General features: G+C 36.2%; 5 protein-coding genes across 7 annotated transcripts in view; 3 read left to right on the forward strand and 2 right to left on the reverse strand.

Moving 5' to 3' along the window:
* cfap100 (cilia and flagella associated protein 100) overlaps positions 1–2,869 on the reverse strand; it is a 7,853-nt gene extending 4,984 nt beyond the window's left edge. The window contains exons 1-7 of one of the 2 annotated variants that reach the window (XM_051112501.1): positions 2,551–2,869; positions 2,132–2,164; positions 1,633–1,804; positions 805–872; positions 485–648; positions 216–296; positions 1–127 (exon numbers count right to left, since the gene is read on the reverse strand). The exon at positions 1–127 is cut by the window's left edge and continues 76 nt beyond it. In XM_051112501.1, the coding sequence (XP_050968458.1) occupies positions 1–127; positions 216–296; positions 485–648; positions 805–872; positions 1,633–1,804; positions 2,132–2,164 (645 nt within the window). In that variant the 5' untranslated portion in view covers positions 2,551–2,869. Of the gene's footprint in view, positions 128–215; positions 297–484; positions 649–804; positions 873–1,632; positions 1,805–2,131; positions 2,221–2,550 lie in introns of both variants that reach the window. The other variant, XM_051112500.1, reaches the window with a different exon arrangement.
* Positions 2,870–9,491: 6,622 nt separating this feature from the next.
* aldh1l1 (aldehyde dehydrogenase 1 family, member L1) lies at positions 9,492–25,392 on the forward strand. Its single transcript, XM_051112773.1, has 23 exons — positions 9,492–9,607; positions 14,375–14,501; positions 15,822–16,056; positions 16,938–17,103; positions 17,283–17,384; positions 17,491–17,580; positions 17,705–17,845; positions 19,039–19,164; positions 19,305–19,396; positions 19,508–19,655; positions 20,037–20,156; positions 20,242–20,369; positions 21,638–21,788; positions 22,085–22,155; positions 22,297–22,402; positions 22,506–22,593; positions 22,797–22,890; positions 23,033–23,132; positions 23,237–23,335; positions 23,883–24,048; positions 24,137–24,242; positions 24,387–24,586; positions 24,749–25,392. The coding sequence occupies exons 2-23, from the start codon at positions 14,375–14,377 to the stop codon at positions 24,802–24,804; spliced, it is 2,712 nt and encodes a 903-aa protein (XP_050968730.1). The 5' UTR covers positions 9,492–9,607; the 3' UTR covers positions 24,805–25,392.
* Positions 25,393–28,147: 2,755 nt separating this feature from the next.
* On the forward strand, positions 28,148–39,487 carry ddx17 (DEAD-box helicase 17). Its single transcript, XM_051111686.1, is given in 14 exon segments — positions 28,148–28,518; positions 28,716–28,872; positions 29,025–29,121; positions 29,728–29,861; positions 29,966–30,031; positions 30,205–30,346; positions 31,141–31,301; positions 31,854–32,026; positions 32,175–32,285; positions 32,360–32,421; positions 32,508–32,567; positions 37,809–38,042; positions 38,225–38,502; positions 38,504–39,487. Coding segments are annotated over 14 exon segments (2,001 nt in total). The 5' UTR covers positions 28,148–28,462; the 3' UTR covers positions 38,774–39,487.
* Positions 39,488–39,704: 217 nt separating this feature from the next.
* Positions 39,705–56,886, reverse strand: gga1 (golgi-associated, gamma adaptin ear containing, ARF binding protein 1). The gene is made up of 17 exons (XM_051111687.1): positions 56,809–56,886; positions 53,548–53,632; positions 52,916–52,991; positions 52,383–52,481; positions 50,980–51,103; positions 50,703–50,803; positions 50,373–50,453; positions 49,809–49,946; positions 49,567–49,648; positions 48,015–48,125; positions 47,691–47,825; positions 45,212–45,282; positions 43,673–43,854; positions 43,318–43,535; positions 42,744–42,913; positions 42,557–42,667; positions 39,705–41,221 (listed from the first exon to the last, which is right to left on the reverse strand). Exons 1-17 carry the CDS (start codon positions 56,849–56,851, stop codon positions 41,111–41,113), a joined length of 1,938 nt encoding a protein of 645 aa, XP_050967644.1. The 5' UTR covers positions 56,852–56,886; the 3' UTR covers positions 39,705–41,110.
* Positions 56,887–66,624: 9,738 nt separating this feature from the next.
* rae1 (ribonucleic acid export 1) overlaps positions 66,625–71,830 on the forward strand; it is a 9,494-nt gene continuing 4,288 nt past the window's right edge. For both annotated transcript variants that reach the window (XM_051113279.1, XM_051113278.1), the window contains exons 1-8: positions 66,625–66,737; positions 67,050–67,145; positions 67,221–67,325; positions 67,508–67,600; positions 67,887–67,973; positions 68,092–68,178; positions 68,421–68,492; positions 69,372–69,479. In XM_051113279.1, coding sequence (XP_050969236.1) covers positions 67,056–67,145; positions 67,221–67,325; positions 67,508–67,600; positions 67,887–67,973; positions 68,092–68,178; positions 68,421–68,492; positions 69,372–69,479 — 642 coding nt within the window. In that variant the 5' untranslated portion in view covers positions 66,625–66,737; positions 67,050–67,055. The remainder of the gene's footprint in view (positions 66,738–67,049; positions 67,146–67,220; positions 67,326–67,507; positions 67,601–67,886; positions 67,974–68,091; positions 68,179–68,420; positions 68,493–69,371; positions 69,480–71,830) is intronic.

Below are 71,830 nucleotides of genomic sequence, written 5' to 3' on the forward strand. Positions count from 1 at the left end.
CGTTGAGTCAGTAGAGTGCCTGCTCTTGGATCTCTGTTTCTCCTGCCATTCTGGGGGCGACAGCATCAGCAGAAACTCTTTATACTTTTTATACTCCTTCAGGATGTCCTCATACTTGGAGATGTCACTACAATGCAAGGGTCAGGGGAGAAAAAAGATCAACAATACTGTTGAAAGGATTATGGAAAACCTCTAATCATACAATTCGTTTATACCTCTTGATTGCCACCATTTTAGAAGTTATCTTCTTGATCTCAGCTACTTTCTCCAGCTTCGCCTTGGTCTCCTGCTCAGCACTGAACAGTATTTGAAGGTTTATTACACATAAGAAATATGCAGGCAACACATTCTGCATTTATATAAATTTTTAAAAATCTTTTAAATTTGACCTCAAGCATTGTACTTTAAGGTAGCAACACAACTGTAATGACAGTACTTGTACTTTTTATTTATGTTTTATAAGTAAAGTTTGTATGACTGGTACATTTTGATAGCCTCCACCGAATTCTTGTCATTTTCTTTTAAGAATTCCTCAAACAAGATGGCGTCATCTTCCAAGAACTTCTCAGCCCTTGTCAATTTTGCCTCTTCTTCTGCAGCCATTTGCTCCAGTAGCTGAATCTCTCCTTTCTTTACTGCCAGAGAATACTAAAAAAGGTGACAGAGAGTGTGTGTGCAGAATAATACACAGAAGAATAGAGGGCAAGATTAGTAAAGACAAATCACAATGGATACAAAGAAGACATTCATCAAATGTCTACCTGGCTAGTGGCTGAAAACTAGAAAAACAAAATGGCATCTTACCTCCAGTAAGAAGAGCTCACGTTTCTTTGTGACATATTCATTCATGCCTCCTTTATCAATATTAGGGTCTAAGAAAATCAAAATAACAACAGTACTTTTAGGCTTTACTTTAGTCTTACTGTAGGTTTATATGTGGGTCATTCCATTTCAACTCAGCCACATGTTTACCCAGACATTGTTAGTTTTACAAGTAGAATCTGTTGACTTTAGCAATCTTTGTTGCATTATATGTCAATGTTGACAGTTTAAATATGGGAAAAAGCACTTCTTGTGTGTTCTAATTTCAATATTTGTTCTTCTGACCTTCTTTAAAAGAAAATTAACTGCATGCAAAGTGACCTGCATTTGGTTTTTAACCACTAAAAAGTGTACAATTTAACAATTTTCTTTTGGAGCCACACTAAGATCCCAATATCTGTGGAAATTAACCAGACAGGGCCCTAAAAAATAAAAAGAAATGTTTGTTAAGAACCACAATCTAAAAGAATATGAATATATATTTCATACTTCTTGAGTTACAGCCATGCAAACGTTGGGAAAAAAATGCTTTGCAACAATGATGTTTAATGATGAACAGATTTTACTAACTGACTCACCAACCTCTGTGTAAAAATAATGATGCTGCCATCTTTCTAAAATCATAAATACCCCCCAGTAAATTACTCAGTAAATACACTTCCATGACATTCAACAATTTATGTTTGACTTTCTTCTGAGAAAAAAATCAAAAAAACAAAATTAAAAATTAGAGTCAGGAAAGTTTCTGAAATTTGGTGGATTTGACAGAATCACCCATGATTGATGCACAAGATGTATGGTGTGGCTCACCTTTCATAGATACCCTCCATGCAGGCGCCATTTGGAGCTGTCCATGAGTATGTGTGACCGGTATGTTACTCTCCTCTTTCAGTTCCTTCCTCAGTCTGGTTTGTCCTGCCCTTGTTCTGCCTGCAAATGTCATCTTCTCATGGACAGGTAAAGCCAACTTACTTTGGTGCTCCTGCCATAACAGAGTGCAGAATTTCTTTCTTTTTTTTTTTTTTTTTTTTTTTTTTTTTTTTGATAATTGTGTATGTATGTATGTATTTTGTGTTTATATTCCTGTTGGACAAATTTTGTTTTAGTGTTGGAGCTTGTGCTAATGACTTCAGAGCACATCTTTAACATCTTCAGCACATCTTCAAGTAAGTGCATTAGATGCAATATTCAGTATTCAATATCAGAATTACCATTTTCGTTCACTATTCTGAATGTTTAATACGTCCTCATTACACGTCGCACATCTTTAAAAGGCATGTATTGTATCAGTGTATTAAAGGATACAAACCAGCTTCCTCTGAGATTTTTCTTTGCTCCTCATCTGGAAAAGATCGTTGTGTTCAGAGATTTTGAAAGGGTTCACTTCATCACTGCTTTCTAAATCGGACAAACACACATATGACCACAAGGGCATTGACACTATATATAGTTTTATACAGAGCGAATTAAATTTTCTGTGTATTCTCCCAACCAGTTACAACGCTAGCCTAATCATTGCTAATATAATATAGGCTATTTCTTAGGATCCTTCAACAGTCAAGATATGCAAATATCTTTCTACTCAGTTCTCTGCGGATTCACGTTAATCACGTTAGAATTGTGTAAATACGTAAAATTATTTGCCAAAATACACCAATAATTTAACGTATCAATTCTTACTGCCTGCTCATAAATAAATCACCCATGTATGAAATCTGCATGTCTTACTGTGTGTTGACGATTCAGGTGAGGACATGTTGCTCCTACTGCAAATAACTATTTAACGTTAGATCAATGAAAATCTGCGTTCCCTTAAGTGAAATCGCAAGCTTCTGCAGGCCCACGTTTGTCCTGGGTAGTTTAAAACCTCTGTCTGTTTATCTACAATAGCTATCTTGCCCAGAGCGTTTGTAAAGTATTGGTTTTTAGAACTGAATGATCTATAGCCCTAAACCTTCCAGATGGGTCAGAAAGAGTAAAGCTGCTCGGATGAACCAGTTTGAAGAGACTTTTCCCTTGTTGCGTTTTTGGTTGCCCTGACAACTTTATATTTAAACATTCTTTCCACGAAAGGTAGGTGGCAGTATTGCACAAGATTTATCGTTCTTAACTTGTGGTAGGCTACGCGCGCCTCCAGGAGGTTCGATTCAGAATATTTGTATAAAACGTGAAAACTGATTTTTACTAGATTTAAGTTTCATCTCCTATTTTAGTTAGCATATTCTTTTTGGTATTATTTCCTCAGTGTTAGTTCTCCATGAACAGAAAAAGAATGTAAAAGATTTGACACACACTAATTTTGTATGTGCATTTAATTATTTTACAAGCATCCCTTGTCCCTTGTGAAAAAAAACAGCATACGCTGGTAGGTATGTTTTGATGCTGGAATGCTGGTTAGGTATGTTTTGATGCTGGTTTAAGCTGGTCCTTTACTGGTTTATGCTGGTCCTTAGCTGGTCATGTTGCTGATCAAGGACCAGCATAAATCAGCATCAAAACATACCTACTAGCATATGCTGTTTTTTTCACCAGGGTCTCCTATTTAAAGAAATGGTTACCCAAAAAAATGAAAATTGTGTTATTATTTACCAACATCATGTTATTCCAAACCTGCTATGAATTTCTTTCATTTGTTGAACATAAAAGATGCTATTCTGAAGAATGTAGGTAACCAAAGTCTAAATCAAGGTTTATTTATAGAGCACTTTTAAAAAGTGCTTACCAAAGTGCTGTACAAACATAACCATAATATCAAAACGTAAAACCAAAACAAATCATGAAATAGAACTCATACTGAGTTAAATACCAAAGAGCAGAAATGAGTTTTGGAGGTGCAAATTATATGAATGTTTTGGGGTGCAACTGCAAAATCACAGTCTCTTCAGCCTTACTTAAGGGATGACCAAAAGTAAATGCTGAGAGGACTTAAGTGCTCTTGATGGAGCATGTGACTGTATAATCAGAAAGATATCTTGGTGCTAGTCCATTTAACTGTTTGAATGCTAAAACTAAATTTTAAATAAAAAAGGAAAGCCATTGAAGGTAGGGCAATATGTTCCTGTTAACAAACAAGCAACAGCATTCTGTACCATCTGCAAACATGTGAGGGAGATCTGGCTAACACCCACATAATGACCATCAAAGTAGCCCAGACAGGTGGAGATAAAAATATGTATAACCCTTTCAAAATCATCAAAAGACAGAAAAGACTTGACTTTGGAGAACTGCTTCAACTAAAAAAAAAAAAAAAGTTTAATAAGTGATTTAAACCGATCTTATCCAGTTTAAAGTCACTGTCCATAGTAACATCCATGTGTTTTTGTTTTTGTTTTGTTTTGTTTTGTTTTGTTTGTTTTTTTACAATGTGCTTCACATATAATTTTATAGCACCCAGATCTAGAAAAGAGGACAATAAGTACCTTTAGGCTTTAATTTTCTCAAAACAATCCAACACTGGTGCAACATAATTTTCATCTTTCTGTTTCAAACGCACAGAAAGTTGTGTGTCATCTTCATAACAGGATATTAGGAGAACAGGATAGGTCCAAGAATGAAACTTTGATGGACTCCACACAAGAGATGGCAAGGAGGACACAAAATCCCCAAGACGGACAGAAAAACATCTGTCAGACAGATAAGATTGTAACCAATCCAAAGCAGTACCTTTAATACCATAATGTTCTAAATCAGAAATAAAGATGTTATGGTCTAAAGTATCAAATGCAGCCATAAGGTCTAAGAGCTTTAGATCCAAGGGCATAATCATCCAAGTCAGTGGCTAACAGATCATCACTTTTACTAGTGCTGTTTCAGTGCTGTGAAGGTATTTAAATCAAGACTGGAACACTTCTTGAAAACCATGTAGTAGGAAAGATTGTAATTAACAACTTGAATAGTTCCACTTTTGCGTGTTTAAAATTCTGAGGTACAACACCTGAGGCAAGACTGCTATATTAATTATTTGAATTTTTTTTAATGAAACCATTGGACCATTGCAACAAGCAGATGATTTCTTTACATATAATATCTGTTACAGAAGAAAGACAAAAAAGTTACTGGTCCCGACTGACTTCCATAATATTTTGCTATAATATGGAAGTCAGTGGCTACCAGCAAATGTTTTGTTATACACATTTTTTCAATAATCTTCTTAAGAAACTCATATAAGAACTCATAAGAACTCATAAGTAAATGATGACTGAATTTTCATTTTGGGGTGAAATATCACTTAAGGCTAGCATATGTGACATGATCCATGTGCAGAACCATTAATGAAACACTAGATCACAAATAACAGATCAAGAGGATGGTCAGCCTTTTTAATAATTTGCTGCTGTACTCTACTTATTGTTGTTTGATTATCAGGTTTACTGATGCGTCTAATACGACAGTGCAGATTTTTTAAACTAATTTTTACTTCACTTTGTAATAGATTGAAACTTCTATGTGGATTATGAAATTTTTTAGGAGTTTTTGCTGAATCATTCACTTCTTCAGAATCAGGGTCAACAGACATCTCAGATGTCAATCATTAACTCTAGTATGATAATGATTCTAGGCTGACTGAGGTCCAGTGGAAACTGGATTACACAAGGACCAAATAGAACACACTTTATTCAGGTTTACAGTATGGGTTTTGAGCACAGTGACATTACATGATATTCTTTGAACTATGCTTTATTTGGTTATATGGTATGCAAATACAGTAATTATTTAATACATTAACATTAAATGTGTATTACTATCTGTTACTAAAAGTGAACAATGGTACCACTTCAGACTCTTTAATAAGTGAAAAAGAATGTGAAATATCTATGAATGTGAAGCAAAACCTGTGTGCTGGAATTTGTGAAGTAAATATATAGACTCTGTGAGAGGAAGATTGCTGGGTGAGAAGAAGGCTGAGACATCTTTCATAAGCGTTTCAAAATCTGTCGATAATGCTGGACTTTCTAGAGGATTCAGTGCTTCATATTACTATATTTAATATATTTCATAATTAATTTACACACTTACATTGTGGCTAGGCTGTGGCTAAGAAACCTATATTAAATTATATGTATATTCTGGGCAAGTTTGCATTTTTTAAAATGGTAATCATGGATATACTGTGTATCATGGCTTTACAAAGCTTTTGCAGACACTCCTCTAAAACAGCAGGTATGCTACATTTAACACAGTAGCCTATTAAAAAGATTTCTTCCTTGGCAGTGGACACATACTTACCATAATACATTTATAAAATTACATAACTGCTTACGCAAGAACACTCAAAAATTGGATCTGTGTCACTGCATCATCTGCTCAACGATCTAAATTGGATTGCATATGCAGTATTGTTATGTCTTGTCTGTACAGTTTTGGTTCTTTAAGTTTAGATTAATTCCCTGTGTTTAGTCCTGGGCTGTGTCTAAAATCGCCCCCTATACCCTTAAATTTGAGAGGACAGCCATTTGTAGTGGTGTCCAAAACCATAGTGGACATTATAGAGTACACTCATTTAATTCCATAATGCACCACAATAACGACTGAACAACTAATGTACACTAAACTTATAGACAATACCCAAAACGCAATGTGAGGGTGGTGCCGAATAAATTCCCACGTCTCGCCAGTAGATGGCCTTAGCAGCTGAATGATCCATCTATCCATTTTCCAGATTGTTGGTCCAGTGTGAGTACAACATAATCAATGTTGGGAAAGGTTACTTTGGAAATGTAACAGGTTACAGAATACAAGTTAACCTATTTAAAATGTAATAAGTAATTTAAATTACTTTATTAAAGTAATGTAACTGATTACATTTGATTACTTTTCTACATTTAAATTTCATTTTTTCCTACCTTTTTCTAAACTGTTAATCATTTTCAAACATTTAAAGCAGGCAGGATTAACCTCACAGGAGTACTCAGCACAGACTTTCAAAATCTTTCATCATTTGAATTAAGATTATAAAATTTTAATTTTACAGCACAGCCACCAAAAAAAAAAAAAAGACTTTAGCACCTCTTTTTACTCTGAGATCATCCTGAGGTTAAATATTGATTTAAAATCATAATAAGATGTAGTTTAGCAACTATGATACTGTTTTTTATGACTTGTTTTTGGCATTTTTGCTTCTTTATTTAGATAGGACAGTGTAGTAACTCGGGACCCCCATTGCGCAACGTTTGAGTGCTGCCCATAAGGCTATCGGCACCAACTATGATACTGTTTTTGAAATCAAATCTTTGCATAACTATGACAGGAAACACCTGTCATCTAACAGTGCACTGGGGAAAAACTGTTAATGTAAAAAATAAAGCATATACACAAACCCAAATAGGAAATAAAACAGTTATCAAATAAACACGTCCTATTCTGTGTCCTAAACTCCTGAAACATTGATGTCTCATGTTTTAGGGCAGTCAGTTAAATTTTGAAATGAAATTAATCAAATCTGTGTGTGTGAAAATATTCAGATGTAACCCTGTTTCTAATGGTTAACATTTTTATAAGTAACTGTAATTTAATTGCACATTTTTTCTCAGTAACTGTAACAGATGCTAAGTTTTCTAATGATTATTAAACAGTAAGCACAAGCTATTTAAAAGCAGCAGCTCTTCTGGATTGATTGATTAGTGGCACCTGTGCCTTGTTTATCCCACATTCAGACATCCTTGCCTCAGCTCTTTTCTTCCAACAAAGTCCTGACAAGTATGCCCTCCAATTGTGGCACACTAGGTAAATACACTGACCTCCAAAAGTTTGGAAACGCCTTAGAAAAGTGGTGTTTTGGACAATACTGGAATGAATCCTTTTTAATTTGTGATGATTTTGCACTGATAAGGGACAACACAAACTACGAAAATATATTTTATTACATAAACAGTTTATAGAAAAACCTTTGATTCGATTAATCGATTAAAAATTAGATTAATCAAAATATCCATTATTAGCAGCTATTACTGCTCTGCATAATTGTTCAATCAATTGTTGAAGCTATTAAGGTGTGCTGACCCAAAAAAAAAAACCTGGGCCAAGTTTAAACCAGTAACCAGGCATCACAGCTGGCAAAGGGGCATGTCTGACTTTGACTATTATTGCTGGTCTTCAGTGAAAACAATTGCTAGTTATGTCATGATCACAAAATATATTTTCCCTGGTTGTTGGCATCTTTTCATTTTTTTCCTTTTGCCTGAGTCTTATCCTATTGATCTGAAACCATTTCTGCAGAACTTTCCAGATGGTTCATATTCTGTGATCCAAGCTTGTGTACCCTCCTTTTTAGCTCACCTCGCTGTTTTTTCGGTCAGGAGACTGGGATGACCAAGGCAAAACCCTGATTCTCTGGTCAGTGAACCATTTTTGTGTTGATTTTGATATTTACTTTGGACCATTGTCCTTCTGGAAAATTCAACCATGAGAGCCTTTGAAAGAAAAACAGCCCTACAACATCTAAGATCCACCACCACACTCTACAGTAAGGATGGGGTGCTTTTCAGCGTGGCTATCAGTCTGTCTAAACTGTCTATATAATATAAAGCAAAGTTGTGCTTATGTAGGTGTCATCTGACTGCAGTTTTGGAGACTTTCTGATGCAAGATTCAGCTAATGTCAGACTACAGCAGTCATCCTTGGAGAGTTTAGGCACTCAATCCATCCCCACTATGAATGGTGCCAATATAGACACATCTTTCATGCCAACTCTCAATTTTATATACAGAAATATTAAATGCAAAAAAAGCTAAATTGACTTCTAGGAAATTTGATTTTGCATATGTAAAATCATGTTGTTACATATTATGCAATATTTGACTAAAATACTACAGAATCAAGAATTCCCTTATCCAAATCTGAATTACTGCCCAGACAAACACAGCCAGGTCAATAAACTTGGATACTCTTTTGATCGATAACTTGCAAGCCAATCACACAGTTAAATAACTATAAATTTGTAAAATTGGTAAAATTACCTAAATCTGGCCTTGTTTGATTGATGAGCACCAATCAGGGTTTAGGAATGGTTGCAATATGTCAAACAATAATTATGTTCTTAGACTTCCAAAAAGCATTCAATACTGTTATCCATAATACATTTTTTTTTTACTGTATTATGTTTCTTTGATTTTAACAATTCCTAAAACATTGGAGATTATAGAAGATTTTTCTCATGTCAATGAAATATTATTGTGAAATTTTGCCTTTAATATTAAAATATAAATTAAATCGTTTGTGGAATTGAAGATGATCCAAGAAGATCCAAAGATGAAATTATTTGGGTGTTCTTGCAGAAAAAAAGTGTTTTCTGTGATACAGAAGAGACAGAAAAGTACATATTTTTGTCAAAGTGTTTGTGTTTTGGAACTTTGGATGTAAGACCTACATCCAAAGTTCTATAGTTATATAAGACCTACCTATCTCTTAGAGAAAAAATATGATTAATTATTATGATTAATTTTGATTAATGATATGATTAATTTTACTTTGGTCCTTCTATTCATAGTATTATATTTTTGTGACTATAATATTCTAGCTTATTCTTATAAAAAATAAGTGGAAGCAATACAAAAACCTACAGTTTTACACATCTGTCATGTTTTTACCCCATGATTTCAACATAGGCTATGCTTGCTACTAAAGCTGTGGAAACGGAAACTTTCGGTTCCACCCCCTTGCGTTTGTAATAACGCTATTGGTAGTTTGATCGCTGGCCTGCAATACAGTTGTGCTGAAATAAATAGCAACAGTGTCTGCTGAATCCTGCTTTCCTGCAGAGCAACAGCTCTAATCTGGACGTGCAAAGGTATGATAAGTGTATTATCTAGATAGTACATGTAGATTGCTTAAAAATCCAAGCGTTAAAGCAATAGTCACATATTGGTGTATGCAATGACAAATCCCAAAGGACACATGCTTGTTTTGTGTCGTGCAGTCGTAAATTACTGTCGTGTTAGCGAAAACGTTTCTTAAAAAATAAACAAACGTGCATAAAAGATTGTCGCCTAGTTCATGCAAAATGTGTCATAAGTGGTTTGACTAATGTGTTGGCTAAACTTGATTCTTATTTCATTCTAGTAGCCTAAACTTTGTGGCATGCTAGACGTTGTTGTATATATATGAAATCGTTCCACATTATTTGCTGTAAATATCAGGTTAAATATTTAAACTTTTGTGGGCGTATCTCGCTAATCGAACTTTGTGTGACCCTTTAGTGCACTTTAGTTGAGCAACATATCCTTCAAAAATGAGCCCTTCTTTAATGGGTTTCGGTACTTATTGATATTAATTTATTTTTCCAGACTTATTTTAAGAACTTTTCTGTTGTCCGCTTTGGAATGTTACAGCCCAGTGGTTTGGTGGTTGGTGAACGAATCGAATCGTTCTTTTGAACCGGTTCCTTTCAGTAAACCTGTTGAACCGGTTCGCCAAATCGAGTCGTTTGGAACCGTTCGTTTCTGTTCCAAACACTTAAGGATTCCATCAGAGAACGTGTCGGACGTGCAGGCATTCCGACTCAAAATAAGCCGAGGTCAGAGAGTAGCTATTGTCCTACAGTACATCTATAGGCCATGCCTACTTCTGCAAACACTTTTTTGCAGTTCAGATTTGCAACCATGCGGTTCTCGATTTAGCAGTGATTCGGTACTACACTTCAAAAGTGTATGCGGTCCTCCGCACAAATGGGACCACTGTTTGTAACTGTAGCTTGTGTTGTATTACTTCTTTTACAGTGTCTCAGCACTGCTGTAGCCTGCTGTGTCCTAGTACAGGTGATCTTGTTAAATATAAATTAAATGTAGTAATACAACATATTAAATACATGTTTCTTGTTTTCCATTTTAATATTGGCATGTTCTTAACAAATGATGAAAGATGATCAAACATGATAAGATAATCAAACAAGCTATAGCAGTCTTGCATAGGCTTATCTAGCATGCTGATCAGGTAAAGAATCATTATAACCACTTTATTTACCATTATAAGTAACATAAATAGAAAAGGCAGCTAAAGGAGAAGTCCCTCAAAAAACATAATTTCTTTACAACTGAAGAAAGAAAGACATGAACATCTCGGATGACAAGGGGGTGAATACATTATATGTAAATTTTTGTTTTGGAAGTGGACTTCTTCTTTCAAGTCATAGTTAAGAAGACATCATAATTCGAATTTGTAGGTTTTCCAATCAGACCAACATTAAAAGCCCTTCCAGTCAATGGAATCACAAGTTTGGAATCATTTGTGCAAAGGGTATGCAGTTGCTCTTGTAGGCCTTGGACTGTTTGTGAAGACCTACTCAAATGAAAATAATATAATAAACTATTTGTAAAAGTATGTTTATTGTAGGCTATAATGCACTTTAATCTTAATATAACCATTCTCTCAAGGCAAGTCATCAGCAGCCATCTTGGAAATGCACTCAGGCAGCTGTTTTTGAGATGGAAGTTACAGTCCTAGTGTAATTAAATGGAGACTGAATCTTAAATTGGTTCACAAAAATGACTTGCCAAAAGCACATTTTAATAACATTGCAAGTCATCAATAAAATCATGAACGACATGGATTGTATATTAAACTTTGCTTTTTACCTTTACATTCACTCACTCTTTTTCAAGGTTACTTCATTACACAAGTGGCGATCAGTAAGTGTCATTTGGAGCATAAAACGATTGAATGAATCATTAACTCAGCATAGTCATTTGAAAACACAGTTGTTCATATCAGAAGTTGTATACAAAAGCATGAGAATTATAGCAGACGTATTCCCCCTATTTTTGACAACTGGTCTTTATATATATATGTATAAAAAAAAGGTAGACAAAAAGACAACAGTAATAGTCTTAATAAAATAGGTTATGGGTTTTAATGACATTCTTATATAATTTAAATTGTGTATGGCCATGTTTTTTTACATGAATTAGTCCTTCTGCCCCTCTTCACTCTTCGACGCAGAAGAGATTCGTAGATTGAACTGAATGACCCCTTCATCCAGTTACTGTCAGCAGGTTGTCATTCATTCACAACCAAATGTTGTTTGTTTACCCTGTAATCAGTCTTTGAAGCCAAGAAAAGCCACATAGAATCAATAAAATCTTTTCCTGCTTGTGCTATCTGTGGTGTGTGGAGCTTTGGAAACAAATTCTCGATCTTTAATTGCATAACATACTGATGAGCAATGCAGATGAACATGTTGGCAACAAAGCAGATCTAATATTGTTCATGTTTTCTGGTTTAAACCTGTTTTGTTCAGTTTTTCATTTGGTCCAATGATTTTTTTTTCAGTGGAGTCATTTTAATTGTGTTTGTTATAGTGTATGTTGTATGGACGCAGCCATTTTTGCATGTTCGTACCCAGCTGAATAAAACAGCTAAAACCAGCCTAGGCTGGTTGGTTGGTCAGACCCCCTCTAAAACCAGCCTGCTGACCAGCGAAGACCAGCCTGGATGACTAGCTAAAACCAGCCAACTAGCTTAGACTGGTTTTGGGTGTTTTTTTTAGCAGGGTATTTATGTGTACACCTGTACATTAGACCTTGACCTGATTCATTGCATCTGTCTCTCTTCTCCTTGTTGAATGGAATTTACTCACATGTCTGAATGAACTATATCTCAAGATTTGGTATAGATCTGCTGAACACAAACAGGATCAGTTTGAAATGGTTAAAAAATCTTGTCGGGACTCCGTTCTGGTTTAACATATATAGCTGCAAGCAGTGGTCAGCCATTCTTAGGAACATGTCTAAAACAGTGATATTTAAAAGAAGGCTTGTGTGCTCATCTCTGGTATGTGTGCTAATCTAGTTTATACACCAATATTTACATCATGAACTATAAATATTGGTGGCTCCTATAAAAATTGCTTGTGATTTTCCACATTTTATTTATTTATTTTTGTATAAAAGTGTCTGCTAAATAAATAAATGTAAATTGTTTTGTTGGCTGTTAGGTGACTGTAGTTATGTAGCTTTGAGGTAATTCTTAAATTATAGCGCCCCCTGGCATTGCAAAAGGATGAAATGTTTCTTTGAATGTTTACAGAGTTCTGTGAAGTTTAGAGTAGTGCCTGAAAAATTGTCTCATGCAATGTAGTTTCAACTCCCCATTTTGCCTCTATATATGGTTTGTATGCATATCACATTTGGAATGGGCAGAGCAGAAGGGAACATTTTTTGTGAATAAAACATTTTTATTCAATAAAATAAATACATAAGCTATTTTATGGCTTCAGAAGACTACAGAGCACAACAAAGCAGAAGCTACAATTATATATATATATATATATATTTTACTTTCTTGAAGCTTGACACATCTGGTTCACTTTGGGTGGAGTGGACACCTAATGTATGACATGTTGCATGGGAATTAAGCAATTAAGAATTAACATATTACTCAGAATGAAAGTAAAAACTGCACAGCTAAAGCAGTTAGGCAGGCCTTGAGTGCATTACAGGTACATATCATTTTGTACAATTATTTCAGTTATTTTAAAGGGTTACTCTATTCACCACAAAGACGCTGACCAAGCAAATAAGCAAATATACAATTTCTCTGTTGTAAGGTGGTAACATGGCTGCTTTTGAAGTAGCTAAACGTACAACAGTTTTATTTGCCAAGTGTGTCCAAACACTCAAGGGATTTGTTGTGGTTTTTAGGAGCTCTTGGTACATACATACATACATACATATATGGCACGAGAACACAAAGAACATTTAAATAAGTAAGACTAAAGAAAAAAAAATGTTAATAAATCTGAAACAGAAGATTGTTGTACAGATTTGTGCATTATTAACTGTATATACACCTGTATAAATAAAAATATGCATATGGCTTTACGTAATACTTAAGAGAGAGGCAATAATTAGAAATGGAGAAATTAATTACACAAAACAGGTAATAATGTACAGATGTCATAATCAATAAATATAAGATCATTGAGTTGTAATAAGGTCCAAAACAGGCAGGTGACAGTTCGGTTAACTGGCTTGTAATGCTCACATTGGCCTCTTTGTCCAGTCTGTCTTTATTATTGAGCCCTGGTAAAGTTAAGTGCCCTGGGCAAGGGCACAGTCATGATAGACGTTGCTAAGTGAATTTCCTATTCACACTTTGCTCATGCTTACCAGCAGAAACACTGATTCACTAAGCAACAGTTTTGGAGGGTTCTTCTTTGAGCCCTTCTTTGAGTCAGTGGTAGGCCAGACTACCTGCATTTTCTTTTGAACATGGTCTTGCATAACAAGCATAGGCTTGTGAATTCTTTCCAAAACAACTTGACAAGCAATTTATCATAAGAACCAACAATATCTGCAGTACTAAATTCCAAATTTAAATTTTAAGACAGAGAAGTAAACAAGCTAGAGAAGTGAAATGCAGAAAGAGAGAAAACCTTTATTTATTTAGTTTAGTTTTAATTGTTATATGAAGTGCATTTGTTTAGAGTTAAATTAACTGCTTTTCAAACTATTTCATGCTTAATTTCATAACTAATAGGCTACAATGTATAGTAATAGTAGTAGTTGTATGTGTAGTCAGTAATAGGTTTTAACCTGTGTATGTGTTCCTCTTATTTCAGATGAAGATTGCTGTGATTGGCCAGAGTCTCTTTGGACAGGAAGTGTACAAAGAACTGAAGAAGGATGGCCACACGATTGTTGGTGTATTCACCATCCCTGATAAAGATGGAAAAGTGGACCCACTTGGTAAGTCTCTTATAACTTTGTTTCAGTAAGGATCTTTGACATTACTTCTAAAGGGATAATTCTCTCATCATTTGCTCATTTTATCCCAGATTTATAAAACTTTCTTTCTTCTGTGGAACACAAACAAAGAATTTTAGAAAAAAGCCATCTCTGTGGGCCCATTTAATGTGTGGAGTCCCTTGAAGTTGAAACAAACACATAAACAGATACAACATTATTCCATATGACCGAATTTGAAAAAAAAAAAAAACAGTTGTGTAAGAAAAATGTGAATGTTTTGATATTATTTATAAATGCTGAGAATGCCAACATGTCAAAAACATGAATTTGTGAAACTTATACAAGAAGTCCTATATGCTTTTGCATCACCTCTTATATAAGTAAGTATTTTTCAATGTAAGTATTTTTCTCACATGCCAATCGTTTTGTTTCAGACGATACTGAATCATCTGCTGTTCTATGGTTTACCATCCTGTTCACTTTGTGTTGTTTTTGAAGCATCAAGTTTGCTTCATATACTTTATATGGACTCAGAGATGGATTATTTTTCTAAAATTCTTTTTGTTTGTGCTCACCTGAAGAAAGGAAGTGACATATTTGGGTTAGCAAAAGGGTCAGTAAATTATAACAGAATTTTCATTTTTGCACAAATGTTTGAAGTGAAAATTTGCTCCAATATTCACATGTGATTTGTTCATACCAGTGCCAGATTATGACAAATTCACTCATTCATTCATTTACATTCATCTTGGTGTGAATCTGTTATTTTTTCGAAAATACATTAAAAATGGAATTCATACATAAACAGAGTTTTCCAATTAAATGTTTTTGAAGATGAATGTATTACTTTAAAAGATTTTTGAGATGAATACATCTCTTGTACAGTGAATATGTTTTATATTCTGTATTAAAATATCAGGATGATACAATTGTTCTGTTAATTGCTGAACTGTTCATAATTAAAAAACTTTATTAAATTCATTACAATTTAAATATTTATATAAAATTGAAAATATGAAAAACAACTATCCATCAAATATAATTTTTATGTGATGCAACCAAAAAGACTGTTAAGGTCAATAAGTTTCTTAAAATATGAAATGTGACAAGACAAGATTAGTTCAGATTGTTAATTGTCTTGTTGTGGAATTCTCCAAAATGTAATGAATTATGAATTAGCTTCAACATCTGTGGTTGAAATATAAAATTGCATGTTATTTGCAGAAAGTTCTTTGATGGTAGTTCTGCTTTGGTGAATCTAATGGTTTGAGAAAAGTTAATGCGTACACAAACTCAAATAAATCTTTAAACTTTCCACAGCAACTGAAGCGGAGAAGGATGGCGTGCCAGTGTTCAAGTTTCCCCGCTGGAGGCTGAAGGGAAAGGCCATCGCTGAGGTGGTGGATCAGTATAAGGCAGTTGGTGCTGAACTGAATGTTCTTCCTTTCTGCTCTCAATTCATCCCTATGGAGGTGATAGATCACCCAAAACACGGCTCTATCATTTATCATCCCTCCTTGCTGCCCAGACATAGAGGTGCCTCTGCCATTAACTGGTATGTCAGTGTGTATATGTGTTGTTTTTGTGATTTATTAGTGAGTGTGTGCATGTGTGGTTAGAAATAATTAGAAATATGATAGTAAGATAAAGATTAGTGACATATCAGATTAGATTTAGGAATAGTTCACCTAAATTTATTTATTTATTAGTCATTATTTAGACAATCTCCTGTTGTTTCAGCACCATATTATTTAATTTTATTATTTTCTTTTGTGAACACGCAAAATCAGATGTAAGATAGAATGTCTGAGGTTTTCTATTTAATACAAGGAAAATTGATGGTAATGTATAGAGCCAAGCTCTAAAAAGTACATTTTATGAGAAAATAAGTCAATATGATTCACATTCCAATTTGAAGCCATCTGAAGATTTTGCGTGAGGAAGAATCCAAAATTTGAGCAGTTATTCAACTGCTTTGACACCAACATTTGGTGTCCATGTTGGTACTGTAGACAGAAAACCAGCGTTTGTAGGACATAGCATGTATTGATTTAAGCCATTAATCAAGGGTAGATCAGGGCTGCAACAATTAATCGATAATATCAATAATAAAAATAATCTACAGTGGAGGATGCAGAGTGAACTGCTGTGGGAAAAAGTGCATGAACAGACTTGTCGTAAACATGAAAATGCTATATATTTTATATATATATAAAAAATAAAAATTATAAAATTACATTTTGTAATTGTATTATTATGTTTAAATGTTATAAATAAAAAGTATCATGTTGTATTTTTTAGAACTTGCCAGTAAATTTTGTTTCACTGAAAGAAAGAACATGAAGCTGAGTAAATGATGATGCTTCTGGGGTGTGTAAATTATGCAAAATTACGTTGCCTTAACATAATTTATGTTTTGCTATTTATTTCTCTAAGGACTCTGATTCATGGTGACAAGAAGGGTGGATTTACTATATTCTGGGCAGATGATGGACTGGACACAGGACCAATTCTTTTACAAAGGGAATGCGATGTTGAGCCAAACGACAACGTAAACAGCATCTACAAACGCTTCCTGTTCCCAGAGGGTGTCAAAGCCATGGTGTGGATCAAAACAGAAACTTCATATTGCAAACTATTGTATTCTATGCATTATATTTAAAACAGCATTCCATTCACTGTTTTAATGTGGGTTCAGTAGGATCTGAAGTCCAGAACTAGTCTGATGTAGTTCTTGTACATGAGCACTTTTGGATTCTTGTGTACGTGCTTTTGTTTTAGGTGGAGGCTGTCAGGTTGATTGCAGCAGGTACAGCTCCGAGAATCAAGCAACCAGAGGAAGGTGCCACATATGAGTGTATTCAGAAGAAAGACAATTCAAAGGTGGAGTTCTCTAGCACTGCACAACAGCTATTATATAGATGTATAGCTTAAACCTCATTGTTGTACACAAAATATAAACAATATCTATCTATGGTTGGTTGCATAGATTGACTGGAACCAGCCAGCAGAAGCAATTCATAACTGGATCAGAGGAAATGACAGAGTACCTGGAGCCTGGGCAGAGATTGATGGCAAAGTGACTGTTTTAACTAACTCACATAACAGCACATAAAAAATGCAGACACCCTTAGTCAAATGCATTACATTATGTGCAAAAAACGTATCTTGTTGCAACAGTATTGTTTTCATTCTTTTGGCAGAATGTTTCATTTTATGGATCAACACTGTTGGAAATTGACCATTCTGCAAGTAATGGTCAACCTCTGGAAATCCCTGGGGCGAGTCGACCTGGGCTGGTTACTAAAAATGGCCTTGTTCTTTTTGGGAATGATGGCAAGACAGTAAGGACTTGTAGAAATGTTTCTAACCGATGCTATTTAAATTGTTAAAGTTGATATAGATAAAATTTTATATAAAACCTATACTTAATAAAGCACCACCTAGTTTCAGCCTGACTATACCAGCCATACTTAAAGGGATAGTTCACCCAGAATTGAAAATTCTGTCATAATTTACACTCCTGTTGTTTTGAACATGTTGGCATTTATTTCTGTTACTGAAAACAAAAGATATTTTGAAGAATGTTGGTAACCAAAATAATTTTGGTGACCACTGACTTCTATTGTATGGACAAAAAACAGAGGAAAATACTACATAGCACAGAAAGACATACCGTTTTGGAATGACATGAGGGTGAGTAAATGATGACACAGTTTTCATTTTTGAGTGAACTGTTCTTTGAAGTGCAAGCTGCAATCATCACAGTCCAAGCACGTGTTAAGAGACCATGACCAAAATAGACAAATTCGAAAGAAAAGATCCTGTTGATGCTGTGGATACAGTTTCTTTGAGTCAAATGTCAACTTTTTCAGTCACAGCTAGCACAGTTAGGATTTTCTTAAGTCTTAGCCTGTAGCAACAGAAGCATTTTCAGTGGAAACACGCTAAACAGAGGTCTTACTGTTTCAGTATGTCACTATGAGCCACAGCTGAAAAATCAGTTGGATCACAAATGATGTACCAAATCAAAATGTTTTTTTTATTTTCATGAGGGTCTCGAGATGATCAGTACCAAATTCTGTGTGAACTGGACAATGCCTATGTATTACCTGGAAAAAGTGTAAAAATGTATATATGGGAATGAAATCTAAGCTATACATTTCCTTTTGTCTCAACTCAAAAATTCAGCAGAATTGTAGCCCATATATTAATGGACAAAAACATAATTGTACTTGGGCCCTACCAAGGTTAAAGACCTTAAAAGAATATTTCATTATTCACTGCTCACTCACCATGTTGTTCCAAACATTTGACATTCTTTGTTTAGACACTTAGACATCTTTCAAAAGACCTTTTGTGTGTCACAGAATAAAAAAAATCATACAGGTTTAAAATGACATGAGGGTGAGTTTAAACTGAATTTTCATTTACAGTTTTCATTTACACATTTACCCAATAAAATGTGCAATGCAAAATTGTAGATGAGTGTGTGTCTGTGTATTTACACATAAAGTGTATTTGTACTTGTATGTAGTTGCTTGTGAAGAACTTGCAGTTTGAGGATGGGAAGATGATTGCTGCATCCCAATATTTTAAAGCTGCTGTCAGTTCCACTGTGGAGCTCTCTGAGGATGAAAAACAATTTGCTGAGCAGATGAGGGTGAAAATATATCACTTATTTCATTACTAGTCACCTTGATATTCTTTGTGTTGTCATTCATGTCATACATTCTGAAAGATAATGTGTGTTGAAAGCAGAAGGTGATAGATTATTAGAGTATTTATTACATTTTTGTCCAGGTGGTGTGGAAGAGTATTTTGACTAATGTAGAGAAGATTGAAGACACTACTGACTTCTTTAAATCTGGTGCTGCGTCAATGGATGTAGTCAGGTAATGTGTCAATGTATAATTCTCTTCATATATACTTGTACGTACTATTTTGATATTTATATTTTTCCCTTTATATATTCTGAAAGAGTTTTTCTTATGTTTGTACTATAGGCTGGTGGAAGAGGTAAAGTTGAGGGCAGCACAGTTGCAGTTGCAGAATGAGGATGTTTACATGGCAACAAGCTTTGAAGAGTTCATTCAAATGTGTGTGAGGAAGCTGAGAGGAGAGGATGGGGAAGAAGAGTTCATTGTAGACTATGTTAGTATTGCTTCTGTCAAATGGGTATTAGCTTATATTTATATGAAGCATGTTTACTATTGGCAAATCATTCTTTTTAACAACACTCAACAATTTGGGAACTGAGGACACTAATTGTTGTGTATTTGAAATTGGACGTTTTCCAATTATTGCTATAAAAGTTTAGATTTTCCATTTTTTAATTCGATATACTGTAGATCAGGACTTCAAACACAGTGGTAAACATGTCAGATTTTGGAACATATTGCTGGCATCAAACTTAGAATTACTGACTTTTCATGAAAAACAATATTGATTAGGTAAATTGTCTTTTAAACTGTTTTTTATATGTGTAGTTGTAATTTTGTATTTTCTAATTATGTATATGTTTGTCTCTTGTAGGTAGAAAAGAAACTAAACAATATGACAATCCGAATCCCACACCAGCTTTTCATAAATGGGGAGTTTGTAGATGCTGAAGGGGGAAAGACCTATAAGACCATTAACCCCACTGACGGACAGGTACATAGTGAACACAAATTCCTTTTCCACTTTTTGCATTTTCTTCTTTTTCACATGCTTAATTTCAGCTTGTGTTTGTGTGCAGGCAATCTGTGATGTGTCCTTAGCCCAGATCTCGGATGTGGAAAAAGCGGTGGCTGCAGCTAAAGAAGCATTTGAGGAGGGAGAATGGGGCAAAATGAACCCCAGAGACAGAGGCAAACTGCTCTACAAGTACATGCATTTAATATTTAAATTCTGCAGTTATACATTGGTTGCATTAAAGGAGAAGTCCACTTCCAGAACAACAATTTACAGATAATGTACTCACCCTCTTGTCATCCAAGATGTTCATGTCTTTCTTTCTTCAGTCTTAAAGAAATTATTTTTCTTTTTTTGAGGAAAAAATTTCAGAATTTTTGTCCATATAATTGACTGCTATGGTACCCCGAGTTTGAACTTCCAAAATGCAGTTTAAATGCGGCTTCAAACAATCCCAAATGTGGTTGTAAATGATCCCAGCCAAGGAAGAAGGGTCTTATCTATCGAAATGATCAGTTATTTTCATAAAAATAATACAATTTATATACTTTTTAATGTCAAATGCTCGTCTTGTCTTGCTCTTCCCGACCTCTGTTTTTGACAGTTGACATGAGAAAAACTCCCATTTCATGTTCTCCCTCAACTTCAAAATCATCCTATATTGCTGTTTTTTGATCTTCTTTGCATGTTCACTTTGCAAAGACTGGGTCGGAACTTCTACAACGATGTAGGATGATTTTGAAATAATTTTTGAAGTTGAGGGAAAAAATAGTTTTTCGACATTCCTAACTGTCTTGAGCCAAAATACACGGAGTTTAGGGAGAGACAAGATGAGCGTTCAAGATTAAATGAGATTTTTTAATGAAAATAACTGATCGTTTCACTAAATAAGACCCTTCTTCCTCAGCTGGGATTGTTTGAAATGGCACCATTTCAGTCCATTATATGGAGAAAAATCCTGACATGTTTTCCTCAAAAAACACAATTTCTTTATGACTGAAGAAAGAAAGACATGAACATCTTGGATGACAAGGGGGTGTGTACATTATCTGTAAATTGTTGGTCTGGAAGTAGACTTCTCTTTTAACACTTTTATAATTTTCAGATTTTTACTAATAGATGACAATTCCAAAATAGGTTTGTAATTTTGACAGAAATAGTAAACAAATGGTCTTTCTTTTTCATTTAGGTTTTTTTGTGGTTATGTACTGAACTGATAATTGTTTGAATAACATTCCAAATTTGGCTCTGATTAGCGGCAAAAAATTATGAAAATATGAGCTTTTATATTGACCAAACTGCTCTCTTATAAAGTATCAACAAATTCAACAAGTGTGACAACAGAATGAAAACATACAGCTATGTGTGTATGTGATGGAAGATGCTTATTTGTAGCACAGCCTCTGCAGTGATACACATAATATTGACGTTTTTAAATTGTAATTGTGTATATTTTTCAGACTGGCTGATCTAATGGAGGAGCATCAGGAAGAGTTAGCCACTATTGAGACCATAGACTCAGGAGCAGTCTATACTCTTGCCCTGAAAACACACATCGGCATGTCTATTCAGACATTCAGATACTTTGCTGGCTGGTGTGACAAGATTCAGGTTTGTTTGTGAAGAATATTTATTTATTAGCCATCATTTGTGATGTATGCCATATTTAGGATATTTTGTTATTAAAGTATACATTCTGTGTTTTTTCAAGCTCTGTTCACCTTATTTAAACATTTTTTAAATTATTTAAACATTTTTTTTTTTAATAAAACGGGACATGTTGAATTTTGTAATGAATATTATGCACTGAATGCTGCTGAATTAGCTTAACTTGTATTGAACCCAGAAGATTACTTTTAAAAGGTTTTCCTTGTGTGTGTCTGAATTATGTTAATTATTCTCCACAGGGCTGCACTATTCCTATCAACCAGGCTCGACCTAATCGAAACCTTACCTTTACTAAGAAAGAACCAATTGGGTAAAATCAACTCTCCCCATACAAAAAATCCTCCAGTTTTTGTCCAGCCTTGCCATGAAAAAAATCACCTCAGTTACTATGTATTTAGTTTATCTGGTCAGAGTGTTGATTGTCTTTGAGCTTGTTTTTGTTTACGTTTAGTGTGTGTGGCATTGTCATTCCATGGAATTACCCACTGATGATGCTGGCATGGAAGACTGCAGCCTGCCTAGCAGCTGGAAACACTGTGGTGCTCAAACCTGCACAGGTAAAGAACTGCAGTTAATATTAAAGCAAAAATGCACATGGGCATGGCATATTTAACCCAAACAATATAAGCAGAGATTTTAAGGACTGTTTCTGCATTCTAGGTCACACCTCTGACTGCTCTCAAGTTTGCTGAATTAACTGCATTGGCAAAGTTTCCTAAAGGCGTGGTGAACATACTACCAGGATCTGGTACATATAACACAAAACATACACAAGAGAGTTTAGTATAGCCCAAATTTTTAAAACTGATATACTGTAACTAATTTCTGTACACAATTCAGTGTCAGTATTGTAAATATTTTGCACAGTTTAGTTTTTAGTAAATCTAATTAACTTTATAAAGCTATCTGCTTGTAGATTGATTGAAAATTTGTTGAATATGTAAATTTCAGGGTCTGTGGTTGGTCAGCGGCTGTCTGACCACCCCGACGTTCGAAAACTTGGCTTCACAGGTTCTACTGAGATTGGCAAACAGATAATGAAAAGGTGAATGAGCATCTTTTAAAATCTAGACAATGCTGGGGTTTGAGTATTTCTTTAAAGTTTTCAGATTTCAGTTTTGTAGTTAATTACAAATTGAAACTTAAATAAAAGTTGTAAATCATCCAAATGCTTGTGTGTCTTGTAGCTGTGCAGTCAGCAATGTGAAGAAGGTTTCTCTTGAGCTAGGAGGAAAGTCTCCTCTCATCATCTTTAACGACTGTGATCTGGACAAGGCTGTCAGAATGGTTTGTTTACCTCAGTGCCATCAAACAAATGTATTTGCAATGTTAATGTTTGGTTGTAATCTCAGACATGTTTTATACCTTCCACACACATTTTTTGTCTACAGGGTATGAGCTCTGTGTTCTTCAATAAGGGAGAGAACTGCATCGCAGCAGGGAGACTTTTCATTGAGGAGTCTATACATGACACTTTTGTGGAGAGAGTGGTAAAGAATAATATATATGGATTAATAGCTTCATCTCTTTTTATACATATTGATTACCTTTTGATTACCTGTGGCTGAATCCCAGCTATGATGTCCATATATCATCTCAAGCTTTTGTAACCAATTTGCAGCTACTAAAAATATAGACCATTTCGTCAGATGTAAACATACTGGTCCCGATACACTTCCTGTTTCTTTTTTTTTTAAACTTTACACAAACATCACAAAAAAATACAACCAACATAACATTTGACTGGATGAAAATGTTACATTAGCACCTTAAGATGTATTTGTATATGTGAAATAAAATAAAAAATAAAAAACAAAAAAACAGGAAGTGCTTCTGGACCAGTGTTGTTTACATCTAACGAAATGGTCTATAGTCATACTAATCTCTTAAAACAATTTAACTAAGACCATTGGATTTTAACTGAAACAGACGTACTGTGAAAACCCAGATGAGTTAATAATTCATGATTTTATATTTAATTCGTAACTCCAGTATCTTAATTCAAAGCTCATAACATACATAATTACATCTGTGTAGGTGAGTGAAATAAAGAAGATGAAGATTGGTGATCCACTTGACCGTTCCACAGACCACGGCCCCCAGAACCACAAAGCCCATCTGGACAAGCTGGTGGAATACTGTGAACAAGGGGTCAAAGAAGGAGCAAAATTAGTTTGTGGAGGCAAACAAGTGAACCGTCCAGGTTAGAGGAGCTTGTGAGTATATGCATAAGTCTTAGTAAGGGAAAAAGTACAATGTTGTTTACAATTTCTATCTCGGTTTCTATCTAGGTTTCTTCTTTGAACCAACTGTTTTCACTGATGTGCAGGATCATATGTTTATTGCTATTGAGGAGTCCTTTGGGCCTGTTATGATCATCTCCAAATTCAGTAATGGGTTGGTGGAAATGAGTTACTTTTACCTCTAAACTGCTGAATATTGTATACATTGTACTAATTTGTCAATAATTTCAACTAATTTGTAAAAACATGACCAAAAGTAACACTGTAAACTGTATTTTCCTTAATCTCCCTCATTCAGAGATGTTGACAAAGTTCTGCAGAGGGCTAATGCTACAGAATATGGTTTAGCATCAGGTGTGTTTACACGTGACATCAGTAAGGCTCTGTATGTGAGTGAAAAACTTCAGGCCGGCACTGTGTTCATCAATACTTACAACAAGACCGATGTGGCTGCTCCTTTTGGTGGCTTCAAACAGTCTGGCTTTGGCAAAGATTTGGGTAAGACATAAATATGATTGTGTGAATAATATAATTATTTAGATGCATGATAAATAAATTGAAATGAGCACATATCCAACAGGTTTTTTGAGAAGTCATTGTTTCATATTTCAGTTATAATTTTTGTATATTGTTTTAACTGGGTGTATTTCTCCCCAACAGGACAAGAAGCTCTAAATGAGTATCTGAAGACTAAATGTGTCACTGTTGAATACTAATAAAATAATAAAATACTGGACATATAGTGCACAGGAAATAATTATTGCATTTTAGTGCTCTAAAGTGGCAGCTAAGGACCATTTCGGTTTAGCCTTCAAGTAAATTGTCATAACCACTTTTACATAATTACATTTGTTTTGTGTGTAATGATGGATGGATTACATTTCAGTTCAGGCAATTAAGAAAATTAAATTAAATCACATGTTCCTCGTAAGACTTTAGGTCTTACTTTCCTAGTATTACATGGTACCTGTGAATGTCTTACTGTATATAAGCTCAGAGAAATCAAGGACCATACATCATTTCACTTTATATAATTTTTGGGATAATTGTTTAAAGTTGAGATACTGTGAAATAATGCCTGACTACCAGAAAAACTATTTTGGGTGAAATATTTTTAACAGTGTTATGTACTGCACTCATACTGTCTGATTGCTTAAAATATTTTATATTAAACTAAAGAGATAACAGAATGTATATTATGCTTTAGAAACAAGACTTCCAACATTGTTTTATGTTTTCTGTATAAACAGATTAACATATTCCAAGCATGTGCCACAAAATAATAAAATCAGTCCAGTGTTTGATTCATTGGTATTTGTGATTTGTAATAAAAAAATATACCTGATTACATCAAAATAACAGTCTGTACTGTAACATTGACAATTTTAAGCCAGATCCAACTTCACAGCCAGTTTTCATTGTAACAGTATTTGAGCTGTAGAATTATTATTATTGTTATTATTGTTATTCGGAGATTTATTATTATTCTTAGTTATTCAAAATAAAATTCAGAGGTTAATTCAAAGGTTATTTGAGAACTGACGATATACCTCTATAATTTTTACACTAGAATGAACATATTGTAGTAAACATAATTTAGAGTGTTGGTGGAATGTATTATTTTCTCCAAGTATTCTAAGTTCTAAAACTACTTATTAGTGTTTATCAAAGTACTACTTATTTAAGTTTATCAAAGTACACAAGTTTTTTAAAATATATATAATTTATAAAGTTAAAGTAATTTCTGTCTCTAGCAACAGCACACAGATCAGAGCTGTTCAGACAGTAGTCCTAAAATCTGGAGAGATTAGTATTTTCGAGCCATAAGCAGAGAATCTCATATTAGAGTGTGCAAACTGTGCATTATATTCGTAAATACATATAGTTATTAACTATAACCTATAAAAATGGTGGACTTCATTTTTTTAGACTTGTTTGCTGTCAACAAAACCTTCAAAATGAAATATAGATTTATTCTAAATGTGGAATTTTATATTCAAATTTGTCTTTGATCTGCTTGGTGGTCTTTCATTTTTGTTAATGTATGATGATTATACATTTAATGAAATTCTAATTTTAATTGTCAGTTTTTCACAAGCAAGCTTAATTGCCATTGAAGGTTAATTTAGAAACATAATTTTCCCCACAATGTCATTAATGTAATTGAGAAAATCACTTTGGAATCCAGCTTTGAGCTGGCTTTGTTATTGTTTTCCTTTCCTTTCTCTGTGTGTTGGTTTCTCACATTTATCTATGCTCACTCTGCATTTCTCTGGAATGTTTTTGCGCTGTTGCTTATAATCTTTCTCTGTCAAATCTCTGATTTGTTTGTCCTGAACTTACGTCATCTCTGTGCCCACTGAACTAGAACTTTTTTACTATGCATTTACTACAAGTGAGATATCATGAACAGTACTAAAAATAAAGCTATTAAAAATGCAGTGCTTTTAACTGATTCTAAAAAAAGGTCTGTTTGTGTAGGTTTTGTTTTATATTATATTGTTCTGGAAGAAAAAAAGATTAGCGAACCAGCAGACAATTTATTATGTAACAAGTTGTTTACAAACAAAAGATATTTATTCAGCATACTGAGGCATTCCATTCAAACAGAATCTCTTTTGTCAGAATCCATCCATCCATTCTCACTTATCCGCTGTAGACTCGCTGGGTTGTTGGAGCCTATCCCAGCATCTTGAGCCACAGACCAGAAAAACCCTGGGCAAATTGCCAGTCATGGGGCTCAAACACAGACAAAAGCACATTAACACTGACATTCATATTTACAGGCAATTTAGTTTACCTTAATGTCTTTGTATTAAGTAGAAAATTAAGCACATGGACGAAACTAACACAAGAAAAACATGTGAACTCCACACAGAAATGCCTCCTGTCTATGTCAACTTGTTGTGAGGCACTGTTCTGACAGGATCCTGCTGCATTTTTTTAGCTAAATTCCTAGGGGAGGGTCTATGCCATGGGCTGGGTTCCCTCAGGAATTTCCCATGAGCCCCTGTATATCCATAATGCCCTAGCTATTTCTAGCCATGCAAGTACAGCTCCTATGAGGAAAAGGGAAATATATGCAACTGTCAGTCGAAGTTTAGGTTTAAGTAACATATGAACTTAATTGTATATTTGTATTGCCTTAGATGCATACAACAAAAAAAAGTACAAAAGAATCTACTACAAGTTGAGGTAAATATATAAAGAGACCAACTAGAGAAAAAAAGAAAGATAAATTAATAACATTACATTGTGATCTTAGTTAAATTGTTTTAAGAGGTTAGTATGACTATATTTTTAGTAGCTGCAACAATATTTAGAGATAAAAGTAAAAAAGAAAGGAGTAAGGAAAAGAAAGATAATAATAAGAAAGGGCAATACTGATAATGAGCAAAGACTTTAGAAAATGTTTTTATTTTTTTTTATTTTTTTGTCAGCCATGTTTTCTTGTGTGGTGGTGACCACTAAGTCCTTGTCATTGTGGTTATCAGTTTACAGACAGTGCCATGATATAGTCTCTTGTATCTCGTTTGTAGGAACACATAAAATTGCATAATTGTGTTTTCCTTTTATTATAATTTCATTAAACCAAACTGATGCGTCTATTCGATTAATCTAATACAGTCTAAATATTTTTGCCTCTTTGTAACACATGAGTGCAGGAACGTTGTACTTGTTTGGGACACATGAACGGAACGTCGCTCTCACATGGTAACTGTTACTTTTCTCCGCGCGGTTGACTTTTGACCAATAACAATCGTTTGTGGTTAAAGGATAAGAGCGATAATAGCACAGTCTTATCTTTTGCTGTGACTGCTATAAAACGGTTTTGCCATTATTATATATGCATTTAAAAGACAACGTCGAATGCACAGATTCGTCCAGTCATCCACTGCGCAATTAGATTAACAGATACTCATTGAGAGATTACGTTAGGTTCATCATTGTTTTAGTTCAACCTCCGGTTTTACGACCTCAAGCGAATTCATCACCACACTACGCTGTTTTCGTTGTGTTGCTTCTGTACTCTGTATAGAGCCCTACGTACAAAATGCTACGACATTAAGCGGGGCGGGCCCAATTGCCTAGTTGTGGACGACATTTTACTAAACCGAGAACGCACGAAGATGTTGATTTTCTAACCCAAACCTGGCGTATTTTTTGTAGTTTGTAAAAGTCATGCTGTAAGGATTTGCATGCAGAATCTGCGCCACAATTTTGTCTAAAACACCCTCATTAAACATATTACATCTTTACCGATTTTAGAAATACACTTTTCCACAAACCAGGTAGGACCAGCGTTACTCCTTTCGTTCTGGAGGAAACAGTAGTTATTTTGCCGGAGTTTTACTTTACACCAAGGTAAAGGAGATGCGAGGAAGTTCCTCATATGGAGACCGAGACAGAGATCGAGGACGAGACAGAGGGTGGGCATTTTTATTTAATTAATGTTTGTTTGTTTTTGTGTATTAAAACACTTATTATAATTATCAGTTTTTATGGAGATATTATGCAATTAATTATTTGGTCCCAGTAACATATTTAGCTACTTATCCACACACGTCTAGTAAACAATGTTTATCACTGGCAAGATTCAAAGTTAAGAACCATGAATCTTTCACAGGCCTCGCTTTGGTTCCAGTCGAGTTGCTCCACCTCCACCCAAGAAGTTTGGGAATCCAGGAGATCGTCTGAGGAAGAAGAAATGGGACCTGGACCAGCTGCCCAAGTTTGAGAAGAACTTCTACAGTGAACACCCAGAGGTTCATCACATGAGTCAGGTAATAAATAACCTAATTATATGTTAAAAAATAAATACTAACAATAATGGTATTAACTTTATTTTGGTTAATCATTTTAGTCAATTTTTCTGTTATGCCATTTTGTTTTTATTTTTTGCCTTGATTTTTATATATACTTTTATATTCAATAGTATGATGTAGAAGAATATCGGCGGAAAAAAGAGATCACTGTCAGAGGATCCGGCTGTCCAAAGCCTGTCACCAACTTCCATCAAGCTCAGTTCCCTCGTGAGTTTAATTCGCATGTGAATTACACTAAACACACCAGGTTTTTTCTCTTCAGGGAGTGTGTTGAAAGTTTTTTATTTTCCTGGTAATGAAAACACACTTATTAATAAAATGTCTTCTTCTCGTAGTATTTTCTACCAGTACAGCTAATTTTTAAACACTTCACTGATGTCCAGTTTTATGTTTTTATCTTTTGGAATTATTATAAAAGATAGGAATGAAAATTAGTCAGGGAAAAGGTGGTTACTCCAATCTTCTTTAATGTACAGATTAATTCCTTCTTATCTTGACCATATTTCAACTGTACAAATAGAAATTCAGCACCCAGCATAATCTAATAAAGATTTGCATTTAGGTTGCATTTACGCTGCATTTGGTCAAAACTATGCCTATATATTATTTCCTGAACTACAACTACTGTGCTTTTTTGACAGTTTTCCTTATTACTTCTACTGCTTTGTTCTCACAACTAGTTTAGTTTAGAGCTTTATTACCGCTTTATAGAGCTGTCATAGGCCAAAGTTGATGTTAAAAACATTTCTAAGAAATAATCTGGTCTTGCAGAGCAGTGACTGCATATAAGATATATTTCTGTGTTTGTTTAAGAATATGTGATGGACGTGCTGCTGCAGCAGAACTTTAAGGAGCCCACTGCTATCCAGGCTCAAGGTTTTCCTTTGGCTCTCAGTGGCAGGGACATGGTGGGCATCGCTCAGACCGGCTCTGGAAAAACACTGGCTGTAAGAGACCCACATCTACAACCTACAGCCATAGAAAATGCACATACTTGGGAATTGTCCATCCCAAGTAATCTTATGTTTACTCATTTTAATATCCTCAACAGTATCTGTTGCCTGCCATAGTGCATATTAACCATCAGCCCTACCTGGAGAGAGGGGATGGGCCCATTGTAAGTTGCCGTACAACTTTTACCTTAATAATTAGGCACTGATTAAGAACCAGAACAATGTACAGTTGCTTTTTGATGTACTGTGGGATCAAAATAAATACATAGTGCTTTGTTAGCATCTGTCAATAGTCTTCAATTATGCCATTTTTTTCCCTGCTCTCTGCTCTGTTTAGTGTCTTGTGTTGGCACCGACGCGTGAATTAGCCCAGCAGGTGCAGCAAGTGGCTTATGACTATGGCAAATCATCTCGGATCAAGAGTACCTGTGTGTATGGTGGAGCCCCTAAGGGTCCACAGATCAGAGATTTAGAAAGAGGTATGGGAAATAACCCACATCTACAACTCATCAAAAAAGTGTTTTTTTTTCTAAAATACAGTAGACCTGTTGTTAATGCATTTTGATATTATCATCCTTTAGGGCTGCATAATAATGGATGAAATTATAATCATGGTTATTTTGCTCAAAATTACAGTCATGATTATTCTGAGAACAGTTTTTTACTTACTGTCAGACTATAAATGTACATAATTAAATCTTTTGCCAGTAAAAATAGCACACAGTTGCCCTGGCCAGTGAGTTGTAGATTTTCAGTCATGTGCTATTTTTATCCTTCTGGAAAATAAGTGCTTAGTCTGCCTTTCCAATTTAATGAATGATATCCCATGAATAATTTACTGGAATGCACTAATATAGACTTAAATATATTACAGTAATATTTAAAGCATCTGTAATGTTGCCTTAGAAAGACTAATCTGAGCTCTTGGGGTTAGTCTTGGTCTGCCTTTCAGTTTTTATGTTTAATGATAGAGGAGTGAGGAGAATAACATCACCTTATTGTACCCTGTTTTAGAATTTTTTATTTTGAAAATTATTGCATTATGAAGCAAAACTTGAAACAAGTTCATTGGCAGTCTCTGATTGTCGACATGTCAATGGAAGTTACTCCCATATGACGTGCAAAGTGTAATGGGATGTAGGGCAAACTAGGATAGAGCTGTGGTTGTCAACCTTCTTTTACAAGTGTAATAGTAACTGTGATTATTTTCTGATTAATTTAGCAGCAATATGTAAGGACTTTTTTTCAATAAACATTGTTTGACTTTCTAAAGGTGTTGAAATCTGCATTGCCACACCTGGCCGACTGATCGATTTCCTGGAGGCAGGAAAAACCAACCTGCGCCGTTGCACCTACCTAGTGCTGGATGAGGCTGATCGCATGTTGGACATGGGATTTGAACCCCAAATTCGCAAAATTGTTGACCAAATTAGAGTAAGTACAGTGTTCACTCGAAAGATGTGTAGTATTTGACAGTACATGGATGTTAACATTACATACACATCCTTCTAGAGTTAATAATTTATTTTATTTAATAATGCACATTAAGAATAGTGTTTTACGGTGTGTTCTTCACACTTGTAGTATTCTTGGTTAGAGAATAATACATTAGGTCCTGGTCTGCTTAGCGTTCACACTAGCATTTTTGACAGTGAACCTAAAGGCGTAGTGATACGTTCACAACCTGATTGGTCTAGTTGAATGACATATTTCGTGACAGAACTTGCCTGAACACCCAATAAAGCTGAACACCCTTAAAGCGGTGCTGCACAGACCGATGACATCAAAGTATCCATTCACCGATCGGTCTGCTCATGCTTACTAATATTTCTTAAATGTATACATTTACGTGAGTGTACTTATATATACATATAAATATACATAGTGCTCACACGTATGTAACACATACTTTTATTTTGGAAGCGATTAATCGATTTTACAGCCCTATCATTTAAGTTTTTTTTTTTCTATTCCTGTTACCTTCAGCCTGACAGACAGACTCTCATGTGGAGTGCTACCTGGCCTAAAGAAGTGCGTCAGCTGGCTGAAGATTTCCTCCATGACTATGTCCAGATCAATATAGGAGCTCTAGAACTGAGCGCAAACCACAACATCCTGCAGATAGTGGATGTCTGCATGGAGAATGAAAAAGACAATAAGTAAGCTGATTTACCAGTCATTTCTTTAATAACGTATTAGATATGACAGTTTTCAGTTATTCAGGTATTATGATTTGTGTTGGTTTACTTTCTTTGTCTGTACAAATCAAGATTAAAACGTTTTAAAGAAATTTTGTTGTGCTTAAAGACTGATTCAGCTTATGGAGGAAATCATGGCTGAAAAGGAGAACAAAACCATCATTTTTGTTGAGACAAAGAAACGTTGTGATGAACTTACTCGAAGGATGCGAAGAGATGGGTAAGACAGATCTTTATCCCTCATATTTTAATAATAATCATATAATGTGCTGATGTAATGTGTGTCATGTCTAGGTGGCCTGCAATGTGTATTCATGGTGACAAAAGCCAACCAGAGAGGGACTGGGTACTATCAGGTAAAGGTTTTAAGCTTCATATTTAATTAAAGAAGGCTTTGAATTTGGTTTGCCTGTTCTCAATGTGTTGCACATTTTATTTCCAGAGTTCCGCAGTGGAAAAGCTCCAATTTTGATTGCTACTGACGTTGCCTCACGGGGTCTGGGTATGTTCTGATCCATTTTCAGAACCATTTCAGATTTTTTTTAGGTTTTTTTTTAAATACAGAAAGGTTTTGTGATAGCCACTAAATAATTCAGACAGTATATGGACAACATGTTGACGACTATAACACTGACACTGATACAGTCAAATATTTGTAGTTTTAGAATGTTAGGTGACATCTCTTTTGTGCCAACAAAGAGACACTGGTTAAGCAAACACAGGGATGCAAACTGCTAATCTTTTTGTTTTGCAAGCAAAATTGGTCACTTGTAGTGCTGTAAGGTTCTACTCCAGTAGCTTTAACCTTACAATCATGAGATCATAAAAACTGATTGAAATGTGTGTTTGAAGCTTATTCTTTCACAATACAAGCATGTCCTCTGATATGTAATTGTCTCATGTTTTTGACCCCTTATGAGTTTGCATCCCTGAAATCAAAGAGTGTCTTCAAATTAATGTTGTATTTATTTGTCACAGACACCTAATGATCACTAAAGTACTATGATAAATAGTACACCCCAACAATATATCAGTAACATATAAATTAAACATGGTCCATGCCTCACTCTGAGGGAACATTGGGGGAATTTAAAACATACCTTTGTGCAGGTAAAGGGGTGTTCTCACTGAAAACTACTTGCAATGGCCAAAATTGACTGTTTCCACCAAAGTAATCTTTTGGTGATGCAACAAGTTGAGTGGAACTTCATAAAAATGAGCTGTGATCCTGGTTAAAAAAAAAATCAGTTGTGATGTGATACAGTTGCGTAGTCAAGTAGATGAATTAGTCAAGTAGGAACACTCACAGAACCACAAAGACTCAGCAACATCCTGTTATTTAATCGCTATCGGTGTGAACACCCCTTTTATTTTTTTATAGCTTCAGCATGATGAACAGAGTGACAACGATACTGTACTTCAAGGCTCAGGTGTACTTAATTTCATGCACAGTTAAGCAAGCAAGCATTCCACTACTGAACTTGCTTTATAATCACTCAAATCACTTGTACATTGGCTGTTGTCTGCGCACAAGTTGCGCATTAAGTCACATAGACTGTCCACATGGTGCAGAATGCGGACAAGTGAAGTGTACTTAGGGCTTATAATTTGTCAAACTTTCGTTAGTTTACTATTTTAAAAGATTTTTTTTTTTCATAATGTGTAGAGAATAGACATTAGGAACAGACGTTTTTAATGCATTGTGATTTCATTTGAAATAGTCACCTGAATTTGCCTTGTTGTTGTTGTTTTGCATTCTCTTGGTTTGGACCTTAATGCTTTCTTTCATTTACAGTTGGAAAAACATCACGTACAGTATGTTTCGTGATCATTTGGTTGGATAATTTTACCTCAGCAACTCTTCTTTCTCTCCTCTCTCCACCCTCTCCTTTTCTCTCTTAGCTTTTCTTCCCAGCCTTCTCTTGTTTTGAGCAATATACACATATATTTATGAATTGTCAGGTTCACATTTAATTATAAAAATAACTCTGGGCTGACGCTGACTGACCGGAGGGCTACTTTGTCAGTTTCCACAACCACAAGCTGTTCCAAACATGTTAAACTTGTGCTGTCTGTTTCTTGTTACTGATGTAAAAACCCTCACGCACGTGGGGCTCACCGGCTCGCTGTTGACCCTAGCACGGATCTAGGGGAGCTGCTATCCTTCCCTCCTCTTCCCTGGGTCCTAATGCCAGTCTCCTTCCTGAACAAATGTGTGCACATGTCCAGTTATTTAGCAAGATGGAAATCAATAGTCATGGTCAGGATACAGTTGGTCAGAATTTTTATAGGATTTTTTTTTTTTTTTTTACATATATTTTGTGAACTTTTTTTTTAATCATTCATATCTTTGTGAGGTCATTGTTAACTCGGATACTAGAAATTGCTATTTTGTTTTGTTTGGGACATGCCAGAGGGTCTTACACTATTATTGTTCTTTTTCCCCTTCAGGATTTTTGACTTCCTAACTGGCAGCCCAGGCATGCTGTGCTAATTTGACACAGTGGCCTCCCTCTACCATGTAACCAGAGCTCTATCAGACACTAGCACAGGTCTTGATATGGATAGACTCCTTCAGCTGCTCCCCTGTCTATCTGTAGTCTTAAGGGCTAGTGGCATCAACTATCTTACATTTCTTTTTGTACCTTAATTTCTGGATTGGCCGTTAAAAAAATCTTAAAGAATACTATGGCCCCTCAGAGCTCTGTTAGATTCCACCAAAATCTGCCCCTAAGATAGATCTGGGGCCGAATGGCCACGGAGTGATTGAGAGAGAGGGAGAGAGAAAGTTAAGTGTGCTGGATACAGTCCGGTCCGGTTTGTGGAGGCCCTGCAACCCAGCGAGAGAGAGAGAACTGGGGCAGAGCCGGTTCTGCTCCCGCCTGGCGTTGCTGGGACAGGGCCGAGGGTGAAGGGGGGGCAGCTCAGCGCGTGAGCCCACATTAACCTCTTCCTCTTGGGCCGCTCCACGGGACCCAGGACTGATCCCAGCCAAGAGTAACCTAACCTAGGGTAAGTACCTGATCATGCCCTAGTCACTGCCCTGTTCATGAGAACTGTTTCCATAGTGTGGCAAATGTCCTTTAAGTATGTTTAAACGTGTGTGGTGAGTGCCATGGTATAATAGATCATTATTGTACTGTATATGACTATATTTAGCAAATTGCATTTTATTTAGATATCTAAAATAGTATTATATTTCATTATCATTTTTAAAAGGAGACTGTTTTCTTTTAGGGTCAATAGCAGTGTTGTTAGAGCCCCGTTTGAACTGTAATGAGAAACAGACTTTTAAGATGTTGTGTGTCCAGAGGAAAAAAAAAGGTTTCACCCTTGTTTAACAAACTCCTGACATTTCTTGTTTAACGAACTCTTAACATATTGTTAATTTATTGATAGTTAATGTAATACTTGAGATTAGATAAGCTGTTTATCTGTGGAATAGGTAAGTAACAAATCCTCAAAGTCTAAAGTTTTGTCATTTATTTTAATCTATAGTGTTTGTCTGCTTAAGGCAGTGTCTCACTAGCTGACTAAAGACAGATTTTTGTCTCTCATGTTAGTATGCTGCTTATTTGGATGATGTGAACAGTCTTTTCCAAACTTTGGAAAGGTTCATGTGAACTTTGGTGTGGTTTGCTGCTGATGAACGTAAGTCCTAAATCGCATGGTTTGTCAAATTGTGTCAAGGATCACCTTAGAAAAAGAACTACTTTGCAGTACATTTGGAGAAACAAAACCAAAGGTTCTAAAACCAAAGTAAAAAAGTAAGGCAAGTGATTCTCCTGTGTAGCCTTTATCAAGCAGCTGGAATAAACAGCTGCAGCTGTTGAGGAAAAAGTTTGGATCAGATTCGAGCAGGACTGTGGCTTGTCAGTTCTTCAAAAGCTCACTGTCATGTCCAAAAGCATCCCCCTCCTTTGCCTGGATGATAATTTTAAACAAGACTAAAGTGGACTTCAAGTCATTAAGTCACAGCAAAGACATGCTCTTAACCACAGAGAGTTTCTAAATTAAAATAAAAAAAAACAGCTAGTGAGACTCTGTCTAAGTTAAGGCAGACCATTTTCTGAATGATTAATATTATAGTGATGCACCAATATTTTAGCAACCAAAAATATTTTTGGAGGCCCAAAATCATCGACCAAAACGGTGACATTTAACTAGCACTTCCTCGATGGCGCAACTTGACTGTAATTGTCTACTGTGTGCACAACATAGATAAGCTACAACATGTACAGGTGAGCTGTGTGGTTGCTAGGGCTAGGTTGAAAATATTGTTTGTTTGTTTGTTTGTTTGTTTGTTTGTTTTTTGGAGTTTTTAATCAATCTTCATTTTGATGAAATTTAAGTTAATGCATCATCAAAACTTTACCGAACTTCATTTGCCTACTATCCAATATTCACAGAAGCTTTGTTACTTTTAATATGAAGCAAGATTTTGTCAAATTTAAAATGAAATTAAAGATTCAAGGCAATTTTAAAATGAAAGTAAATGTGGTGTGACAGATTGCTGTAGCCATACAGATAGTGACAGATAGCCATCTTAGTTCAAGCAGCAGTCCCAGTCCCAGTCATCTCTTCCTGTTTACTACTAGTTATAGCATAGAATAAATGTGACCAACAGGAGTTATGTTAAAGAAACAGCTTACTGAAATGTGTCATGTCTTATGTAATTACTCATTCACTGTTTCAACTAGCTTACAATACTTTTTTTCCCTCAAATTCTGGATTGGCTGTTACAAAGTAACTTACATTTACAGGAAAGCCTTTCAATGTCCTTAGCTCGTTAGAAAAGTACTGACAATGCTCCTGGAAATCTCTAATCCAATTATCGCTGTAGCTGAAAAAAATGTAGACTTTAACTGGGGAAACTTGACAATAAACATACGATTGCTACAATATATGATTTGTCTGTGTTCTTCAAGCAATCTTGGGTATTTTTATAAGAATTAAAGTATATTTATATGGCATTGCTAATCGACATAGCTTTTATAATAAAAATAGTATGATTTCTTCCTCAGTCTGTGATATGAAGCCACGTCTGATTGCAAAAGGTTATTTCAAACACTTGACTATGTTATGAAGTTAATTTAGAGAAAAAGCATGTCAATAAATTATATCTTTGTTGGACAACAAGTTTGTAAACAGGCTCATACACATGCAAAACTGTATCGCACACCTGCTACCTTATCGTTATTGTTGCGGAAAGACTAATTCTTAACGTGGGGAAACATTTTTACCAGTATTTCGCAAAGGATAAGATATTGCCCATCCCTAGTACCATTAAAAACCTAAGAAACCAGACTTATGTGCAATTTGTGTGTTTATATGCAAGTAAGGTTTTATTTGAGTCTTGCTTATTAAAGCAGTTTGCAGTGATTATTGAATATTATTCTTCAGTATTTGGCTAAATGAAAACTTTTGTGTTTTAGTAAGAAAAAACAAATAGTAATTTTGGTGCATCACTATTTATTATACATTTAAGATCTATATATGTTTGACTGCTGATACAGAAATACTCTTTCAAACATTTTAAAGTGTATTCAAGTCACTGGATAACTTTAGAATTGAAAGCCTATTCAGAGCTCTTAAAGAGATGAGATCCCAAACCCGGTTGACTGAATAATACCACAGCTGCTATCGCAGTGAACTAGGCAATGGTCCATTCCTTCTGTCTACCTCACTTTATAACTTATGTTTTTTCTTCCTCCGCAAATTTCTTTGCCTTGGCCCCGTGAAGACGTGGAGGATGTCAAATTTGTCATCAACTATGACTATCCAAACTCTTCAGAGGATTACGTTCATCGCATTGGGCGGACAGCCCGCAGCACCAACAAAGGAACAGCCTATACCTTCTTCACACCTGGGAACCTTCGGCAGGCTCGTGATCTGGTCCGGGTTCTTGAAGAGGCTAGACAGGCCATTAACCCTAAACTACTGCAGCTGGTGGACACAGGCCGCGGGGGAGGTGGAGGTGAGAGTTTTAAAATGAACTATAGTTGGGCACGAATATTTCAGTTTGTATTATGTCCTTTGATTGGAAAAACTACAGTTCCAGGCTAGTCGGACATCTTTTGGAGGTACGTTTTTTTTGTACATTTTCAAAATTTCTTAACACTAGCCTAAGCCCTGGACTTCCACTGTCTACTTCCGTAGGTGGAAGGATGCGTTATCGTGGGAACAACTCAGGCTCAAATAACCCCAACCTGATGTACCAGGATGAATGCGATCGCCGTATGCGCACTGTAACCGGAAGCAACAAGGGCGGCCGCAGCAACAACTTAAGCCGTGATGGAAGGTCAGGTGGGAGCAGCCGTGACGACCGCATGTCCTCTTCTTCTTACAGAGACCGAAGCAGGGATGGACGAAACAACTACAACTCAGGACCCTCCTACAACAGTGGAGGTGGTGACCAATACCAGAGCTGTGGGGGCGGAGGAGGGGGGGCAGTATGGGTCCAGAGGGGCAGGCTCACATCCAGGTGGGGGCGGTGGTGGGGGTGCAGTAGGGCAAGATCAGGCTGGCCCTCCCCAAGGTCTGTTTGGAGCACCTCCACCAGCTCCTCCTCAGCCTGGGCCAGGTCCACAACCACTCATGGCACAGCAGTTCCCTCCTCCACCACAGCCTATCATGGGGTTCATGGGTCCTGGGCCATACCCATTTGCCTCACCACCACCACCCCTTCCTCCCCCTCCTAGAAAGTAGCATTCAGAGGCTTTGGCGTTTTTTCAGTGTTTCTTTTTACTTGTTGTAATAGTAACCTGCCCCTTTTCCAGTCTGAACTTTTGAATATAGCTGTGTAACACATGGTGTGCTTTTTATTTTCCATTGTGTTGTTGTAGAAAAGGATGGCTTTGGATTTAATCAAGCCAGTGGTCCAGGGTCCCGAGTGAAGGGCTTATCATCCATACAATGCTTTTTAGATCTGTGGTTCTCAAATCTGGTCCCCTAAGCGAAACCAGTTAGGAACAATGTTTAGATATCTTGACTTTTTTTGTGTATCTTCCCAAATAAAAGTCTTTTGATTACAGTTGGTCATTACTTAATGATTATTGATGTTTTAAATACTTCAGTGTCATTAGACTGAGACTTACAGAATTATTTATAGATGGATTTTTTTTTTTTTTTTTTCCAGTTTAAAAGCTAACTGCTCTGCATCTAACCGTAGCATATCATTAGCCATAGTATGCTACAGTATACCTTATCCTATACCCAATGCAAATGTTCAGTTTTACCAATGTATGCATTACTATATTGTTTGAGCAGGCATTACAAACAGCTACCTTTTGGGATCCTGAACAGACTCAACAAAACCACCTCTTTGATTGGAAGGGACCTGAAAATAAATATAAATTGTTTTTGTATAATCACTTTGTTTTACAGATTGTAATAAAGTTCAGTCCAGATCACTGCCATTGATGCCTTTGATTACCTCATTATTACTTTATTACCTGTTGATCAAAATTAAAAAAAAAAATAAAAATTAAACGTAGTTCCAAACGTAGGTTCGGGAGGAGCCTAATCCTTCAGTCCTGTCAATCATCGCTACGAGCGTATATACATTAAGCAGTAGTCGCTGCTTAGTCCCAGTGACAATTCTTCCGGCATCCCGCCGCCTCCCCTTCTCCTCCTTCCCTTTTCTTTCTCTTCCTCCTTTTTCAGTGTACAACCATAAAGGGGGGTTCTTACTCAGAGTTCGAGCCCAGCTTCGGGTTCAAACGTCTTTCGAGGACAACAAGCGAAGTTCGTTTACCATTATCTTAGCAGGACTGAATGGGCAGGCGAACCCGTAAAACAAAAAATGAAAACACACATTTTAAACCCCCGAGAAAAAGAATAACTTTATTTCCCTTAAATACATATTTGCACTACATTCACTTCTCCATATGTTTAGTCTCTGTATTAGTTTTTGGCAAATGTACATAATAGCAATACCGATATTATTTACACTTTGTCGGGTCGAAAGGACTAATGATCTGGAATGCACAGACCTTTAACTGTAAGGAGTGACACAAACTAGAATTGTTTAATTTGGGAACACAGTGATTTCAGTTCCTTTCTACAGAGAAATCCGATGCAGCAGCATCCTGATTCCGCTTAAATATAACCGCAGTACCATTATTTAAATTAGCTGCGTTATCATTTCGAGTACAGAATTCTTCATTTATCTCATATAGGAATGGTAAGGGTGAAAGTATTCATTACACTACTGCACTGAGAGCCCAGATTAGATGTGGAATCATCAGGGATTTCACAAAAACAAAAGACAGTCTTAACCAAGAAAGGGTTCTAACGTTTCTGCCAAATTAAAAACAAGCATAAACACAAAATGTCTATATTCACGTTAGCATGAAAAAAAAATCTGATTAGGCACGTACGGTAAATATAAACAAGACATCAGCGTGATGTTCAAGAGCAGTACAGTGCACATGGGGCAATTTTAGGACAATCATAACTTAAGATAAAAAATTACAGTGAATGACAAAAGGGGCTGTTTGATTTGTAATATATAGACCATCTGAACTGAAAGTATTTCTTGCTAAGAAATTGATTTTTCAGTTGCCATTAAAACCACATGCAGCCTGACAATACAATCAAACACACACAAAAAAGCAAATATGATCAAGAATGTGTGCAAGTGAACAAAACCTATTAATCAACACAATGAAAGTGAAACAATTAGTGCAGAAAATTAACCTGCTCTATGCCATTACAGCTGACTTAAGACTCCAGTATCTCATTTCACACATGGAAATAATGTCATAAATGACCACGAAACTCATCTCTCTAACTTTCAAACATTTAAAGCTTCATACAAAAAGGGCCTGACATACCAGAAAACAAAACAAAGCTGGAAAAAAAGGTCAAACAACTGGAATTAAAAATAAAATGAGTTCATTTAAAGGCCTCCTCCCAGTACTCATTCAGACATTAAGGAGAGGGCAGAAGGATGTGGATCAAAGGCAGAGCCATTGACATAGTCTGGATATGAACTGCCATAAGGAAGCAGAGGGGCCGCTAGCAGGAAATCAGTCTGTTCTTTTAAAGGTTTCCCCAGGACTCTGGTGGAGGGAACTGCTCTACATCTCCACTCTCGTCATGTGATTCTTGTCCTAAATCAAATGTCAGTTTGTATCTCAACCGCACCTTCTCCTTTAAAAAAAAAACAAAAAAAAAAAAAAAAAAAAAAACTTGTATGACAGTATGAACTTGAAGAAATGCAATGTAAGCAGATCTATCTGCAAATCAGCAACAAAGACAGCTATACATGTCTGACAAAAGCCACGAAGCATTACCATCACATTTGGTGAGCTTTACTGACAAATAATATCCACATTTTTTGCATAGGGCTGCAACAGTACACAAAATTTCAGTACATACCTCAATGTTGAAGTCACAGTTTGGTACAGCAAAGAGAAAAATAATCTGTCTCGAAATTATTATTCAAGTAAAAACAGTGGCACAGTTGAAGTCAAAAGTTAACATACCTTGCAGAATCTGCCAAATGTTAATTATTTTACCAAAATTAGAGGTATCATACAAAATCCATGTTTTTTTTTTTTTATTTAGTACCGACCTGAATAAGATATTTCACATAAAAGGCATTTAAATTTAGTCCACAACGAAAATAAAAATGACCCTTTTCAAAATTTTACATACACTTGATTCTTAATACTGTGTTGTTTCCTGAATGATCCACGGCTGTGTTTTTTGTTTTGTTTTGTTTTGTTTTGTTTAGTGATGGTAGGTAATGAGTCCCTTGTTTGTCCTTAACAGTTAAACTGCCTGCTGTTCTTCAGAAAAGTCCTTCAGGTCCCACAGATTATTTGGTTTCTCAACATTTTTGTGTATTTTTGTGTAAAAAAACCCACAGCTGTGGATCATTCATGTAACAACAAAGTATTAAGAATCAACTTTTGAATGGGGTCATTTTTATAAATTCAGCTATTATTTTCTCTTGTGAACTAAATGTAAATGTCTTTTATGTGAAATATCTTATTCAGGTCAGTACTAAATAAAAATAACATGCATTTTGTATGATCCCTTTTATTTTGGTAAAATAATATTTAGCAGATTCTACAAGGTGTACGTAAACTTTTGACTTCAACTGTAGGTCTTTTCACTGCCCAATCGCAGGTTTCAGATATAATTTGTTCTTTAAAATGTTCAGGTTTAGAGTTTACTTTTTTCCCAAACAACAAATTTTGTTGTGGGTATGTCCACATAGAAACTGTGAATAGTAATTAGGTTGATAACAACATGACTTTGGCCTTCATTTTTCATACAGTATCTTATAAAGAAGGGCAGTTATGGGGTACTTATTTTCAGTATATTTGGGCTTGGTAGTTCTTGCTCCTAAATGTTTTTTTTCCTATGTGGTACACCCTAAGTACCGTACTGAAAGCCCTAAATCTGCATCCAATATATATATGTACCATTGCAGCCCAACTACTACATAATATTTGCTGAATACGTCTGTTTATTTACCTTGTGAGGGTTGGCTAAAAGCAGGACCTGTGTAATGGCGGCAGGGGGCAATATAGGATTGAAGGCAGGTAAATCTGATCCTGATGGAGGCTGCAGCTTTACTCTCATAGTCTGCACATACATACAATACAGCTTCAATACAGAATTCTACAGAGGTTCACTAAAGATGGATGATAAATAAAGTTACCTTAGGAACAGCCGCTTGGAATCGTACATTTGTGATGGGCACAGGGGCAGAAGACAACATGGAGATTATCACCACTAAAACATCTGGCCGGGCTGGTGGAGAGTCTCTTGCAAAATGGAACAGAACTCGAAGGCTGTGTTTATCAAAGATTGTCACAGGTAACAAGCTACCTGTCACAGACAGGAAAAAAACAACTGGGTCAACATATCCTCACATTAAAACAAACAACAAAAGCAGGATCCACAACGTCACCACAATTTACACAGTACAGACAACTAAACATTTATTCAGGCTCATGTAACTCTAAACCACTCTTATTCATACAATTAGTCTCCATGGGGACTGAGGCCTTCAAGCATCAAAAAGATCACAAAAGTACCATAAAAGAGGTCCATATGACTTGTTTACCATCTTCTATTTTAAGCTTAAAACTGCTAAAAAACTTAGCAGTATCCTGTCTGTCTGTTCCCAAATCTGTTCCCAAATGTGAGATATTTGCAAACTACATTTTTTTTATATGAGTAAGACTTCTTGTCATAATTGCATGGAAAAGAGCGACCAGCTCAAGTCTTACTAGGTTTAATAGACTCCAGGGGCACAGTCACATTCACCAATGATATATCATCCTGAAGGGTAGAAGCTGGAGTGATGCCTGCTGTGAGCTGTGAATTCAGAAGAGTTCCTGGCTCAGAGGAGAAGGGCAACACAGGGCTGGGGGTTGTAGCAGTGTTGGTTCCAGACTTGATCTGAAGGTCTCGTAGTGTGGGTTTGGACTGAGACTGAAGTTTGTCCCTGTTCAAGACGTTTCAATGTATGAATATTAACCAGACACTTTTTCATAAATTTTGCATTTATTTTACAGGTATTTTCAATCATGTTTAGTATGTTTTGCAAAATTAATGGAAAAATGAAAATAAGTATACATTTACCATTTGACCTGAAGACTTTCTGGGGGTAGGGACTGCTGCAGGAGGGTCTTACCCAACAGGTCTAACTCATCTAGGGATTTAGTGGATGTCACAGGTGCAGTAACAGGCGTCTTGGTAGCACTGGCCACTGGCAAAAGTACTGCAGGGGCTGGCGTAACAGCTGCATCCACAGACTCTGATGACTAACAAATTAGTAATGTGTTATGGTAAGCAGGGATCCGTATGACATTTACCCAAGCTATCAACAAGCTATCAGCCTGATTTTAATTTTATACACCATCTTAAAACTCATCGCACAAGAATAAAAAAATAAAAACATTTGTATTTGTACTAGGTAGGGCTGCTCCCTAATAGTTGACTCATCGTTAGTAGTCGAGAAGATAGACAGATTGTTAACGACTGGGCTATGTTAATACAGTACATCAGGCAGAACATCCAAACGCTCACCCATCATTCATCTAATATGGCTTATCATCTGAAATATGTAAGTAGTAGCCACTTAATATGGCCTCTCAATCTAATGTTAACCTAGAAAAATGTCCTATTCAAGTGTCTGTGCGGAGTGTGAAAGCTGAATAGTATTGTGTTTACTCATTTTTGGTCATACAGATAAGAGTAACACATCTTTCGAAGTAAAGACTATGTTTATTTGTGTGCACGCACAATAACATCAAAACATTGCGCTTTTGTAAAATAATGAAAGCAAACAGAATGTGCTTTCTGCTGTCTCTGTGAACTTAAGTGCGCAGAAAAAAAATAATAATAACCAAATCTCTGTCTATACTTGCATTACAGACATGAAAAATATATCCTTCAAATGTAAAACAAATTCTCAGATTATGTAATCCGTATGAACCATGCATACAGGCGCAACCACTACTATGGAAATGAAAAGTCAGTGCTGCCGACTTCATCTCTTAAACCAAAAACAAAGAAAGAACTAGTTTATCAATACATTTTTACAATGTTAATGCAGCCTCCTATAATCAATGTTAATGCAGCATTTATAATTATTACTTCTGCCCGGGAGCTGTGGCAAGCTTTATGCTTGCGTGCTTATTGGGCTATGTAGGCAATTAAAGGCTCATTATTATGATTTAAATGGTTTATTAATAAACATGCAACTAATAGTCGACTAATGCTTAAAATGAACGACTACTAGTACTAGAACGACTGCCCTAGTACTAGGACTGTCAAATTATAACTCAAACTTGAAAATTCAAATTTAATTAAAAAACTTCAGAAACTATGCATTCACATTTGTAAGTTGCAAGCATTAAAGCACCAACTGGCTTTAAATATTATTTGAATTTGAGATACAAGTAAAGAACTCAAAATTTCAGCCCTGACAGTCTGCCAACAGATTTGAGATTAATGGCATGTCGTCCTGCATGCTCCAATAAATACTGTTAATTAAATTAGAACTCAAATCTAGATAGCTGGTTGGGGGATGACTAGTCAACTATTCTGGCATGCTCCTAAAACATGGTCTTTATCCCATGATCACCAATAAATCTAACTGATTATTATCGAGCTCACCTGAAAAGTATTCCATGTCATGGCATCTCCAGATTGAGAAGTTGCCAGATTAGAATTGACTTCAGTTAAGCCTAAAACAAAGTTACAAACAAACAAACAAACAAACAAACATGATCACAACACTGAAAGTCTCCCTTAGCCAGTGTCATCCAGACATCTGACTGTTTTGTTGATCGTTACATACTACATAAAAATAATGTAATTTAAATGTGTTTAAATTGGTAAATTACATGGAGTTGGTCCCCACAAAAATGTTTAATGTCAATTACAATAACAATATCAAGTGAAATAATCTAAAATTATCATTTTTGTCCCTAGGGGCCAGCTCACAAAGGATGCTAACATGCATTAAAACACATCTTAAGATTTCAGTGTTGTTTAGTTTCATTGATTCAGTCTAGCTGTTTTTCTATATATAATTTGTGAATAGATCATATAAAAAAGAAGCAAAAAGTGCTCCTTTCATTGTTGCTGAAGCTGTTAAAGGCTGTTAAAGGTGCACTAAGCAATATTTAAAAAACGTTTCTGACCACAGTGTCGGACTGAGTCCCAAAACATACTTGTAGCCAATCAGCAGTAAGGGGCGTGTCATGTAAAGACAGAGAGAAAAGAGCACTCAATTTGAGTGCACAGGACGGATATTAGCAGATCAACTATAGATAGAGAGAAATGGAAGATAAATAAAAAGAGGAAAATATAGGAGGTTAAACATTAAAAAGAAGGGTTACGATCAGGCAAGAGAGAACTCAAGGAGTGGGAAGGCCTGGAATCGGACACAGAGGTTGCATTGTTTCTTCTTGATAGGTGAGTAATGTTGATTTTGCATTGTTTCACACAACTATCTGTGTTGGCTTTTGTTTAAATATGCTTGTGTGTCATCTTCACTTGTTTCTGCGATTGTCATTATGTCAGGATTGTGTACATGCGTGTGGGGCCGAGATATCAAAACAGGGGCGAGGTCCTGTTGGGGTATGGGTGTGTTTGTTTTGGTGCTTTCAAATATCAATATCGTTTGGTGCACCTTTAATCACTTCTTTTCAGTTTTGCACTCTCACAAAAACTGCTAAATACAATGAAGCTGATGTAGGAAATTCCGAAGTCTGAATTGGGATCTGCACATTGTAGTTTTATATACATTCTGGGGGGCAGTACTTAGAGGTGGGGACACACTTCAGTCCCATCCTTAAAGGAGAACTCCACTTCCAGAACAATAATTTACAAAAAATTTACTCACCTCCTTGTCATCCAAGATGTTCATGTCTTTCTGTCTTCAGTCATAAAGAAATTATGGTTTTTGAGGAAAACATTTCAGGATATTTCTTCATATAATAGTGCCCCCCGAATTTGAACTTCCAACATGTACTTTAAATGCAGCTTCAAAAGGCTCTAAATGATCCCAGCCGAGGAAGAAGGGTCTTAACTAGCAAAACGTTCGATCATTTTTTTTCGAAAAATAAAAATTTGTATACTTTTTAAGCACAAAAGCTTATGTAGGACAGGCTCTGAGATGCCTCTGAATTTAACCATTAAAAAGGAGTTGAGAAAAATTAAAACGGGAAAAAGCGGAATCCAGAAAAATTAAAACGGAAAAACGGACTTTGGAAAAAAATAAAACGGAATTTGGGAAAAAGTAAAATTGATTTCATAGGGCCCTACTCAACTTAAAAAAATAAAAAATAATTTCAAAATCATCCTACATCGCTGCAGAAGTACCGGCCCAGTCTTTGCAAAGTGAACATGCAAAGAAGACCAAACATTCTTAACAAAAAAGGTAAAACAGTGATATAGGACGATTTTGAAGTTGAGGGAGAACATGAGATGTGAGTTTTCCGACATACCCTAACTGTCATGAACCGGAACCAAAACAGTCCAGGCAGAGCAAGACAAGACGAGTGTCTGGCATTAAAAAAAGTATATAAATTGTATTATTTTTATTAAACTAACCGTTCGTTACCCTAGATAAGACCCTTCTTCCGCGGGTGGGATCGTTTACAACCGCATTCGGGATCGTTTAAAACCACATTTAAACTGCATTTTGGAAGTTCAAACTCAGGGCACCATATCAGTCCATTATATGGAGAAAAATTCAGAAATGTTTTCCTCAAAAAACATAATTTCTTTACGACTGAAGAAAGAAAGTCATGAACATCTTGGATGACAAGGGGGTGAGTACATTATATGTGAATCTTTGTTTTGGAAGTGGACTTCTCCTTTAAATGAATAGTAGTTTCTTACATGATTTCATTACACTGACAAAAATTTATAAAATTATGTAATGCCTTTTCTTAAAAGAAGAAGAAGAAGAAAAAAAAAAAACATCACTGAAACCAAGATGGCTCATTTTGACCTCTTTTTTTGCATTCATTTAGTACTTTTGGATCATACATTATTGTTTTATGCATCCCTTTATATGCCCCAATTCACAATTCATATTATATCAAGAGAATTACATGGCAAAATGTCATCGCAGATTTCTTACCCAGGGACATGAGCTCATCATCCAAAAGGCTGATGCCCAGCTCTTGTGAAGATGATGTCTTAGAAGGAAATTCAGAGAAAGACTGAGCCGAAGGAGAGGTGTCCAGTCCTGTCAAGTCCAAGAGAGCAGTACTGCCTGTGAACACCAAGAGTATTTAATGAGAATTAACATAGAAATTAGTGGGAACTCTATTGCATAAGAATTTCCCAAGAGCTAAAAACCTCAGAATAAAGTTTACAGCAAACTGAGACATTTTGTATTTCAGCAAGGCTCAACAAGGATCTCTAGACACCACCGAGCTCATGGATGACATCAGTGCTGTACCTGGGAGTGTGGCTGTGCTGCTGGTGTCTCCATTCACCTCCTCACCTTTCACCAGCTGCCTGTACAGATTTATCACCTGTGTTAGGCTGTCATTCGCCTGTAAGATCTCAGCTAAAGACAAACACATAAAAAAAAAAAACTGTCAGATACTGACCAACTCATGGGTTCAAGTCACCAATATTGCTATAGTGCTTCATACAATAAAGGCTCTGTCAAAGCAGCTTCACAAAGACATACAGGAAAATTCAATGTTGATTCGATTCAGTATAATAGCACTGTAAAGATGCAAGATACGATTTATCTATGAAGCAGCACTACAGAAGACAACCAGTGCCATCATCCAACTAAATTCAGTTCTAGTTTTGTTTTCCACCAATGGTGTCAGTGCTTGCAGTCATATACATAAATTACTGAAAGTTAGGTGTAGGGCTACGGAATACGGCCACATTTTTTTTCTCATATCAGTCGATGTTAATAATTATCATAATAAATGTCAAATTTTTGTTTCTTTCAAGTTTAAAGGCAGATTTTTACTACAATGTAAAAGTTGTAAAACTGTTAATTGTAGCTTTAAACTATTCTTTATGGTCAGAACATGACAAACACTTAATGTTTTTTTTTTTAAGTTCTTTACACTTTTCCCAGTCATTTTTCCTTAACAAAATAAATATCTCAATACAAAAAAAAAAAAAAAAAATTCTTAGTTCTGCATGTTTTACTGAGTAATATTTTCAAATCAAAAAACAGGTTTATGTTGCCTGATAATATTAATAATAATATTTAATTATTAATAATAATAACTTTTTTTTGTCTCTTAGCAATTCACATTTAGTTAGGAGGCAGATGTAGATTTATGTTCTCTATTAAAAATAATATCTGTAAAATCTGTAGCAACCTCATTTTTATATGGTGAAATTTAATAATTCTGACTGTTTTATTATTTTTTTTTTTAATTAACCATTGCTCTTCCATAGAATCATCCATAGATCATGATAATAACAGTTAAAACCACAAATATAGCACTTCAATATCATAGGTATTTATATGAAAAACAGTAGTCTAAATACATTTAATATAAATGCATAAACTTCATAGCTTAAATCACACAAATACTGTAATTATATTCCATTACTCCTCCTTCAATACATTTAATACATGTCTACATTAATAATATACTAAAATTCGACACTTCACACCAGATCTCACAGCGCTGTTTAGTTATCGTTTATCGAGGAAATTTATATTGTACAATAATTATCGTTATCAAATTATCGCCCAGCCCTAGTTAGGTGTCATTCAGACCTGAACTAAGCAAGCCAGTGTTCAGTTCAGTGTTGGTTCAGTTCAGATCAGATTAATAACAGTGTGAAGTTCATCAGTTTGAAATGAGTTAACTCTAAGCAGTTCTGCAAAAAGCAGCAATGTCGTTATTTAACTTGAGGCAGTTCGATGTTGATTAAATTCAGGTCAGTATAAGTGCTGATGCTGCAATATGTGAATTTAACACTAATTGTGGAAATACAGGTTTTGCCTTTCAGTCTGTATGCCTTACCGAGAGCTTCATCATTGTCCTCAGTATCACTGGCCAGTCTGAACAGAGTAGGTCTCATTTTCTCACAACGCTGGTACAGATCCTACAAAGACACAACAAAGACCATACTGAATTATTTAACAAAAATAAATGCGCAACTTGCATTACGTGAAAAACGTATTTGCTGCTCTGATTGTGTTGAGTGGCGTAGTAGCTCTAAGTCCACTACTGCCATGTCAGGAGTGTGATGGTGTGTTACAAACCTTAATTAGCTCCTCATTGCTATGTGACCCACTCTCTTTGCTGTAATCTCCCAGTAACTGTGTGAGAAGCCCAACACTCTCTTTTACTTCCTGAATAGCATTCACTCTCTTCGACACCTTCTCCATACGCTTCTGATCCTGAAAACAGAGAGTATGAATTACACACAACAGATCTTTAGAGCTCACACAGGAAAAGTACAGTTTATGGACTTACTTTCACTTAATGCATACATTTTGCTTCTTTAAATTTCAGCATACCCCCCAAAAAAACCTCAAAAGACGTTAAACCAGTTAAATGTCAAGAATGTCTAACTTGTATTTCCTGCTTCTGTACTTCTGACAGCTGGATGGAAGAGCAGGTGAACTGTGTCCTGCAGGATCTATTGTTCCCATGTAAATTTGTTTTTTGTTCAGACAGACACATACTTGTTTTGTTTTGGTGTAAACAGACCATTTTTGGCCTTTTATATATAGTTTTTTATATTGCTGCACTGAGAAATAGACACTAAAAACCCGCCATAAGTCAATCCATTATCTAAGACAGACACACACACATCCACACACCTCCTGAACCATTTCTTTGATGAGTTTGTTTGCCGCCCGCAGGTCCTCAGGGTGAGAGCTATTCAGAAGACGAGACAACATCTATTGAATCAGAGAGAGACAGAAAAAAAGAGAGTGTACAGATGTAAGTATAATTACTTCTCTATGTACCTGGATTCATCTTAAAATGATTCATAGGCTCACGGTTTACAAACATCTAGTAATAGTTTTGTGTCTCGCAAATGGATCAACCTGAATCCCAAATCCTTCTTAGGTTTCAATCACAGTACACAAAAACACAGATTAGGAAAATAAGACATAAATCATTATCTTAAAAGGCATCGCAACAACCTTTGATTTCTCCTCATCCTCAAAAATGGCATTTTTGGGCCTTGGCGGTGGAGGAGGGCAGGGCTTATCATCAGGAAGGTCTGGGTCCTGTTTAATAATTCCTAAAAGGTCCCACAAGAGAGCTTTATGGTTTTACATATAAGCATATCATGTTTACCATCATTTTAACAGCACACACAAATGTACAAATGTCAGCTATTGACCACACATATCTGCTGTGAGATGCAGCTAAATAAGTGCTAGTTATGAGAAATCAGGACCCTGCATGTCAGGTTACCTTGTTTTTTAAGCATCTGATAAGCATCAGAAATCTTTGTCTCTTCTGGTAAACTCACAGTCCAGCTGTACATCATTTCTAAAACTTTTTTCTTCACTGGTTCTGGGGCTCGAGAACCAAGATACTGTAACAGAAATAGGGTACATGGACAGTTATTAAAAATAAGTTAAAGGAAATAATAAACAAAGATATTGACTACTAACATTCCCATTCTAAACAGCAAGAGACATTCTCAGCAGAAAGTCTGCATCTACATCACCAGATACTCACTTTTGACACCACTTTCTTCGTCTTGCTTTAGTGCTTCACTCAAGTCAAGTCATCTTTATTTATATAGCGCTTTATACAATACAGATTGTGTCAAAGCAGCTTTACAGTATTAAACAGGAAAATAGTGTGTCAAAAAGGCAAATCACTCTCCTTTTGGTTTCTATGTGTTACGTCTTCCTCATGCAATACATTTAGGTATGCACAAATAAGGATGTGCAATAAAGGCATACATTTGGATTGGCTGGATTTAGCTTTGTCATACAGGCCCCTGCTCAGTTCCTGCACACTATGTAAACACAGAAGTTACATTATCTCTATCGCTGCTGCGTATCCTTGTGCGTACAAGTTGTAAAATTGTGTAAAAATTGACAAAAAAATATTAGTAACCAATTTTATCTAGGGAATCTGCAGGTTTTTTTTAAATAAAATTTAAGATGCTTTTTAAAGGCTGGACAAATAAATTTAATACTGTTTTCCATTCAGAACAAAAAACACGATCTCAAAATTATCTACTTTTAATTAAACAGACTGCGACACAGATTAATGAGGACTTCATACTGCTTATCAGCAAAACAGGGTAACTGCAAGTATAAAATACTCAAAATACTTTATTCAGTATGTATGGAAATTGGTATAATGGAAGTCAACGGGAACCTGAAACTATTTTGAAGAATTACTCACTTTTCAGCAGAAGAAAAAAACTTAAAATACAGGTTTGGAAAACCTGTCAAAACCAAAAATTTTCATTGATCAACAGCAGATCAACGCTCAGGTATAAACGCTCAGGCATAAATGTGTACTATTCATTGACTGTGATCTGCTCTAAAACCACAAACCTTTAGAATGCACAACAGCGCCACCTTTTTTAATTTGAAGCTGCAATGGTCACCTTTATTTAAATAAACCATAGCTTACTGACGTTAATAATTACATTAAGCCACGTGATTTTACATTTAGGACGTCTTTTATACAATTTTTATACAATGTGAGATATATTACATTTTTAATTTATTCCTTTCGTGGAATAACTGAATTCCTTCAATGTTTTGACATTTTGTGATTACACTAACATATGTGGTGTGAATTGTAACAAAGTGACAAAGCTGATTTATATACAAGAAAATAAAACATACCTTAGGGGAAACGACTTTGATAAGCTCATTCAAGAAACGGAACTTCCCCACTTCATTATGGAACCTTTTCCCACAGTTCTTCACGCAGGTTTCTAGAACCTAAGGACACAAACACACAGTTATGCAATTCCTAACAAAAAGAATAAAGTAGGTAGACCATTTCTTAATATCAGCTATATAATTCATTCAGAGCATTTATTTACAATACCATTAATTCTAGAAGAGATTTTGTGCTTTGAATTGTGACTAATTTGTAAAATTCCATATTTCTTGGGAAAAAAAAAATTTCTCTCCACAATTTCATCAGACCAAATGTTGTGTTCATCATCAGAATATCCTGTTGTCTGTTCAAGTTTCATTAAGTCTCACATTCAACAGTTCTAAATCAATTAGTAAATATAGGTGAAACCAGACCATTTAATGGGTTTATATTTAAGCATAATAGGGTTACAGCATATTATAGTGCTGGGACCCCTAATTAGTTTTTGACTACATCCACACCCCTGAGGAAAAACCCAGAATGCTGATCTTACCGTGAGTGCCTGCATGGCCTCCCACTCTTGAGGGGACTGAATCTTGTGAGCAAGAAGCCTGGTGGCCAACTGTGGACTAAAGACACAATGTATTTAGGACAACAAAAAGAATAATCTGTAAAACAAGACCCCTTAACATTGACACTAACAAAAGGAAAAAACATCTGAACAATTTATTTTTACATTCCTAATTGAGACTTGACTTTCTCTACACTTCCTGGTCATGTGACGCTCACCTAAATAAGGACAGGTAACTTTACCCTTTGATTGTATGTTTCTCCCTTTGGGACTGTTATAAGAACATGCACGGCCACAATGACAAAACAATCACATTCAATAAACCCTAGAAAAAGCCTGAGGAAAACTTAAATACAAGTACGACGATGGCTTGCCAGTTCTTTAGAAGCTCAGTGATCACTGTAATGAGTGCTTGTTTAACTGCCCCTAACAGGACAGAAGTTAATTTAAAGTCTGTAAGACTAATATCTCACCAAGGTATTGAGCTACTGTTTGAGGTTTAAAATGACTGAAAACAGACTAGTGAGACATCAGCATTCTGTGTGAACAGTTTTTCACTTTGCAAATTTGAGGAGAAACATTTAAGACTAAAGATGACTGAAATATGGACGCACCCTTCAGGTTCATTGCTGAGTTGGTCACAGAACAGTTGAATACTCTCCCAGTCAGTTTCTCGATTTAAAGGGTTGGTTGCTTTATCTGTAAGCGACAAAAAAGTTAGAAAGAGTTGCCAAAAAAAAAAAAAAAACGCTTACCAACTATAACAAGCATATCTGCAATTTTGCATAAAGATCACAACAACTGTAAATGAAGTGTTATAAGATATAAAAGTAAACAGTAAGAAATCCTTTCAAAGTTTTTTAAAGGGGTCATCAGATGCAAAGTTCACTTTTACATGTTGTTTGAACATTAATGTGTTGGCCGTCTATGTACACATCTATCCTAAAATGATAAAAATCCATGCAGAGGTTTTAATTAATCTGTAAAAATAATATCCCCTTTTTCAAATCGAGCAATTCTCAGATGCCTGTCAGTGTGATTTATGATCTACATAAATGCGTCTATGTTCACAAAAATCATTCGTGATCCAGTTTCACCTACAGCAGAAGTGAGTATAAGGTTTTTTTTTAAATGAATCTCTGCAATCACCTTTCCTAATAACGTGCTAGTTAGCAAGTTTAGCGGCTAATAGGGTTGCAAAGGGGCGGAAATTTTCCGGTAAATTTCCGGAAACTTTCCATGGAAACTTTGTCCGGGGAATTTTGGAAATATTCCAATTTGGAAATTTAACAGAAATTTACGGGAATTTATGGAAATTAATTGGAAATTTGGGGAAATTTAGAGAAGCTGTATCATAAACAAATATAAATTTCAACATTTTGTTTGATTATAAGCTGACATGCATGCAAACTAATACAAATTTTAAAAATGACATTTTTTTATTTTTTTGGAATCTGTGATGCTTTTTTCCTGGATTTAACTTAAAAAGAACATAATTTATTCAAAACTGAAATCTTTTCTAACAATATAAGTCTTTACTATTACTTTTTATTAACTGAACACATCCTTGTTCAGTTGTATTGAAAAAAAAAACATACTGACCCCAAACTTTTAAACAGTACTGTACTGTTAAAAAAGGACTTATATTTTAAATAAATGCTGTTCTTTTTCATTAAAGAATCCTGTAAGAAAAGGGAATTTTAAAAAAAATTTAACAGCACAGCTGTTACCAAAATTGATAAATCAGCATTTCAGAATGATTTCTGAAGGATTACGTCAATGTGACAGTGAAGACTGTAGTAAATTCAGCTTTTTTTATAGCAATACATTATAATTTAAAGTATATTAAAACAGAAAACCATTATTTTAAATTGTAATACTTCACAATATTACAATATTGCTTGATGTACATAAGAAATCATAAGAGATGTTCAGAAAACATCAAAAATAGGAATGTGTCCAAACTTTTGACCAGTTCTGTACTTCTGTATGAAACTGGCTAGCAGAAGGTATAAGGAATAGCACTGCAGCTTAAGCTAGCTAGCATTTGATACTTCCTAAATAGTAAATGAAATAATGCTAACTAGCTTAGATTGTTCATATCTGATTTACTATTATCTCACCTAAATGTTTGCTCATCCAGCGTATTTGTTTTAACAATGGCATAATTTAGTTGCGCAGTAGCTTACACACAGCACAAGGAAGTTATAAACATATATATTTTTGTAATATTTATGTAATTTACATGAACACTAACCATAATATTTTTTGATAGTTTGATCTGTGCATGTTATAGAGGAATGTACAGTGGATGTAGGGTGTGTGGCCTTAACAGCCCTGCAGTAAGCAGTGTGCATGTGACTGAGCAGTGTGTAGGTCAGAAATTAAACTAAAATTGCATTAAACATGGTTGTTTTAACCAAGATTATGCTGCAAGTTTTTCTTCTCATCTACATTTACATTCCCAGTTCCTGCAATTTTGCAAATTCCCAGTTTATTCCCAATAATTTCCATTAATTCCCATATATTCCCATTAATTCCCGTTAATTCCCATATATTCCCGTTAATTCCCATGGAAAGTTTCCAGTCTTGAAAATTCCCGGAATTTTGCAACCCTAAAGCCTAAAGCGGCTAAAGTAAACAATCTCTTGGAGCACAGCTCTAAGAGAGGGGTGGGGCGAGCAGAGCTCATTTGCATTTAAAGGAACAATCCATCAGAATGGGATGATTTTTGCAGAGCTCATTTTGTCAAGGTAAAAAGGGTGTTGTTTTATACTACCATTGAGAATTTTTAACCAAAGTATATTACAGACTTTTCATTAAGACCCTAAAGAATCATATCAACTTGTGGAAAATGGGCATCCGATGACCCCTTTAAAAACAATAATAACCATAAAACATCTGAATCTAGAAGCTGATACATAGCAACATAAAAATAAGTTCTTAAGCATTTATATCATGTACAAAATTGACATGTTCTTTTTAGAGGTTCACTGTAGCCCATTATTATCTTGCTATCCAAAAATCTAACTCTTTTTTTAAGTCAAATTTCCCTCTCCAGTAAGCCAAAACCAGACTAATTACATCAGTTGTTGACTGCATTGTGGAAAGTGGCCATTGTATACTGGCCAGTGGCAGATCTAAATGTTAAGAGGTCAATAAAAATGCATATAAAATGAAATGCATGAACAAATTAATCACAATAATCCAGTGACATAATTAGAGAAACATACAAAAAATTATTTTAATTTGATACTGACTTTAATAAATATTATTAAGAGACATAAATATAATTGGACACAGAGTCGGGTCGCCAAACCAAGTGATGACTGTGACTTTAACATTTCAAGTAGACAACATAAAACTGCCAAAAGTGTAGATCGGATATCGCCCCTTTAAGGAAACAGGCGAATGAATCATCTCTTCTTGACTGACATGTTGGATGACAGTACGGAAATATAGTATAAATGGGGACTTTACATTATTGAAGCGTAACAAATATTTTGTTATTGAATGACTTAATTCAATATTTTATTTATCATGTGATTCTGCTTACAGAGACTCCTCCCTTTTGAATCATGGACAGATAGCTTGCAATTTTACAACTCTTCTCACCTGTCCAGCACAGAACTCACACTCCCTCAACAATAAAAATACTCACACAAAACACACTAAAAACAAAAGTGTGTCAGAAACTCAACTATATCGGCGTTAGCATGCTAATAACTCAACTGCCAACAACACCATGACACTCCGCATCTGCGTTCAGCAAAGCGCTTGTGCTAAGGTATCATCTTAGGCGTATGCATCTCCTTGTTATTCGTACTGTCACATTAAAATGTAATACATTTTTAGTTTAAATGTGTTTGACTTACTGATGCGGGACTCTAAGCTCTGCTCGTCTGGCGGAGCCGCCATCTTCACCCGAGATCACAAGACTAAAATCTCGCGATGAAACACGTGACGTCTCTAACTACAGAAGTACTTCTGCATTTTTATTTTCACATAGCCTAATGAAACAATACATTACGTTTATTTGGCCATGATCTTAAAACATTTTATATTGTTTATCTAAGTAGAGTATGTTTCATAATGCCTGAAAGTTTTATGTATTTGTATATGAAAACCTTTTATAATAGCCTAATAAGAAGAAGAAGAAAGAAAGAAAAACTAGGTGTTTTCCTCTTTATGCTGTTGAGGTTCCTTTATTAAATTACAGAAATTCAGGGTGTTTTTGTTCTTCATTAATTTTACAATAAGAAATAATGATACAGTTCCTTTTGAAATGTGTAGATGTCTTGAAATAGTGTAGAAAGTATTCTTATGTAATAAGAATTTTCAAAGAATTGTGTTAATTGCTAAATCATGTGTTTCATCTTTCATGTACCACAGATCATATTTTCCTTTAGTTAATTCAGAGAGATTTATTAAATAACCAATGCAATTCTCCCAAAAAGCACAAGCAAATTTACAGTCATAAAATAAATGTTCTGGTGTTTCAATCTGTTTCTCACAAAAATAATTTTTTGCAAACAATTTGATTTTGTCTTAACACCTCCTAAAAGTTCCTAGGTGCTTCAGATTACAACCTATGTTTGGAGCTAAACTTTGCAGGACAGTGTCTCTCTAGATTTAAAATGACAGAGTGTGTCTGCCTTCCAAACAATGCTAAAAAGACCGTTCCAGAGTTTGAGTTCACTCGCCTGTTTACACAGCCAGTCCCATGGTCCTACTGTGGTTCAGTGGAGGACTGCAGCGGCTTCTTTCTATAAAGTTCACTTGCTTTAGAGATGCAGTTGCAGTACTTTCCCACAGAATGCTCAGAGATCTCATTCATTATCTCTCTGCTTACTGGGAGAGCACTGCAGTGGACAGAGAACATCTTAGCTCTCTAGAATTGGGAGTGGAACCCATGCAAATTGCTGCTTTTTGCTTATCACCAATTAAGCGCTGGAGGAGACTAACCCTGAGACTTCTGGGTGTGACTGTGGGTCTCTCTTCAGGATACCATCACGAACAAATGGATAAATGGATTGAAAGTACAAGATTTCATCTGGCCAGCAGCACTGCTGGTTCCGCTTCCTTTTTTTGGGCCATCCATGGGACTAACATCATTCCAATGTAACCCTGTAAATTTCTGTAGATCTAAAATAATAATTTTAATGAAGGTGTGTTTTTCTAATGTGATGCTTTTTGAAGGTTTTTGGAACATATCATAATAATAATGATGAAATATAATAAGTAGAGGTTAAACCGTTATCTGTAGCTTCTCTTTCAATAACTAGGCAGAAATAGGGTATTACATATAATTTGGATTATTTAACATGTTAAGAGATTGCTTTCTCTATAGCAGAGAATTAACTGAATGTAATTAAAGAATTTCATAAAGTCTTTACTGTTGCACTGTTGGGAAATGTCTGGACCTGTTGATTTTTTATTTCTTGTTTATTTCTGTATCAAATAAATACCTAGTGTTTTTACTCATTTAGCCCAGTTTGGTCCCAGCCCATAAGGAATGTATTTGGTTTGTAATATGAATGAATACAGGTGCATCTCAAAAAATTATAATATCATGAAAAAGTTCATTTTTTTATTGTAACTTATTTGAAAAACTTTCATATATTCTAGATTCATTACATGTAAAGTAAAATATTTCTAAAGTTTTTATGTTTTAATTTGGATGATTAGAGCTTATAGCTCATGAAAGTAAAAAATCCAGTATCTCAAAATATTAGAATATTTCCTAAGATCAATCAATAAACATATTAGCAAAAAAACAAAGTTCAAGTTTTTTTGAAGTATGTTAATTTATGCACTCAATACTTGGTCGGCAGCACATATTACAGCAAATGACTTGCTCCTAGCACAAATTACAGCATCAGTGAGGTGTGGCATGGAAGTGATCAGCCTGTGGCACTGCTGAGGGACTATTGAGCCATCAGATTGTCTGTATATTGTTGGATTGTCTGTTTCTCATATTTCTCTTAAAAATATCCTGTAGATTCTCAATGGGGTTCAGGTCAGGCATGTTGGCTGGCCAATAAAGCACAGTAATATCATGGTCAGCAAACCACTTGGAAGTTTTTTTTTTTCACTGTGGGCAGGTGCTAAAGTCCTGCTAGAAAAGGAAATCAGCATTTCCATAAAGCTTGTCAGCAGATGGTTCCAAATTTCCTGGTAGATCGCTGCATAGACTTTGCACTTAATAAAACACAATGGACCAACACTAGCAGACGTCACGGCACCCCAAATCATTACTGACTTCAGAAACTTCACACTGGACTTCAAGCAGCTTTCTGGGACCATGATTTCAACATGAAATGCAAAATTTACTTTTATCTGAACAGAGGACTTTGGACCACTGAGCAACAGTCCAGTTCTTTTTCTCCATAACCCAGGTAAGATGCTTCTGACATTGCAGAAGTGGCTTGGTAGCACTTTTCCTGAAGACGTCTGAGCGTGGTGACTCTTGATGCGCTAACTCCAGCTTCATTCTGCTATAGTGTTTGAATCAGCTTTACTTGACAGTTTTCTCAAGCTTGCGGTCATCCCTGTTGCTTGTGCTCCTCTGCCTACCCAATTTCTTCCTTCCAGTCAACTTTGCATTTAATATGCTTTGATACAGCACTCTGTGAACAGCCATCTCTTTCAGTAATGACCTTCTGTGACCTACCCTCTTGTGGAGGGTGTTAATGATTGTCTTCTGGACCATTGCCAAGGCAGTAGTCTTCCCCATTAGTGTGGTTTCAAAGAACAAGAGAAGAACATCAGGTTGTGAATGGTAGACTAGACAAAATGAGACTGAGAATGTGAGTCTTTTATAGGGAGGGGCTAATTGGGAACAGGTGCGGAAGATCAATACTCTTGATTGAGAGCGGATCTGCTATGCTTGAGGTGACGTGGATGGTGGAGGTGGCTGTGGTGAATGCCTGACATTACCCCCTCCTCCAGGGGCGGCTCTCGATGCCCTAACACGACGCTCAAGCAGGAGGGCTGGATCGAGTACATCCTCTCGGGCTATCCAGGATCGCTCCTCTGGTCCATAACCCTCGCAGTCGATGAGATATTCCAGGCAGCCTCCTCAGCGCCATAAATCCAGGATCTCATGGATAGTGTAGACGGATGGTCGGGCCAACACTTCGGGAGGAGGGGGTTCAGCTTCAGCTCCAGCGGTGTCTGTGGCAGAGAGAGAAAATGGCAACTTGAAAATGAAAACTTGGTCCCTGGGTTGGTATTGGGGCGCCTCCCTCCGTCTGGTGTCAGCAAAACTTTTGTGACCACGGACTGCCTGCTGGAGATGATGGTGAGCTGAGTCCCACACTCTCTCGCTTGCTCGGAACCAGTGGTCAACAGCTGGAACATCCGAGGGCTCCTCTGTCCAGGGAAACAGCGGTGGCTGATAACCGAGTATGCACTGGAAGGGTGTTTGGCCGGTGATATCCTGGCGGAGGGAATTCTGTGCGTACTCGGCCCACGGGAGGAACCTGCTCCAGCTGTGTTGATCTTCTTGGCAGTATGACCGGAGGTAGCACCCGAGCTCTTGGATCTTCCTCTCAGTCTGGCCGTTTGTCTGTGGATGATAACCAGAAGATAGGTTAACAGAGATACCCAGTTGCTTGCAGAAGGCTTTCCAGACATGGGAGATGAATTGAGGACCCTGGTCCAACACAATCTCCTCAGGTAACCCAAAATTGCGGAAGACATGTTGGAACAGATGTTTTGACGGTTTCCAGAGCCTAAAAATGCGAGAGGGTCCGTCTGCTGCCTGGATGTCCAAAGCCCGGAGATTCATGAGCAGTGCCCAGAAGGTTTTGACGTTGGGAGCGAGGTACGTAGATTTTCCCTTCTGGGCATTCCAGCGGAATAGGCTCCTGGAGGGTGGCGTTACAGATATTTTTGTCTAGGTCCCAAATGATAGGACTCACGATTACATCCGGTGGTATGATGGTTTCTGGTTCAGCAGGAGAATCGACGGAAAAGTGGTGGGAGAGGGCATCAGCCTTCACATTCTTGGTACCCGGACAGTAAGTGATCTTGAAGTTGAATCTTGTAAGGAAGAGGGCCCATCGGGCCTGCCTGGGGTTCAAGCGTTTAGCTTCTTGCAGGTATTGAAGGTTCTTGTGATCCGTGATTATGGAAAACTGATGTGTAGCCCACTCCAGCCAGTGACGCCACTCCTCCAGGGCTAACTTGATGGCCAACAGTTCATGGTTTCCCAAGTCGTAGTTCTGCTCCGCCGGAGATAGCTTACATGAGAAAAAGGCACAGGGATGGAGGAGAGGAGGCTCACTGACCGCTTGGGATAGCACCATTTCTACCCCAGTGGTGGAAGCGTCGACTTTGACCGTAAAGGGAAGTTCCAGATCTGGGTGACGTAATAAAGGAGCGGTGCAGAAGATGGCTTTGAGTCACTGGAAGGCTTTGTGGGCAGCGGGGCTCCAGGTGAGATGTTGAGGTTGACCCCGCAGGAGGGAGGTCAACGGAGCAGTTACCATACTGTAGTTCTGGATGAAACGACGATAGAAGTTTGAGAAACCCAGGAAACATTGTAGTTCTTTCACAGTGCAGGGTGTGAGCCAATTCTGCATGGCCTGGACCTTCCCCTGGTCCATCTGTACACCGGCGCTGATGATGAAATTCATATTTCTCCAACTTGAGGTAGAGGCTGTGTTCTCGGAACTTCAGTAGGACCTGCTGGACATGCTAGCGATAGTTGGCCAGGTTCTGGGAGTAAATGAGGATGTCATCTATGTAGACCACGACGAAACGATGGAAATACTCCCGGAACACCTCATTCATAAATGTCTGGAAGACAGATGGACTGATGGAGAGTCAATACGGCATTACCCAGTATTCATAGTGCCCCGTGGGTGTGATGAAGGCCGTCTTCCACTTGTCTCCCGCACGAATACGAATGAGGATGTAAGCACTCCACAGGTCCAACTTGGAGAACACGCGCACTCTGCGGAGCTCCTTGAGCACGGCGAGGACCAGGGGAAGCGGATAGGGCTGCTGTATGATCTGGGAGTTAAACTGGCAGTAATCAATGCATGGACGAAGACCTCCATCCTTTTTGCTCACGAAGAAGAAGCTCGAAGCGGCCGGTGAGGTGGATCGTTGAATAAATCCTTGTTGCAGGGCTTCCGCAATGTAATCCTCTATCGCCTGGCGCTCCGGGATGGACAGTGGATATATCTGCCCTTTGAGAAGTTGGGCTCCAGGCAGCAGCTCGATGGCACAGTCCCATGGCCGACGAGGTGGTAGACGAGTTCAGGTTCTGGACTTTTGGCGTGGGTGGAGGCTAGGGGTACTGAAATGGATCGATGGAGAGGCAAGTTTGACAGACATTGATCATAGCATTGTTTACTCCAGCGGGTAACGTCACAGGGATCCCAGCAGAGTTCGGGAGTATGCCGATGGAGCCACGAGCATCCCAGGATGACGCTGATGGTGGAATCCTCCAGTACCAGAAACTGTAGATCTTCCTTGTGAAACAGTCCGACTTGTAAGGTGATGAGGAGTGAAGAATATCGCACCTTCCCACGCCCCAGTGGTTTTCCCTGGATGGTATTCACGGATAATTCTTGGAAATGCCGTTGACATGTGAGTTGGAGTTGATTTAAGCATTCTTGAGAAATGAAGTTGCCGGAGAAACCTGAATCAATCAAAGCAGAGACAGAAATAGATTTTTCTAAAGTGTGGAGAGTAACAGGTATCTGAGTGGTGTCAACTTGCATTGGCTCTGGTACTGGGGAACAGGCAGCCACTGAAGCGGACTGAAGAGCGGTTGGTGGGTGGTAGGCAGCTAGGCATTGGGAAACTCTGGTGGCATGTTGTAGAAAGGATTCCAATCCAATGGTGTCTTCATACAACGCCATGGCAGAGCGAATCTCCGGGTTGAGCCCTTGATGGTATGCACTGAGGAGCGCTGCTTCATTCCAGCCACTAGCTGCCGCCAGCGTGCTCCTTGGTGGAGACGGAGCAGCTGATCGGAAATGGTGAGTGTACTGGTAGCTGTGCTGAAAACTTCGGAAAAATGGCTTGTAAACTGTTTAGATGAGTTGATAATATTATTATTGGCATTCCAGATGGCTTTTGCCCATTGAAGGGCCTTACCAGTGAGGAGGCAAATGAGGAAGGTGACTTTGGTGCTTTCAGAGGGGAAACGTCGAGGTTGCATCTGGATGTACAGGTTGATTTGAAGCAAAAAACTGCTACACTCAGCTACGTCTCCGGAGAATGTTGCTGGCATGGCCATGGGACTTCCTGAGACAGATGTAGGCGTTGGTGCAGGTAACAACAATGCCTTGAGGGCATTCACCAATTCCGTGAAGGGGTCAGGTGCGGCAGGTACTCCGGTGCTCATGGTTGGTGTTGGTCTGGTCTTCTGTCAAAATAATGCAGGAATGAGACCAGAGGCAAAGATCAGGTGCAAACCAAACAGGAGTTTTATTGACAAAGATGAGATATGAAGTGCAAGTAAGGGTTGAGCAATGAGAATGCTTATCTGTAAGTCCTTGAATATGTTGAGTAATTAGTGAAGTAATGAGTCTGTAGGGGAAAAAAGACGAGGAATCCAGGTAGATAGCGGGAGAGTCCAGTTGAGGGAATGAGGATAGGTCTGGAGCTAACGTCAGGGTGTGAACGGTAGACCAGACAAAGTGACTGAAGGCGTGAGTCTTTTATAGGGAGGGGCTAATTGGGAAGATCAATACTCAGGTGATTGAGAACGGGTGTGCTGTGCTTGAGGTGACGTGGATGGTGGAGGTGGCTGTGGTGAATGCCTGACAGATGGTCATTTAATGAAACTCAAATGTAAATATTCTAATATTTTGTGATACTGGATTTTTGAATTTCATGAGCTGTACGCTCTAATCATCAAAATTAAAACAAAAAAAAAAACTTTTTAAATGTTTTACTTTACATGTAATGAATCTAGAATATATTAAAGTTTAATTTTTTTAAATAAGTTACAATAAAAAAAATTACCTTTTTCAAATATTTTGAGATGCACTTGTATCTATTCAAATGTTATATTTTATTGAAGGAGAGTTGTCAGTTTGAGCTTTATCTTATTCATTTTATTCTGTGGTTCTCATGATAGCTGTATGAGGCATGCAAAGACCATCTGTGCTAAGAGCCATGATGGTCACTAACATACCACATGTAACCATAACCCTTATGTATGCTTAGTTCTTTTTAGAATTTTTAACAGCATTGGTTGCTATATGTTAAACTATGAAGGTGAATCATGTGTAGAAATTTGTGTCCGTGCTGTACCATTATAATTAATAATGTGTTGTTCTGTTCCAGTGATGTGCTGCAGCTCAACATTGAAAGGAAAACATATTGCTAAGGAACCAGGAGAATCAACAGCTTCTCAGATGAGAAGTGACCTCACAAGATTTCTCAGAGGAAAGAAAAGTAAAAATAAGATCTCTTTAATATCTCAAATATTTATCCTAAACAGAAATCAGTTTACTTTAACATCAAATGGAGACTTATGCTTGAGTCTCCTGCTTCTCACACCTTTCTCCTAAACTAAAAACTCGCCCCACATTTGTCTCATTTAAAGCTTTGGAAGAGATCTCAACCACAGCACACACTGTGCTCAGATTTTTCTCCTTAGCTAGCTGGATCTCTCACCTTTGTCTCCTTAAAAGCTTTAGAAGTGATCTCAACATCACACACTTTGCTCAGATTTTTCTTCTAACCTAAAGATTCTAGGTCTCTCATTTTTGCCTCCTTTAAAGATTTAAAAGAGATCACAAAACTACTTTTTTTTATTTTTGGAGACAAGTGTGAGAAGCAGGAGACTCAAGCAAAAGTCTCAATTTGATGTTAAAGTAAACTTATTTCTGTCTAGTAGAAATATTTGAGATGTTAAAGAGATCTCATTTTTTATTTTTTCCCTTCATTTTTCTTTTTCTTCTATACAATATTGGGCACTGAAGATAAATTTAAACTAGTAACCCCTGATATTCTGAAATGTGTAATGCTATTTAAATGCTATAATTTCAGTATTTACAATATTAGTAAAAATAATTCCCCAAAATAAAATTGAAGACATCTGAAGACAAAGCTGATATCTTGAGGAGACATATAAGAGAATCAACCCTAAGCTTACAGTAACCTCTGTCAGAGCCATAGCCTTGTGGGCAGCACACTGGCTTGAAGGTACAACTACACCTTAGACAGCATGAGTCCAAGCTCAAGCTGTCTCATCTCATTGTGTCCTGACCATTAAAGGTGAAAAACCCCAATGTAACCAAAGAAAGAAGGAGCAACCTCAGAGCGATAAAACACTTTTTAAAATATTGTCTTGAAAGAGATTACAGCAAAACAATAAAGAAATCTCCCATGTTTCTTACAGCCCATTCTTATTTTGGATTAATTTCTCTCAGAATTACTTTTATTATCCTAAGGAATTTTAGGAGAAACATCTGAAATACTGTTGATACTAAACTGAGAGATATACGAGAATCACATCTCCTGAGCTTAGGAAGAGGAAATTCTGAGTAATAAATTTTTTCTCAGGGTTAGGACTCACTTAACTGCTTATGAATGGAAATTGTGTCTCCAAGATACTGTCTTTAAATAACCACATTTGCCTAAATAAAAGAAGACCATGTTTGGATGTTGAATTTATCTATACGGTTAACCTATCAGGACCTATAGAAATTACGTCAACTGATCCATATAACTACAAGCACTAGTTTTTCTGTATCCTAAGTTAGTTCAAGGCTGAATCCTCTAATTTTCTAAGCTCTTTGGAAGTGTGAAAAATTCTCTTCAGTAAACTCTGTCAACTGATTGAACTTCTGTCTTGACTGGGCATATTGATCTTTCTGTGGGGTTTAACTGTAATTCCCCTATACAAGTAATCATATATTTTGTCTGAATTACAAGAAATAAGAGGTGCCAAATAAATTCTGTTTGTTGATTTATTGTGGACTCTTTGTATAGAAACATGAATCACTAAAGAGGACAGGTTCTTGGACAATTGTTGAATAGTAGATCTTTGGAGGCTCATCCTCCTGTGGAATATTCTACAATTAACTGAGTGGAAAATTAATGGGAGCATGTTATGCACCAAATTGTGCCAATTTATTTCTTGGTTTATGGGAAAATCGTTGTGTTTATCAGTCAATGTATAGTATCAACATGTTATAGTGGGGGTGCTACATAAAATTTATTTTAGAAAAAGTCCATAAAAGATAATTAGTACAAAGTAACCAGTTGAGCAAGAAGAACCACCCAGCTTTACTAGCCTTTAAAGGCCATTCAAAAATGTGCTCTTGCAATCATTGCAGAGAAATAAAGTTAAAGCACACTGATTTTAAGACCCTAAACGTTTATGATATAAAGTCCTATTAATTGTAACAAATAATATGTGTATTGGCTATCATGTAGGTCTGGAGGCTTTTAGACTGATAGAACATTTTGATTGGTGCAACTCAGACAGCAACAGCACGTCTGAGTTGAAACGATACACACAACAGCACAGTATTTTTGTATTTTTCTGTTGCACCCTAAATACTTTTTAATAGTAAATAGAGTACTCATAAATATCTCAATATGCCTATTTGTTTTTTCATGTTCTTCGTTCTCGACCGAAATGTTGTAATGTTATATAAAAATAAAATAAAATAAAAATTCGTATTTGAAAACCAATCGATGACGTCATCAAAGCACGTCCTCAATAACTGAGCGACGGAAGTGCCTATAGCAGTGCGTGTGTGTGTATCGTTTCAGAAGCGGGAACCGGTTTTATGGGAATAATCAAATATTTCTGCGACATTTAGTGAGTTTAGCTGATTAAGATATTTTGATATATCATTGTATTTGATGTAGAGGTTGTCTGGGCCTATAATTGAGTTGTATTTGCTGAAGGCTAATAAAACCCGATTTCACGGTTTGTGCATGTAAACGTGAAGTAGAACTTAATATTACACTTCATAATCTGACTAACAGATTCATTTTGAAGACTTTAAGTATAGTAGTGATTTATTAATATTAACATTAAAACCACTTGAATCAGTGCAAGTATTATAGTTGTCACGTATTAATGTTGTTAATTTTGTCTGTGACATTAATTTAATCTGACTCTTAACAGATCGAAATGAGTTTATTCGGGACGAACACGGCCTTTGGGTCCGGGGGAACAGGTGTATTTGGCAGCACCACCACAGACAGTCATAATCCAATGAAGGTATATACAGAATATAATATATTTACAAATAAACTTTTGTGCATGTTAATTTATCTGACGTGTCGTTGATAAAAGGATGTTGAAGTAACATCGCCACCCGATGACAGCATAAGCTGCTTGGCATTCAGTCCTCCTACGATGCCTGGAAACTTTCTCATCGGAGGCTCGTGGGCCAATGACGTAAGCTGTTGACATTTCTCTTATCTTAAATATATTTTTTTGTCTCTATACTCGTACAACCTTGACTTTAAATGTAACTTAGAAATATGTTATTGTGTTTTATTTACAATCTATGAACTGTCTCCAGATCTGTTAAAAGAACCTTTCTGTAAGTTACACTTGGATATATTGCATATACTCAGGTGCGGTGCTGGGAGGTTCAAGATAATGGTCAGACTGTCCCTAAAGCCCAGCAGATGCACACAGGCCCAGTGCTGGATGTGTGCTGGAGTGATGTAAGATCATTCACACGTTATACATTTTAGTGGCCTATTTAAACGTCTTAAAGAGTTAAGCCAAGCAATATTCTGCAACATAATTCTGCATCTTAATGAAAATATATGTATTTGCGTAATTTAATGTTTAAATGCTTACATTCTGGTCCGAATTTTAGTTCTACACAAACAGTAGTAGAACCGAATATACCTATTCCTAGTCCTGTGTTCTGTATTCTTTTTGAATGACTTCTGCTTTCTGACATGAGTTGTCTTTTTCACCTGATTTTAATTATTTTGTTAACAGGATGGCAGTAAAGTCTTTACAGCCTCCTGTGACAAAACTGCCAAGATGTGGGATCTGAACAGCAATCAGACCATTCAGATCGCACAAGTAAGCAGTTAAATTGCGTTCCTAATATATTCATATCCTCATACTTTTAGTATATGTATTTCAGTTGTGTTGGTTTACAGTATGATTAACGGGTCCTACAATCTTTTCCTTTGACCAGCATGAAGGCCCAATCAGGACAATTCACTGGATTAAAGCGCCAAACTACAGCTGTGTTATGACTGGCAGTTGGGACAAAACACTGAAGGTACTGAAACCTATCTTCACCAAACCTTAGGGCTGCACAGTTGAACTAAATTCAAGTCCTGATATGGCCTAGTGCTTATTAATGTTTATTTGTGTTAAACCTTTTTTGTGTCACAGTTCAGTGTGCAGTATTTGATCAAATAATTATTTAACCAAATTTTGCAGCCATGGTCTAGAATAACTTAACAACTGTTTCTGTCTCTCATTGTGTTTTTTTTTTTGTTTGTTTTTTTTTTTTGACAGTTTTGGGATACACGTTCCCCAAACCCCATGATGTCCCTGCAGATGCCAGAGAGGTGTTACTGTGCAGATGTGGTAAAGAAGTGATTTAATTTGAATTGAATTAAAGAACTCCACTTCCGAAACAAAGATTTACATATGATGTACTCACCCCCTTGTCATCCAAGATGTTCATGTCTTTCTTTCTTCAGTCGTAAAGAAATTGTCTTTTGAGGAAACCATTTCAGCATCTCCATATAATGGACTGATATGGTGCCCTGATTTTGAACTTCTAAATATGGATTTTTAATGCGGCTTCAAACGATCCCAAATGCGTTTGTAAATGATCCCAGCTGAGAAAGAAGAGTAAAATATAAAAATAATACAATTTATATACTTTTTAATGTCAAATGTTCGTCTTGTCTTACTCTGCCTGAACAGTGTTTTTTTCTCAGGTCATGACAGTTAGGATATGTTGAAAAACTCCTATCTCATGTTATCCCTTAACTTCAAAATCGTCCTATATCGCTGTTCTACCTTTTTTGTTTAGGGTGTTTGATCTTCACTTTGCAAACACTGGGTCGGTACTTCTGCAGCGATGTAGGATGATTTTTGAAGTTGAGGGAGAAAATACGATTGGAGTTTTTCGACATACCCTAACTGTCTTGGCCAGAGTTCAAGGAGGGTAAGGCAAGATGAGCGTTTGACATTAAAAAGTATTTATAATAACCGATCGTTTCGCTAGATAAGACCCTTCTTCCTCGACTGGGATCATTTACAACCGCTTTTTGGATCGTTTGAAGCTGCATTTAAACTGCATTTGGATGGTCAAAATCTCGGGGCACCATATCAGTCCATTATATGGAGAAAAATGTTGAAATGTTTTCCTCAAAAAACGTAATTTCTTTACGACTGAAGAAAGAAAGACACGAATATCTAAACGCATTTTATGGATATCTTGATGTTCTTTTCTAGGTATATCCTATGGCTGTTGTAGCTACTGCAGAACGTGGTCTTATTGTTTACCAGTTGGAAAATCAGCCTTCAGAGTTTCGTCGTATAGAGTCACCTCTGAAGCATCAGGTCAGTGTTTGAATTCATTAAATGGCAAATTAAATATTTAAACAAACAATAAATTAGCTTAGGTGGATAATAAATATTGGGTTTGAATTAGCATTCTACGTAAAATATGGTATTAGTGTTTTATCACTAGCATACAAATTATAATAATGCTACTTTGTATATATTTTTATTTATTTGTATATTGTCACAGTGTTTGTGGTAACACTTTGCAGCAAGGTTCCATTTGTTAAAATTAGTTTAGTACATTTGTTAACTAACAATGAAAAATACTTCTAAAGCATTTATTGTAGTTATTCTCAATTTACTAATACATTATTAGAATCAAAAGTTGTATCTATTAATGAGATCTAATAGACTTGAGCTAACATGGACTAACAATGAGGTGTTTTTTTTTTTATTAACTCACATTAACAAATACTATTAAATACTGTGAAAATGCATTGCACATTAAGTGAGGAATAATTGATGGGCCTTTGAATTATTACAAAATAACGTGCACCTAAGGTGGTAGGGATAGAACGATAACCAGTTAGATGATAAATAATGATAAAATTCCAGACATTTAGTATTACTGCTTCATATTTTAATTATCAATAAAATCGTATTCGATTACCACAATTTGAACAACTCAAGGGAATAAATGCTATCCAGCATAAAGCAAAGTTTAAATAACAGTCTGCAAGGCTGCTTTGTTCCACGGAGGTTATGGGAAACAGCTGTAACTTTGTAGCTCTGTTCTATAAGCACCGCTTAGTGTCAGAGAATGGATTTACAGAGACTTACATTTGTGTGCAGTTTTTGTCTGGCTGAAACAAACCGAATTTGCATGCCCTGCTGTAAATTTGACAGATTGATGGAAAAACAAGCTTATGTGGATTCTACACATTTAAACAATTCAGATAAGGCATCTAGAATTATTAATGGAGCAGATAAAATACATATAATTTATTAATTTTGACTCAACCTTTTTTTTTTTTTTTTTTTTTTTTTTTTAAATTTAAAGGCTAAAATGCAAGGTTTACCATTTTATGAAACCTTTTCAAAGCTTTATTTGAACATTTGTCAGTCATGTAGTCATGTTGTCATTTAAAATCTAGAAATCATTGGCAATGTTGTTTTAGTGTTTATACAAACAAAGTCATTTGTTGTTTGTTCATTTTAAATATAAAGCATGGTGAAACGTTTTGTGTCTGTACTTTGTTTCTTTATTTATTATCTGTTTTATTTATAATCTCTTTTTTTATTTATTATATAATTTAAAAAAACTTTGTACGTGTACTGCGTTAGGCTAACTGAGACTTGTAATATCACTTGCATGTTATTGTTCTTTTGTTTATTTTGATTGCTTCCATTGTCCTTTTTTGTAAGTCACTTTGGATAAAAGCGTCTTGTAAATGTAAATGTTTCCAGCACATTTTAACAATACCATGATAATTCTGATAATTGTGATAAGAAATTTTCATACCATTACATCACTACAAGGTGGTTATAAGGCCACAACACAAAGGTGTGAATTATTTTCTAATAATTCAGTGGACTGGAGTCAGTTATTCTGCATGTACTACGGTTACCACACCTCATTTTGTTTGGGCATTGTATTTCAAGACATTAGTCTGGTATTTGTCCTTAAAATGCTCTTGTGTGTAGGATTAATTTCTTACTCATCTCATCTCAAGCCTCCATTGCTAATCCCAAAATGTTGTTTCCGACCTAATAACAGAGGTTTGAGCTGTTGATAGCAGACTAATGCAGTTATTAATGAATTTATAAAAGAGAAAGCGAGAGAGAAAATTAAGTATGCGTAAATTACCTGAGTTTGTGCGTCTTGTAAGGGAGAGAGGTGGGAAAGTGTATGTGCTTTCCATACATAATAAAATTCTACTAATTTTTCAAAAGAATTGTCAAAAACATGGAAATAATTTGTTGTTTTTAACTTGTTGTTTAATATATTTATCTACTTGAAAATTGTTTACTTTGAAATAAGGAAATTTGGCAAAGAGATATGGACATAATGTGGTCAAGACCTGCCTGGAACTACTTTAGCCGTGTGTTTCACTGAAAATAATTGCACATCTTAGAACGTTCATCAGCCAATCAGATTCAAGAATTAAATAGTCCTGTAGTATAGTTTAATACGTTACAAGTATATATGCAAGTATATGTGATCAATACAAGTATAGTTAACAAATGAACCTTATTTTTACCATTTAAATACAATGTACACTGCAATAAAATCTGAAAAGACGGTTCATTGATTTAATCTTTTTTTTTTTGACAAAAGCAAAGTTCTTTTTGTAGTCTTATTGTCATTTTTCTGATGGAGGATCTCTCAGACGAATTTAAAATGAATA

Source organism: Labeo rohita, chromosome 6, assembly GCF_022985175.1.
Source record: "Labeo rohita strain BAU-BD-2019 chromosome 6, IGBB_LRoh.1.0, whole genome shotgun sequence".
NCBI lineage: Eukaryota > Metazoa > Chordata > Actinopteri > Cypriniformes > Cyprinidae > Labeo > Labeo rohita.

Coding starts and splice junctions, on each gene's coding strand:
- aldh1l1 (XM_051112773.1), top strand. CDS start 14,375: ATGAAGATTGCTGTGATTGGCCAGAGTCTCTTTGGACAGGAAGTGTAC. Junction 23,133..23,236: donor TGGACAAGGCTGTCAGAATG/GTTTGTTTACCT, acceptor TTTTGTCTACAG/GGTATGAGCTCTGTGTTCTT. Junction 24,587..24,748: donor TGGCTTTGGCAAAGATTTGG/GTAAGACATAAA, acceptor TCTCCCCAACAG/GACAAGAAGCTCTAAATGAG.
- gga1 (XM_051111687.1), bottom strand. CDS start 56,851: ATGGCGGCTCCGCCAGACGAGCAGAGCTTAGAGTCCCGCATCA. Junction 51,104..52,382: donor TCAAAGTCGTTTCCCCTAAG/GTATGTTTTATT, acceptor TTTCTGTTACAG/TATCTTGGTTCTCGAGCCCC. Junction 50,454..50,702: donor AGGATGAGGAGAAATCAAAG/GTTGTTGCGATG, acceptor CTGATTCAATAG/ATGTTGTCTCGTCTTCTGAA.